This window comes from Anolis carolinensis, unplaced genomic scaffold (genome assembly GCF_035594765.1).
Source record: "Anolis carolinensis isolate JA03-04 unplaced genomic scaffold, rAnoCar3.1.pri scaffold_7, whole genome shotgun sequence".
In the NCBI taxonomy this organism is placed as follows: domain Eukaryota; kingdom Metazoa; phylum Chordata; class Lepidosauria; order Squamata; family Dactyloidae; genus Anolis; species Anolis carolinensis.
Genome location: NW_026943818.1, coordinates 25,678,451 through 25,750,539, shown reverse-complemented (window position 1 = coordinate 25,750,539; position 72,089 = coordinate 25,678,451). Strand labels below are relative to the sequence as shown.

Here is a 72,089-nt window from a genome sequence, read left to right as displayed (position 1 = left end):
ATCCAGTCCAGCCCCTTCTGCCACAAAGGAAGACACCATCCAAGCTCTCCTGACAGATGACCATCCAGTCATAAATACAATTGGGAGATTTGAAAGGGGTCTTTGAAGGTCATCCAGTCCAGCCCCTTCTGCCACAAAGGAAGACACCATCCAAGCCCTCCCAACAGATGGCCATTCAGTCATAAATATGATTGGGAGATTTGAAAGGGGTCTCTGAAGGTCATCCAGTCCAGCCCCTTCTGCCACAAAGGAAGACACCATCCAAGCCCTCCCAACAGATGGCCATAAAGTCATAAATATGATTGGGAGATTTGAAAGGGGTCTCTGAAGGTCATCCAGTCCAGCCCCGTCTGTCACAAAGGAAGACACCATCCAAGCCCTCCCAACAGAAGGTCATTCCAACCATACATACGATTGAGACATTTATTTATTTATTTATGTCTGATATTTCTCCCCCGCCTTTCTGCAATGGACCCAAAGTGGCTTGCAAGGTCATTAAGTCACGTGCTAACACCCACCATATAAATAAAACATAAAAGTAATGTCAAGCAATAGTATAAGACATAAAAGTAGAAGAAGCTGCCTTCTTTGGAGCAATCTTAAGGAGGCAAGATGGAGTCCTCTTTGGGGCCTAGGGGGAGAAAGACAGCCTGTAAGTCTTGAGGAGGCAAGATGGCGTCCTCTTTGGGGCCTAGGAGGAGAAAGACAGCCCTGCAAGTCTTGAGGAGGTAAGATGGCGTCCTCTTTGGGGCCTAGGAGGAGAAAGACAGCCTGTAAGTCTTGAGGAGGCAAGATGGCATCCTCTTTGGGGCCTAGGAGGAGAAAGACAGCCCTGCAAGTCTTGAGGAGGTAAGATGGCGTCCTCTTTGGGGCCTAGGAGGAGAAAGACAGCCTGTAAGTCTTGAGGAGGCAAGATGGCATCCTCTTTGGGGCCTAGGAGGAGAAAGACAGCCCTGCAAGTCTTGAGGAGGCAAGATGGCGTCCTCTTGGGGCCTAGGAGGAGAAAGACAGCCTGTAAGTCTTGAGGAGGCAAGATGGCGTCCTCTTTGGGGCCTAGGAGGAGAAAGACAGCCTGCAAGTCTTGAGGAGGCAAGATGGCGTCCTCTTTGGGGCCTAGGAGGAGAAAGACCGCCTGTAAGTCTTGAGGAGGCAAGATGGCGTCCTCTTTGGGGCCTAGGAGGAGAAAGACAGCCCTGCAAGTCTTGAGGAGGTAAGATGGCGTCCTCTTTGGGGCCTAGGAGGAGAAAGACAGCCTGTAAGTCTTGAGGAGGCAAGATGGCATCCTCTTTGGGGCCTAGGAGGAGAAAGACAGCCCTGCAAGTCTTGAGGAGGCAAGATGGCGTCCTCTTTGGGGCCTAGGAGGAGAAAGACAGCCTGCAAGTCTTGAGGAGGCAAGATGGCGTCCTCTTTGGGGCCTAGGAGGAGAAAGACCGCCTGTAAGTCTTGAGCAGGCAAGATGGCGTCCTCTTTGGGGCCTAGGAGGAGAAAGACAGCCCTGCAAGTCTTGAGGAGGTAAGATGGCGTCCTCTTTGGGGCCTAGGAGGAGAAAGACAGCCTGTAAGTCTTGAGGAGGCAAGATGGCGTCCTCTTTGGGGCCTAGGAGGAGAAAGACAGCCTGCAAGTCTTGAGGAGGCAAGATGGCGTCCTCTTTGGGGCCTAGGAGGAGAAAGACAGCCTGCAAGTCTTGAGGAGGCAAGATGGCGTCCTCTTTGGGGCCTAGGAGGAGAAAGACAGCCTGTAAGTCTTGAGGAGGCAAGATGGCATCCTCTTTGGGGCCTAGGAGGAGAAAGACAGCCTGCAAGTCTTGAGGAGGCAAGATGGCGTCCTCTTTGGGGCCTAGGAGGAGAAAGACAGCCTGTAAGTCTTGAGGAGGCAAGATGGCGTCCTCTTTGGGGCCTAGGAGGAGAAAGACAGCCTGCAAGTCTTGAGGAGGCAAGATGGCGTCCTCTTTGGGGCCTAGGAGGAGAAAGACAGCCTGTAAGTCTTGAGGAGGCAAGATGGCATCCTCTTTGGGGCCTAGGAGGAGAAAGCCAGCCTGGAAGGCCTTAAACATGTCAGCAGAGGGGCGAAAGGGGCCCAGTGGTGGGTGGGTAAGGTGTGGGGGGGAATAAAAGTTTCCATAAAGGAAGCATTTAAAAGGAAGCATTAAAACATAATTATTTTCCATCATTAGTTGGATGCAGAATGCTGAGAATGTGTGAGTGAACTGTAATTCTTAGAACCAAAGTTTTTTTTTTTTATTATCAGTATGACAGTTGGGCATGTTGGGTCTATGTGGTCCAGATCCGTTGTCAGTGGGTTCATGGGTCGTAGGGGTTATGTGTGTCAGGTTCGGTCCAGCTCCGGCCTTCCTGGTGGTCCCAGTGGTGTTTTGGATTACCAAAGTGTAGGCCAAAGGCTGTTAACTGTCCCAAAGCTAGCTTCGTTCTGAGGAGATAAGTAGGCCGAACGAAGCCAGTTGGTAGTAGTTTTTGCCTCAGCAGTCCCAGTGGCCTGTGAAAGTGGAGGCCAATCAGAAAGCTGACCCATATTCCGCCAGGCCAATCAAAACGCGAGCACATATTCCGCCAGGCCAATCAAAACGCTGATACATATTCCGCCAGGCCAATCAAAACGCTGATACACACTCGCATACAAACATTCACTTTTATTATATATATATAGATATATAGATATAGATATAGATTTATTTACTAGCTGTGCCCGGCCACGCGTTGCTGTGGCGAAGTATGGTGGTATGGGAAATAAAGTACAATGGAGTCTCAGTTATCCAAGCCTCGCTTATCCAAGCTTCTGGATAATGGCTTATCCAAGCCATATTTGTAGTCAATGTTTTCAATATATCGTGACATTTTGGTGCTAAATTTGTAAATACAGTAGCATTACTGCACATGGAACTACTTTTTCTGTCAAATTTGTTGTATAACATGATGTTTTGGTGCTTAATTTGTATAATGATTACCTAATTTGATGTTTAATCGGGTTTTCCTGAATCCCTTCTTATTATCCAACATATTCAGTTATCCAACATTCTGCTGTCCTGTTTATGTTGGATAAGTGAGGCTCTACTGTATATTTATAATCTTATATTTTCGGCTTAGAACTGGATTATATGAGGCCTCTTCTACACAGCTGTATAAAATGTACACTGAAGTGGATTATATGGCAGTGTGGAGTCAAGATTATCCAGGTGAAATCTGATAATCTGTATTTTATAGGCAGTGTGGAAGAGGCCTAAGTGAGGCCTAACTCTGCCTGTCTCCTGGGCTGAGTAGGTTGCTAGGAGACCAAGTGGGCAGAGCTTAGCCTTCTAACTGGCAGCAATTGGATAAAAAACAATTATTCCTCTCCCTCTAATTAGGACTTTATTTTTCTTTTCTTTTTCTTGTATCAACCTAGAGGCATGGATGATGGATTGTGATTTCAATTTTAGAGTTTGGGGGGCCTTTAGTTTTGTTGTTTTGTTGGTTGCCGGGATTCCATCACTCTTTTATATATATATAGATTTACAATATTTATATTCCGCCCTTCTCACCCCGAAGGGGACTCAGGGCGGATCACATTATACACATACAAGGCAAACATTCAATGCCCATAAACACATCGAACCGAGACAGAGACAGACAGACAGACAGATGCAGAGGCAATTTAACCTTCTCCTGAGGGGATGTTCGATTCTGGCCACAGGGGGGAACAGCTGCTTCATCATCCACACTGACGGCACTTCCTCACTTCCTCATTCCAACGTTGTAAATTAGTTAATGCTCGTGCCCAGAACGTGAGGGAGGAGGACATCTAAATCTAAATCTAATCTAATCTAATCTAAATCTAAATCTAAATCTAAATCTAAATCTAATCTAAATCTAATCTAAATCCATAATAAAAGTGAAAACCCGTATGTGTGTATGTGGCACGGATGTCTGCTCACACAGACAGCCTCCGGCCTCCACAAACAGGTTATACTTCCCAGGCCTGAGAATCTAGCAAGTCACCTCTTTGCACTGAAATTAAGGTTACAGCGAGCGCCATGAACATGCAGCCCATCCCCTGCCAATGTCCTTTCCAAGCACTACGGCCCATCACCCAAGGCATGCTTTCGTTTGGGGACCATTTCATCTTAGATTTTGCTTTTTCTTCCACCACAGGCAGGCATCCCAGGGTTTTCCATTGCTGTGGAATTTGCATGGCCCCGCCCGCTGCTCTTTCCTTTCCAATCTCTTTGCATAACAAACAGAGCAGAACTGAGCTGCAACTAAACTTACTGGAGGAGTTTAGGGATTGACTCCACATGGTGGAAGTTGTACTTCACTCTGCATCAAGTCAGAGCACTGTCACTCCTACTGGGGAATATAGAGGAGTTGTAGTTCACCTACACCCAGAACGCACTATGAACCCAAACAATGATGGGTCTGGACCAAACTTGCCATGCATCCCCGATATGCCCAGATTTGACTACTGGTGGGTTTGGAGGGGAACTGGACTGGAAGTTGAGGAGTAGTAGGTACTGGGATTTATAGTTCACCTGAAATGAATGAGCATCACACTTGGCACACAGAGCCCCCCATAACCAATACAACATATTGAACAAGGTTGGGGAAAAGGGAGTTATAGTTCACCTGCAGCCAGATAAACACTGACCCCCCAACCGACAATGCACTAGGACCACACTTCACACAGAGAAGCCTCATGATCTACTGAACATACTGCAGGTATTTGTGGGAAGGGGCCTTGATTTTGGGAGTTGTAGTTCACCTCCATCCAAAGACCACTGAACCCAGCCAATGACGAATCTAGACCAAACTTGACACACAGACTGAATATTGCCTGCTGGGGATACTGATAGATATTTCGGGGCAATTGCCCTGGGAATCTGGAAGTTGAAGTAGTTCATCCCCATCCAGACAGTACTGCAGCACACCTGGTACACACACCCAAAATGGCCAACTTATAATACTGGCAGGGTTTGGGAAGGATTCAGCCACGATTCTGGGAATTGTAGTTCACCCACTCCAAACAGAATACATAACATTAAAACACAAATAATACCATTCTCAAATGACCCGGACACCGCCGGATCCCCAAGCTAGTTGACTATAAAGAAGCCTAGCGTCCCTACTTCACGGATTTTCACTTATCGCCAGTGGTCCTGGAATGTAACCCCCACGATAAGTGAGGGAACACTGTACTTATAGCTGAGCATTCAGCTCACAGCAAGCAGAGCGTGAAGTGCGATGTGGCAATAAAGAATGTAGAGCTTATTATAATAATAATAACTTTATTTTTATACCCTGCCTCTATCTCCCCAAAGGGGACTCAGGGCGGCTTACATGGGGCCAACCCCGAATAAAAACAATAGCAATATAAAACACAACAATAGACAAAAAACATGCACAATTATAAAAATTTAAACATTTAAACATTTAAGCTTAGGAGGCAAACATGCAGAGGCCTGGCTTTAAAAAATCACAAAAATAATTCACAGAAATAATTTCTACATTTCGACAAGTAAAGAACTGGGTCCTAGCTACAATATAACTTCATCTCTTCCAAGGTTTAAAAGAGAGATAGGAGGACAAGTGGTTTAAGTCAGGGGTCCCCAAACTTTTTAAACAGGGGGTCAGTTCACAATCCCTCAGACTGCTGGAGGGCCGGACTATAGTTGGCCACCAAGCAATAATAATAATAATAATAATAATAATAATAATAATAATAATAATAATAATAATAATAATAATAATAATGGCCACCATCGGAAAATACATCACACAGTCCTAGACACTTGGGAAGTGTTCGACTTGTGATTTTGTGATATGAAATCCAGCATATCTATCTTGTTTGCTGTGTCATAATAAAATAATAATAATAATAATTTTTAAAAAATCACACAGTCTTAAACACTTGGGAAGTGTTTGACTTGTGATTTTGTCATACGAAATCCAGCATATTTATCTCGTTTGCTGTGTTATACTGTGTCTTTGTGTCAATAATAATAATAATAATAATAATAATAATAAAGAGGGTTGGAAGAAACCCCTTGGGCCATTTAGTCCAACCCCCTTCTGCCTTTGTGCTGTGGGGGCCGGATAAATGGCTTTGATGGGCCACATGTGGCCCACGGGCCGTAGTTTGGGTACCCCTGGTTTAAGCTGTCGTTCCTTTCATTGAGCCTTTCCCTTTCTCCCCCTTGGGCACTCCCTTCTTTTCTCCTTCCTCTTCTCCTCTTTTCACCTCTCCAAATGATGGCAATCCCAAAAGGATTCGTCAGCCACTTAGTTGCGGTTGTTTCTGGAACATTTCCCACGTGCTATTCTTTTTTTCGCAAAAGGAGGCCACGTAGAAAAAGTAATAAGTTGGCAACGTGACAAAAGAGCTCTATATCTTTTGCACCAGTCAAATTATCTCCACCGACGTCTTGTCTGCAATGTTGTCCTCAAATGGAACAGCAAGTGGAGCCTTGGGATGAAAACTCATCAGATTTTGCACTTCCTGAATCAATATGTAGGGTGGAATCCAGTTTCTTTAGATACGAGGGTTGAATGAAAAGTAATGCCTCCACCTTCGTTACTTGTGTTTGAATGAGAGTATTTTAATAAATCAAACGTAGAATAATCCTTGGAATGTGCTCGTTAACTACCACTATTCACTTTTCCACGTAATTACCAAACAACTGGATGCATTTCTGCCAACAATGAACAGGTTTTCTGAAGCCGTCACAGGAGAAGTCGACACTCTGTTTCCGCAACCGGCGTCTCACAGTCCCCATCATGCACAGATCTTCCGATAGCCAAGCAAAGCAATCATGTGACCCACCCATTCTTGTGAAATGCCGTTTATGCTTGAAATTTCTCTCGGAGTGATACGACGATCGTCCTGAATCAATCTGTCCACCTTTTGCTTGTGAAACTCGGTGGTTGCTGTCACAGGACATCCAACTCTTTGTTTGTCATGCATGTCAGATGTTCCCACCTCAACATCTTTAAACCTACTCACCCAATGACACACAGGACTCGCATCAACATTTCTGCCAACAATGAACAAGTTTTCTGAAGCCGTCACTGAAGATGTGGACACTCTGTTTCTGCAACCAGCATCTCACAGTGCTCATCGTGCTCCCATTTGTGCCATTTTGCAGCGGGTGCAAAATGTGTACACGAGAGAGAGCACACGCAATTCAGTCTCTACACTACAGAATTAATGCTGTTCAGTGCTATGGAGTTTTGAGAGTTGTGATACAGCCACTCAGAGTGATAATAATGCTACACCTGTCTGCCGAAGGAAAAACAAGCTATCATTACACTCCAAAGGCCGACTTTTACTCAGGGAATTTGGAAACAGAGCGTGAGGACTTCGTTGCTTAAAAAAGCTTTGCAGTTCAGCCAAGTCAGCGAGCCGTTTCCATTAGCGGGAGGATCGATTTCTTTGCCATCAGCTTCTTCTCCGAGAAAAAGTTGTCACCAACGGCAGCCAGATCGGGTCACTTCTTCTCCTTCTACCCCACCAGCAATGATGATCTCTTGTCCAGAAAGCTCCAAGGTTGGAGCGACTTGTGGATCGTGACATGTGATGGGACTTCAGCTCCCATCATCCCCAGTCAGTATGGCCAGTTATTACGGAGAAGGGTGGATGAATAAATTCCATAATGTTTCCCTGCCTCCAGAATTAGACACAGATCATCCCTGAGCTGAAGGCAACATTGGATGGAAGCCATGGAGTCCACGCAACATTGGATGGAAACGTTCTTCTAGTGTGGCATCTAGAACTATATGCAGCTCATTCCTAGAATCATAGAGTTTGAAGAGACCTCATGGGCCATTCAGTCCAACCCCCTGCCGAAAAGCAGGAAAGACTGGTGGCAACCTTGGATGGGGCAACCAAAGCTTGGACATAGCCATTCCTAGACTGCCAGCAACCTTGGATGAAAAGCATGGTCTACTGCCAACTTCAGATGGAAACCATGAACTTCTGGCAACTTTGGATGGAAGCCTTCTTCAAGTGTAGCACCCAGAACTGAATTTAGCTATTCCTGGACTGGTAGCAACCTTGGATGAAAACCATGAACGATTAGCAACTGAAACCAGAGCCTACTGGCAACCTTGGATAGAAATCTTCTTCAAGTGTGGCATTAGGAACTGAACACAGCTAGTCCGTGGATTGTCAGCAACCTTGGATGAAAACCAAAGAGCAGTGGCAACTTTGTAGAGAAACCATGGACTACTAGCAACCTTGGATGGAAAGTTGCTTCAAGTTTGGCATCCAGAACTGAATGCAGCTCATTCCTAGACTATCAACAATCTTGGATGGAATGTGTGGCATCCAGAACTAGCCATCACTGAGCTGACGGTGACATTGGATGGAGACCATGGACTACTAGAAACCTTGGATGGAAACCATGGACAACTACCAACCTTGGATGGAAAACATGGACTATAGGCCACTTCAAATGGAAAGGTTGAAAAGTGTGGTATCCAAAACCAGACACAGACCATCCGTGAGCTGATGGCAACACTGGATGGAAACCATGGAGGACTATCCACCTTGAAGGGAATGTTTCTTCAAGTTTGGCATCCAGAAGTGAATGCCAACCGACAACCTTTAATGGAAACCATGGACTACAAGCAACCTTGAATGGAAAATGTGACTTCCAGAACTGGCTATGCCTGAGCAAATAGCAACATTGGATGGGAACCATGGACTATTAACTAACTTGGAAAGTTTCTTCAAGGTTGGCATCCAGAACTGAATGCAGCTCATTCCTGGATAACCAACAACCTTGGATGTAAACCATGGACTACAGGCAACCTTGAATGGAAAATGTGGTATCCAGAACCAGACACAGGCCATCTGTGAGCTGATGGCAACATTGGATGGAAACCATGAGCGATTACCAACCTTGGAGGGAAACCTTCAAATTTGGAATGCAGCTCATTCCAGGATGACCAACAACCTTGGATGGAAAGTGTGGCATCCAGAATTGTCCATCCCTGAGCTGACGGCAATATTGGATGGAAACCATGAATGACTACCAACCTTGGGGGGAAACCTTCAAATTTGGAATGCAGCTCACTCCAGGATGACCAACAACCTTGGATGGAACTACCAACCTTGGAGGGAAACCTTCAAATCTGGCATCCATAACTGACTGCAGCTCATTCCTGGACAACTGAGAACCTTGGATGGAAAGTGTGGTATCCAGAACTGTCCATCCCTGAGCTGATGGCAACATTTGATGGAAACCATGACTACCAACCTTGGAGGGAAACCTTCTTCAAGAGAAACATCCAGAACCGGACACAGCCCATTCCTGGACTACTAACCTTGGATGGAGATCCTTTTCGACCTCAGATTATTCCTTCCCAGAACTTCACGCCCTCTCCATTTCAGGGTCCCACCCCTCCGTTTCACAAACACACAACGTTGGTTTGGTTCACCTGTTTGGGACTTCCAGGTCAGCTCGGCTTACAATATGGTGTTGGTGTGGGGAGTAGAGCCAGTGGAAAGCCATCAGGGTCCTCTCCTCAATCCGGAACCGTCCTTCCCTCACGTACCTGGAAAACATATAAACCAGGAAGCTTTACAAGGATCTATAGCAGTGGTTCCCAAACTTATCTGGCCTTCCGCCCCCTTTCCAGAAAAAATATGACTCAGCGCCCCCTGGAAAGGGGGACATGGCTTAGAGGAGTGGGCGTGGCTCCTGCTCAAGAGGGCGGGGCTGAGGCTCTCCCCTAGTCCAAGATGCAGGGCTGGGAGGGGAAGGTGGGCGGGGCCACAAATGGGCGGTCAGGACTGGGATGGGCAGAGTTATGAGCTCTGAGATAGGGCTGAGCTTCTATCCTTATCCTGCGGCGCTTGCAAGGACACAGGGGGTGGGGCTAGAGGAGGGGGCGGGGCCTCTATACCTTGCCCCCATGTTCTAACAAGCGCCTCAGGGGAGGTATACATAGGCTCCACACCTAGCCCCACCCTTTAGTCCTAAAAGGCCTCTCAGGCGAGGTATAGAGGCTCAGCCCTGTCTTGGGCTCTTGGAAGGAGACCCCGCCCCATTCCTTAGCTCCGCCCTCTGTGTCCCAACAAGCGCCTCAGGAGAGGTATAGATTCTCAGCCCTGTCTCAGGCTCTTGGGAAGAAGCCACGCCCGCTCCTCTAGCTCCGCCCCCTGTGTCCCAACAGGCGCCTCAGGGGCTCAACCCCGCCCCTCCGCTGGCCCCGCCCCCGTCTCCTAATAGGTGCCATCACCGCCCCCCTGGATTGCTGCAGCGCCCACTAGGGGGCAGTAGCGCCCACTTTGGGAATCACTGATCTATAGCAATGGAAGCTATAGGAATGTCTTCATGCTGTGTTTGTAAAATCTATACGCTGTGTTTTCACTGCATTATGTCTTCTTTGATTCTGCAAATTGGCCAACGCTCAGGGACTCCGTTTGGTTGCTTGCCTAATAAATCTAAACAGTAAATCAATGAGACGTGGTGCACAGAAGCCAACATGGTTCCGTCAGCTCAGAGAATGTATTTTTGACAACTGCACTGTTTTCGCAGTGGTGAAGTAGTTGAATCGATTATTTGTCGGCATGAATGTGGGAACGACATTCATGACAAAATACATCCGTAGGAGAGAGCTCCCCACCTTGCGACCTCAACATCCCCCTTCCAGATCTCGAACATGAGCCTCATCTACACTGCAGAATTAATGCGGTTTGATATCAAATACTACCATATTTATTTATTTATTTATTTATTCCTTCCTACTTTAGCCTCCTTCAATTCAACTCTAATTCAGAATACATTGTGCCAGCAGAGGGCACCAAATGAGCACCCGAGAGCATGCTGTTCATATTTATGTTATTCAACCTTGGAGCTGGACTACATTTCCCATAACCCTGACTGCAGTTGGAGATGATGGGAATTCGAGTACAATCCCATCAGGAGTTTTTCCAAAGACGTTCTTCGGATCCGGGATGTCTCTGGCTACATCTAGAATCCATACAGGTTGGTGTCACATCAACACTCTGTCGGCGGTTCGAATCTGAGGAGAGCGGATGAGCTCCCGTCTGTCAGCTCCAGCTTTCCATGTGGGGACATGAGAGAGGCCTCCTACAGGATGGTAAATATCCAGGCGTTCCCTGGGCAACGTCCTTGTAGATGGCCAATTCTCTCACACCAGAAGCGACTTGCAGTTTCTGTGGCAGAGAAGGGGAAAGGTCCTGTAAAACTACAACTCCCATGATTCCATAGCATTGATCCATGGAAACTGGAGTGTAGTCAAACTGCATTAATTCTACAGTCTAGATGCAGCCCTTGTTTCACTCTATGTTACTGGGGATCCCTCTCACACTTAGAGCATGAGAGTATTTTTATTTATTTTATTTACAGTATTTATATTCCGCCCTTCTCACCCCGAAGGGGACTCAGGGCGGATTACAATGAACACATATATGGCAAACATTCAATGCCAACAGACAAACAACATACAGTTTAGACAGACACAGAGGCATTTAACATTTTTCCAGCTTCACGATTCTGGCCACAGGGGGAGCTGTTGCTTCACCGTCCACTAGTGGCTGTACTTCCTCATTCCTTTCCTTGTGTTTTGCTGGCAGATTTATGGTGTTGTAAATTAGTTAAATTAGCCTCCCGCATAAAGCCTACCTAAATTTCCCTACTTGACAGATGCAACTGTCTTTCGGGGCTGCATAGGTCAACAGAAAGCCGGGCTATTTAATGGTCAGGGGCTTAACCTGACCCGGGCTTCGAACTCATGACCTCTCGGTCAGTAGTGATTTATTGCAGCTGGTTACTAGCCAGCTGCGCCACAGCCTGGCTCATAAACCATTCCATTGCTTAGAAATCTGGATCTATTTCAATAATCTAGACAAGTAGTGTCAAACCTTTGGTCCTCCAGGTCCTTTGGACTTCAGTTCCCAGAATTTCTGACCATTGGACAAGCTGGCCAAGGCTTCTGGGAGTTGAAGTCCCAAACACTTGGAGGAGCAAAGGTTGGACATCACTGGTGTAGAGCAAATCAGCAATGGAAACAAATGCCAAGAGAGGTGAAGATAGAGGAATATGCTATGTTGGAGTGTGCGGGAGATTCTCCGGGGATTTTACAACAGAAGCTTGAAGGCCATCTGTCGAGAAGGATCAGTTTGTATCTTCCTGCATGGCAAAAGGGGCCCTTGAGGTCTCTTCCAAGTCTAGGGTTTAATAGTCGATAGCAGAGCCGGCTCTAGGTAATTTTCAAGTGTAAGCGAACAGAATTTTGCCCCCTCCCCCCCAAACCAATCACTGAAAAATAAAAGCGTTGGATAAGCGAAAATGTTGGATAATAAGGAGGGATTAAGGAAAAGCCTATTAAACATCAAATTACTTAAGATTTTACAAATTAAGCACCAAAACATCATGTTTTACAAGAAATCAACAGAAAAAGCAGTCTCAACTGCGCCCCCATATGTTTTGCGCCCCAAGCAACCGCTTAATTCGCCTCATTGTTGGACTGGCCCTGGTCGATAGGCTTATGTATAGATTCGGTTTGATCGGTTCCCTTCGGTTAATTCAACTCTAGATCAATAGGCTTGTGCATGCATTCAGTTTGGTTAGTTCCCTTCGGCTTTTTTGGCTTGTTCGGCTGGCCATAACAGTAAAGACACTGCCGCTTTGGTTTGGTTTTTTTAACCGAAATGGCCCACATAGTTGCCAGGCAGGGCGTCTTCTATTTGGAATACGTGGCACATGCTTCCTTAACCCCGTTGCTCAAGCCCAGACTCCCTTGAAACGCATAAAGGACAAGATCCCAGGAACAGAAAGGGAGCCTTGTAAGATAATAATAATAATTAATAATAATAATAATAATAATAATAATAATAATAATAATAATAATAATATTTTATTTCTTGTAAAGAAATAAATTATAGTTCCCCGTTGCCGCCAATTGGCTGGATCTTCCCGGATCGTTCAGATTTTTCTATTAGCCGGTTTTCGGGAGACTCCCTGAAACAGATCTACGAGGGTTGAATGAAAAGTAATGCCTCCACCTTCGTTACTTGGGTTTGGATGGAAATATTTTAATAAATCAAACGCAGAAATAATCCTTTAACTACCACTATTCACTCTTCCACATAATCGCCAGACAATTCGATACATTTCTGCCTATGATGAACAAGTTTTCTGAAGATGTCACGGAAAAGGTCAACACTCTGTTTCCGCAACCAGTGTCTCACAGTCCCCATCGTGCACAGATCTTCCGATCGCCAAGCAAAGCAATCAGGTCACCCACACGTTCTTATGAAATGCTGATTATGCTTGAAATTTCTCTCTGAGGAATACAACGATCATCCTGAATCAATCTGTCAAACTTTTGCTTGTGAAACTCGGTGGTTGCTGTCACAGGACGTCCAACCACAGGACGTTTGTCATGCAAGTCAGTTGTTCCCACCTCAACATCTTTAAACTTACTCGCCCAACAACGCACAGGACTCACATCAACACAATCACCATAAACAGCTTCCATTCTCTGATAAATCTCCTTTGGAGTGACACCTTCTGCTGTCAAGAATTCAGTGACTGCACGTTGTTTAAGTCGCATTGACCGAGCATCTGCACAGGGTTCCATACTTCACACTTTAACAACACAACCGTTCAATGCTAAGGCTGCCCCGTCTGCGCAGGGTTCCATACTTCACACTTTAACAACACAACCGTTCAATGCTAAGGCTGCCCCGTCTGCGCAGGGTTCCATACTTCACACTTTAACAACACAACCGTTCAATGCTAAGGCTTCTCCGTCTGCACAGGGTTCCATACTTCACACTTTAACAACACAACCGTTCAATGCTAAGGCTTCCCCGTCTGCACAGGGTTCCATACTTCACACTTTAACAACACAACCGTTCAATGCTAAGGCTTCCCCGTCTGCGCAGGGTTCCATACTTCACACTTTAACAACACAACCGTTCAATGCTAAGGCTTCCCCGTCTGCTAAGGGTTCCATACTTCACACTTTAACAACACAACCGTTCAATGCTAAGGCTTCCCCGTCTGCGCAGGGTTCCATACTTCTCACTTTAACAACACAACCGTTCAATGCTACGGCTTCCCAGTCTGCGCAGGGTTCCATACTTCTCACTTTAACAACACAATCGCTCAATGCTAAGGCTTCCCAGTCTGCACAGGGTTCCATACTTCACACTTTAACAACACAACCGTTCAATGCTAAGGCTTCCCCGTCTGCGTAGGGTTCCATACTTCGCACTTTAACAACACAATCGCTCAATGCTACGGCTTCCCAGTCTGCGCAGGGTTCCATACTTCTCACTTTAACAACACAATCGCTCAATGCTAAGGCTTCCCAGTCTGCACAGGGTTCCATACTTCTCACTTTAACAACACAATCGCTCAATGCTAAGGCTTCCCAGTCTGCGCAGGGTTCTATACTTCACACTTTAACAACACAATCGCTCAATGCTAAGGCTTCCCAGTCTGCGCAGGGTTCGATACTTCGCACTTTAACAACACAATCGCTCAATGCTAAGGCTTCCCAGTCTGCACAGGGTTCCATACTTCTCACTTTAACAACACAATCGCTCAATGCTAAGGCTTCCCCATCTGCACAGGGTTCTATACTTCGCACTTTAACAACACAATCGCTCAATGCTAAGGCTTCCCAGTCTGCGCAGGGTTCCATACTTCTCACTTTAACAACACAATCGCTCAATGCTAAGGCTTCCCCGTCTGCGCAGGGTTCCATACTTCTCACTTTAACAACACAATCGCTCAATGCTAAGGCTTCCCAGTCTGCGCAGGGTTCCATACTTCTCACTTTAACAACACAATCGCTCAATGCTAAGGCTTCCCCGTCTGCGCAGGGTTCCATACTTCTCACTTTAACAACACAATCGCTCAATGCTAAGGCTTCCCCGTCTGCGCAGGGTTCCATACTTCTCACTTTAACAACACAATCGCTCAATGCTAAGGCTTCCCCGTCTGCGCAGGGTTCCATACTTCTCACTTTAACAACACAATCGCTCAATGCTAAGGCTTCCCAGTCTGCGCAGGGTTCCATACTTCTCACTTTAACAACACAATCGCTCAATGCTAAGGCTTCCCAGTCTGCGCAGGGTTCCATACTTCTCACTTTAACAACACAATCGCTCAATGCTAAGGCTTCCCCGTCTGCGCAGGGTTCCATACTTCGCACTTTAACAACACAATCGCTCAATGCTAAGGCTTCCCCGTCTGTGCAGGGTTCCATACTTTGCACTTTAACAACACAACCGTTCAATGCTAAGGCTAAAGATAGACAAAGATTCCAGTGGGTTGCTGTGAGTTTCCCGGACCGTATGGCCATGTTCCGGAAGCATTCTCTCCTGATGTTTCACCCACATCTATGGCAGGCATCCTCAGAGTTTGTGAGGTATATTCACAACCTCCGAGGATGCTTGCCATAGATATGGCCGAAACGTCAGGAGAAGATACTTCTGGAACATGGCCATACAGCCCGGAAAACACACAGCAAAAGAGGAAAGCATTTCTTTGAAGCTGCACATACCCAATGCAGCAAGGTGGCTCCTCTCCTTCCAGACTCAGCCCTTCCTTCCCACTTTGCCTCTTTTCTTCCCCACTCACCATCGCACCAATTCCCATTTCCTTTTACCGGGGGTCTTCTTGGAGGCCATTCTGCTCGGCCTGCCAGTCCAAGGATACTCTGCCTTTCATCCAGGGAGTGATGCAGCTGCTTGCAGTGAGTGCTGCTCAGCTCTTCCGCAGGCAAAGCAGCTGCACATGGTGCATTGAGAAGGAGCCGGGACCTTAAAAGCCTGAGCGTTTAAGGCCTCCAATACAAAACAGAGCTGAGATGGAGACATGGCAGTCTCCTCTCTTGCATCTCGCATCCATTTTGTGCATCATCCATCTGGGAACCGTTCCTTCTCAATGGGAAATTACACAGTCCAGAGTCGGAAGAGACCCTCTTGGCATACGTACCCAATACGCCCAAATTTGAATACTGGTGGGTTTTGAGGGGAATTGGCCTGGACATTTAGGAGTCATAAGTACCCCATGATCAAGAAAAAATACTGGAGGTCCTTGGTGAAAATTCAGCACGATTTGGGCGAGTTGTAGTTCACCTACATAAAGAGAACACTGTGAACCCAAACAGTGCCGAGGGATCTGGACCAAATTTGGCACACTTACCAGATATGTCAAAATTTGATGACTGGAGGGATTTAGGGGGAACCGACCTTCCTTTCTAGGAGTTGTAGTTCACCCACAACCAGGGAAACTGACCTCCACCAGTGATGGACCTGCACCAAACCAGGCACATGGAACACCCATGACTAACTCAACATACGGGAGGGGTTTGAGGGGTCTGATTCACCATAGTGGGAGTTGTAGTTCACCCTAAAGCCAGAGAGCACACTGAACCCCACCCATGATGCATTTGAGGGGAATGACTCACCATAGTGGGAGTTGTAGTTCACCTTACAGCCAGAGAGCACACTGAACCACACCCATGATGCATTTGGGAGGAATGACTCACCATAGTGGGAGTTGTAGTTCACCTTACAGCCAGAGAGCACACTGAACCACACCCATGATGCATTTGGGAGGAATGACTCACCATAGTGGGAGTTGTAGTTCACCTTACAGCCAGAGAGCACACTGAACCACACCCATGATGCATTTGGGAGGAATGACTCACCATTGTGGGAGTTGTAGTTCACCTTACAGCCAGAGAGCACACTGAACCACACCCATGATGCATTTGGGAGGAATGACTCACCATTGTGGGAGTTGTAGTTCACCCTAAAGCCAGGGAGCACACTGAACCACACCCATGATGCATTTGGGAGGAATGACTCACCATTGTGGGAGTTGTAGTTCACCTTACAGCCAGAGAGCACACTGAACCACACCCATGATGCATTTGAGGGGAATGACTCACCATAGTGGGAGTTGTAGTTCACCTTACAGCCAGAGAGCACACTGAACCACACCCATGATGCATTTGGGAGGAATGACTCACCATTGTGGGAGTTGTAGTTCACCCTAAAGCCAGGGAGCACACTGAACCACACCCATGATGCATTTGGGAGGAATGACTCACCATTGTGGGAGTTGTAGTTCACCTTACAGCCAGAGAGCACACTGAACCACACCCATGATGCATTTGAGGGGAATGACTCACCATAGTGGGAGTTGTAGTTCACCTTACAGCCAGAGAGCACACTGAACCACACCCATGATGCATTTGGGAGGAATGACTCACCATTGTGGGAGTTGTAGTTCACCCTAAAGCCAGGGAGCACACTGAACCCCACCCATGTTGCAATTGAGGGGACTGACTCACCATAGTGGGAGCTGTAGTTCACCTTACAAAAGTCAAATTACAAAACTGACTTTTTCAAATAACGTCGGATACCCACCTAGTTGCCAATAGAATAAACGGGGGGAAATCCCAAGCTAGTGGGTTATAAATGTCATTTCCTATAGCTTTGGACCGGCCCTGGTTCTACCATTTGAAAAAATGCCAGTTATGGCTAACAAGAACACGCGCTCTTTCCATAGCCCAGGCACCATGGGTTGGTCTGGGTGGCTATTGGATCTCTTCTGCCTCTTATGTTTCTAAGGAATCATGGGTTGGTCTGGATCCCTTTTTAGATCTCTTCTGCCTCTTATGTTTCTAAGGAATCACGGTTGGTCTGGATGGCTTTTGGATCTCTTATGCCTCTTATGTTTCTAAGGAACGCCAGTTTGGGATACCAAGAGAGAGCGCTCTTCCCATAGCCTAGGCTTCATTCAGCTTTAATTGGAGAGGCGGAGGGATTGTAATGCATGCTCTCTTTCTGCCGGCTCCCTTTTCCTTCAGAGCGGTGACCTCATTTAAAGCAGCAGCTGTCTGTCCCCGAACATCTGACCTTGATCTCTCTGCAATGTCTCGCTGGGAAGTTTGGGGATTTAATATACTTGGTGTGTGCGTACATATATCTAAATAAAGCCAGTAAGAAATCAATGGAGAGTTGCACAAGGCATGGCACAAGTTGTACACCCCTCCTCTCATTCACTCCAAATGTGCTGTTTTCGGGTGTGAAAAGAAAGTCACCGCCGGAAAGGCAGCGCATGGGAGAGAGGGCGAAATAGACAGAATTGGCAGGGCACGTCATGGGCTAAGAATAGGCACCATCGAAGCCGGCATGGGACGGATATTGATTGCTGCAAATGGGATGCGTCTGCAGAGCAGAGGTTTGACAGGTCATTCGCGGCTTCAGCAACTATAGCTCCCACTACCCAGGAGACACCAAGGGCCCTCCCTCCAATGACAATGCAGGTTATGGCGAGTGCCGTAAACATGTCCAAGAGCCTGCCAATGTCCTCCACAAGCACCATCCTCCCCACCACCCAAGTGAAGGCTTTCATGCAGTGTCAATTCCATCATATATTTCTGTTTTCCCTACACCACAGACATCCCAGTATTTCTGATTCTCTCCATTGGTGTCGAATTTGCATGACTCCACCCACTGTCCATAAACACTATACTGCCCACCACCCAAGTGAAGGCTTTCATGCGGTGTCAATTCCATCTGTTTTCCCTCCACCACAGACATCCCAGTGTTTCTGATTCTCTCCATTGGTGTCGAATTTGCATGACTCCACCCACTGTCCATAAACACTATACTGCCCACCACCCAAGTGCAGGCTTTCATGCGATGTCAATTCCATCTGTTCTCCCTCCACCACAGACATCCCAGTGTTTCTGATTCTCTCAATTGGTGTGGAATTTGCATGACCCTGCCCACTGTCCATAAACATACTGCCCACCACCCAAGTGCAGGCTTTCATGCGGTGTCAATTCCATCTGTTTTCCCTCCACCACAGACATCCCAGAGTATCTGATTCTCTCCATTTGTGTCAAATTTGCATGACTCCACCCACTGTCCACCAACGATAGACCTGGAACTGACTTGGCACACAGCACCCCCATCACCATGAAAAATTACTGGAGGTCTTTGGAGAGATTTATAGGAGTTGTAGTTGTAGTTGTAATTGTTATTATTATTATTATTTTATTATGACACAGCAAACAAGATAGATATGCTGGATTTCATATCACAAAATCACAAGTCGAACACTTCCCAAGTGTCTAGGACTGTGTGATGTATTTTCGGATGATGCGCGCAGATCCCAGCAGGGTGGCCTTTTGCAGCTGGCAGATCGTAATTTTGTCAATGTCTATTGTTTCCAAATGTTGTTGTTGTTGTTGTTGTTGTTGTTGTTGTTGTTGTTGTTGTTGTTGTTATTATTACTATTATTACTATTATTATTGTTGTTGTTGTTGCTGTTGTTCACCTACATCCAGAGCACACTATGAACCCAAACAATGATGGATCTGGACCAAACCTGGCATGCAAACCCGATATGCCCACATTTGAATACTGTTGGGTTTTATGAGGAATTCGCCTGGACCTTTTTGGAGTTGTAGGTACTGGGATTTATAGTTCACCTGCAATCAATGAGCACTCTGAATTGCACCAAAGTTGGAATTGGACCAAAATTGGCACACAGAGCCCCCATGACCAGCAAAAAGTACTGGAGGTCTTTGTGGGAAATTCACCTTGATTTGGGGGAGTTGTAGTTCACCTACATCCAGAGAGTACTGTGAACCCAAACAATGATGGATCTGGACCAAAATTGGCACATGGACTTGATAGGATGGAATTCGGTGACTGGGGGGGTTGGGTTAGGGTAAGGGAATGGACCTTCCTTTCTGGGAGTTGTAGTTCACCCACAACCGGGGAACTGTGACCACCAGCGATGATGGACCCGGTCCAAGCTTGGCACACAGAACCCCCATGGCACACTCAACCGATTGGAGGGGATTCAGGCGACTGACTCAGTGGGAGTTGTAGTTCACCCTACAGCCAGAGAGCACACTCAACCCCACCCATGATGCATTTAAGAGGACTCACCATAGTGAGAGTTGTAGTTCACCCTAAAGCCAGAGAGCACACTCAACCCCACCCATGATGCATTTAAGAGGACTCACCATAGTGAGAGTTGTAGTTCACCCTAAAGCCAGAGAGCACACTCAACCCCACCCATGATGCATTTAAGAGGACTCACCATAGTGAGAGTTGTAGTTCACCCTAAAGCCAGGGAGCACACTCAACCCCACCCATGATGCATTTAAGAGGACTGACTCACCATAGTGGGAGCTGTAGTTCACCCTAAAGCCAGGGAGCACACTCAACCCCACCCATGATGCATTTAAGAGGACTGACTCACCATAGTGGGAGTTGTAGTTCACCCTACAGCCAGGGAGCACACTCAACCCCACCAATGATGCATTTAAGAGGACTAACTCACCATAGTGGGAGCTGTAGTTCACCCTACAGCCAGGGAGCACACTCAACCCCACCCATCATGCATTTAAGAGGACTGACTCACCATAGTGGGAGTTGTAGTTCACCCTACAGCCAGGGAGCACACTCAACCCCACCCATGATGCATTTAAGAGGACTGACTCACCATAGTGGAAGTTGTAGTTCACCCTACAGCCAGAAAGCTCACTCAACCCCACCCATGATGCATTTAAGAGGACTGACTCACCTCAGTGGGAGCTGTATTCCACCCTACAGCCAGGGAGCACACTCAACCCTACCCATGATGCATTTAAGAGGACTGACTTACCTCAGTGGGAGTTGTAGTTCACCCTAAAGCCAGGGAGCACACTCAACCCCACCCATGATGCATTTAAGAGGACTGACTCACCTCAGTGGGAGTTGTAGTTGACCCTACAGCCAGGGACCACACTCAACCCCACCCATGATGCATTTAAGCGGACTCACCATAGTGAGAGTTGTAGTTCACCCTAAAGCCAGGGAGCACACTCAACCCCACCCATGATGCATTTAAGAGGACTGACTCACCATAGTGGGAGTTGTAGTTCACCCTACAGCCAGGGAGCACACTCAACCCCACCCATGATGCATTTAAGAGGACTGACTAACCATAGTGGGAGCTGTAGTTCACTCTACAGCCAAGGAGCACACTCAACCCCACCAATGATGCATTTAAGAGGACTGACTCACCTCAGTGGGAGTTGTAGTTCACCCTACAGCCAGAGAGCACACTCAACACCACCCATGATGCATTTAAGAGGACTGACTCACCATAGTGGGAGCTGTAGTTCACCCTAAAGCCAGGGAGCACACTCAACCCCACCCATGATGCATTTAAGAGGACTGACTAGCCATAGTGGGAGTTGTAGTTCACCCTACAGCCAGGGAGCACACTCAACCCCACCCATGATGCATTTAAGAGGACTGACTCACCTCAGTGGGAGCTGTAGTTCACCCTACAGCCAGGGAGCACACTCAACCCCACCCATGATGCATTTAAGAGGACTGACTCACCTCAGTGGGAGTTGTAGTTCACCCTACAGCCAGAGAGCACACTCAACACCACCCATGATGCATTTAAGAGGACTGACTCACCATAGTGGGAGCTGTAGTTCACCCTAAAGCCAGGGAGCACACTCAACCCCACCCATGATGCATTTAAGAGGACTGACTCACCTCAGTGGGAGTTGTAGTTCACCCTAAAGCCAGGGAGCACACTCAACCCCACCCATGATGCATTTAAGAGGACTGACTCACCTCAGTGGGAGCTGTAGTTCACCCTACAGCCAGGGAGCACACTCAACCCCACCCATGATGCATTTAAGAGGACTGACTCACCTCAGTGGGAGCTGTAGTTCACCCTACAGCCAGGGAGCACACTCAACCCCACCCATGATGCATTTAAGAGGACTGACTCACCTCAGTGGGAGTTGTAGTTCACCCTACAGCCAGAGAGCACACTCAACACCACCCATGATGCATTTAAGAGGACTGACTCACCATAGTGGGAGTTGTAGTTCACCCTACAGCCAGGGAGCACACTCAACCCCACCCATGATGCATTTAAGAGGACTGACTAACCATAGTGGGAGCTGTAGTTCACTCTACAGCCAAGGAGCACACTCAACCCCACCCATGATGCATTTAAGAGGACTAACTCACCATAGTGGGAGCTATAGTTCACCCTAAAGCCAGGGAGCACACTCAACCCCACCCATGATGCATTTAAGAGGACTGACTCACCATAGTGGGAGTTGTAGTTCACCCTACAGCCAGAAAGCACACTCAACCCCACCCATGATACATTTAAGAGGACTGACTCACCATAGTGGGAGCTGTAGTTCACCCTACAGCCAGGGAGCACACTCAACCCCACCCATGATGCATTTAAGAGGACTGACTCACCTCAGTGGGAGCTGTAGTTCACCCTACAGCCAGGGAGCACACTCAACCCCACCCACGATGCATTTCAGAGGACTGACTCACCTCAGTGGGAGTTGTAGTTCACCCTACAGCCAGGGAGCACACTCAACCCCACCCATGATGCATTTAAGAGGACTGACTCACCATAGTGGGAGCTGTAGTTCACCCTAAAGCCAGGGAGCACACTCAACCCCACCCATGATGCATTTAAGAGGACTGACTCACCTCAGTGGGAGCTGTAGTTCACCCTACAGCCAGGGAGCACACTCAACCCCACCCACGATGCATTTAAGAGGACTGACTCACCTCAGTGGGAGTTGTAGTTCACCCTACAGCCAGGGAGCACACTCAACCCCACCCATGATGCATTTAAGAGGACTGACTCACCATAGTGGGAGCTGTAGTTCACCCTAAAGCCAGGGAGCACACTCAACCCCACCCATGATGCATTTAAGAGGACTGACTCACCTCAGTGGGAGTTGTAGTTCACCCTACAGCCAGGGAGCACACTCAACCCCACCCATGATGCATTTAAGAGGACTGACTCACCTCAGTGGGAGCTGTAGTTCACCCTACAGCCAGGGAGCACACTCAACCCCACCCACGATGCATTTAAGAGGACTGACTCACCTCAGTGGGAGTTGTAGTTCACCCTACAGCCAGGGAGCACACTCAACCCCACCCATGATGCATTTAAGAGGACTGACTCACCATAGTGGGAGCTGTAGTTCACCCTAAAGCCAGGGAGCACACTCAACCCCACCCATGATGCATTTAAGAGGACTGACTCACCATAGTGGGAGCTGTAGTTCACCCTACAGCCAGGGAGCACACTCAACCCCACCCATGATGCATTTAAGAGGACTGACTCACCTCAGTGGGAGTTGTAGTTCACCCTACAGCCAGGGAGCACACTCAACCCCACCTTTGATGCATTTAAGAGGACTGACTCACCTCAGTGGGAGCTGTAGTTCACCCTAAAGCCAGGGAGCACACTCAACCCCACCCATGATGCATTTAAGAGGACTGACTCACCTCAGTGGGAGTTGTAGTTCACCCTACAGCCAGAGAGTGTGATCGAGGTGACCCCCCCCCAGGACTTTGTAAAAGATAGTTCAAAAATCAAGACTTTAAGTTCTATATTTCATATATTTATAGTAGAAGGTGATTGAGACTTTTTACTGGAGTTTACTGTGGATTATCCCTGCACTCTGAGGCAAGAGATAACAACTTCATGAATTGTAAAATCATGCTGCTAAAACTCCACTTTTATGGATTCTCCCTTATTTCCTTGAAATCTATCTATCTGCCTATATGTATTTGTACTCTTTGGGATCCCCGGAAAATATGTATTTTTCCCAGCAGGGTTTATATTCCAACTTTATTTTATTTTTCATTTTATTTCATATAATTGTCAAATCATGAAATCAAATAGGAAATATTTCGAACCCAACTTGAACCCCAGGACCTGCCCCATTTCCCAGGTTTACCTTCCCAAAAACAAAAGGTTAATCCGCTGCCGCTTAACCTAATCAGATTCAGATTGCATGGCCAATATAAGGCTTGAGTCGCCGAATTAAAGGTGATTCGCCCCCAAGGCAAACATTGTCATATCTCATCCTAAGGAAATTCCAGGACACCTCAGGAAGGCGCCCTGTGGAGCCTGTAAATATGGCTCATTACCACCCATCCTTACTTCCACCTCTGACACCCCAAGGCATATCTAAAATCTGTATACGTGACAGGAACCCTTGATTGCTGTCATTAATCCCTTTAGAAATCGGTCTAGCAGGAATTAATATGATATTTCCTGCCCTGTCACTTCATTGTTTCAATAACTCCCGCCTTCTCCTTCCTGATTGGCTCGAGTGGGGACAAAAAGCAGCTCCCTATTGGGCCAACAGAGCAAGGCGGGAAACGAAAGCCCGCCTCGTTCAACCTTCTAGCTTATCCGCGATCAGATGGGCGGGGGAGCGGGGCGGGAAATTCAAAGGGCTGTCAGACTGAAATTTTGTATAAATATGGCTGTATTTTGATTATATGGTACCCTAGTAGACTGAATGATCACTACTACAGTCCTTTTCAGCTGAATCGCTCAATAAAGACTCCTTGGCGGAATTTTCCTTCAACTTTGGCGGACCTTCTTCATTTCGGCTTCAGGTTGTATTGCGGCTCATATTTTCCTATTGGCTCCGCCAAGGTCCGTTCTCTCAGGACCGGATCGGGACTCTCCTTAAGGGCCCGATCCCCTAAAGCGCGGTCGACAACAAGAGCACACTCAACCCCACCCATGATGCATTTAAGAGGACTGACTCACCTCAGTGGGAGTTGTAGTTCACCCTACAGCCAGGGAGCACACTCAACCCCACCCATGATGCACTTAAGAGGACTGACTCACCTCAGTGGGAGTTGTAGTTCACCCTACAGCCAGGGAGCACACTCAACCCCACCCATGATGGATTTAAGAGGACTGACTCACCATAGTGGGAGCTGTAGTTCACCCTACAGCCAGGGAGCACACTCAACCCCACCCATGATGCATTTAAGAGGACTGACTCACCTCAGTGGGAGTTGTAGTTCACCCTACAGCCAGGGAGCACACTCAACCCCACCCATGATGCATTTAAGAGGACTGACTCACCTCAGTGGGAGTTGTAGTTCACCCTACAGCCAGGGAGCACACTCAACCCCACCCATGATGCACTTAAGAGGACTGACTCACCTCAGTGGGAGTTGTAGTTCACCCTACAGCCAGGGAGCACACTCAACCCCACCCATGATGCATTTAAGAGGACTGACTCACCATAGTGGGAGCTGTAGTTCACCCTACAGCCAGGGAGCACACTCAACCCCACCCATGATGCACTTAAGAGGACTGACTCACCTCAGTGGGAGTTGTAGTTCACCCTACAGCCAGGGAGCACACTCAACCCCACCCATGATGCATTTAAGAGGACTGACTCACCTCAGTGGGAGTTGTAGTTCACCCTAAAGCCAGGGAGCACACTCAACCCCACCCATGATGCATTTAAGAGGACTGACTCACCTCAGTGGGAGTTGTAGTTCACCCTACAGCCAGGGAGCACACTCAACCCCACCCATGATGCATTTAAGAGGACTGACTTACCTCAGTGGGAGTTGTAGTTCACCCTACAGCCAGGGAGCACACTCAACCCCACCCATGATGCATTTAAGAGGACTGACTCACCTCAGTGGGAGTTGTAGTTCACCCTACAGCCAGGGAGCACACTCAACCCCACCCATGATGCATTTAAGAGGACTGACTTACCTCAGTGGGAGTTGTAGTTCACCCTACAGCCAGGGAGCACACTCAACCCCACCCATGATGCATTTAAGAGGACTGACTTACCTCAGTGGGAGTTGTAGTTCACCCTACAGCCAGGGAGCACACTCAACCCCACCCATGATGCATTTAAGAGGACTGACTCACCATAGTGGGAGCTGTAGTTCACCCTACAGCCAGGGAGCACACTCAACCCCACCCATGATGCAATTAAGAGGACTGACTCACCATAGTGGGAGCTGTAGTTCACCCTAAAGCCAGGGAGCACACTCAACCCCACCCATGATGCATTTAAGAGGACTGACTCACCATAGTGGGAGCTGTAGTTCACCCTACAGCCAGGGAGCACACTCAACCCCACCCATGATGCATTTAAGAGGACTGACTCACCATAGTGGGAGCTGTAGTTCACCCTAAAGCCAGGGAGCACACTCAACCCCACCCATGATGCATTTAAGAGGACTGACTCACCTCAGTGGGAGCTGTAGTTCACCCTACAGCCAGGGAGCACACTCAACCCCACCCATGATGCATTTAAGAGGACTGACTCACCTCAGTGGGAGCTGTAGTTCACCCTACAGCCAGGGAGCACACTCAACCCCACCCATGATGCATTTAAGAGGACTGACTCACCTCAGTGGGAGTTGTGGTGGTGGTATTGGTTAAAAATTGTTGTGTAATTTTTATTTTACGTTATTTGTATTTTTAATTAATTTTATTGTAAGTTTGAAGGGGCAAGGATATAAAAGATGTAAAAAAATACTCCTCTTAATCCCAAGTCAAAAGCAGGAGGCCCCTTTTGAAGAGGGCGAGGAAAAACACCACAAAAGTTGGATCTTCAAACTGCAAAAGTACTATTTATTGCGTGGCCATAGCAATGAGACAAAAACATGCATACATGCAATCAAAGGATTTGTCCCAATTTCCAAAATGGTTGCAAGGTTTTTATCACCTCACAGAAGTTATCAAGCATATCCTTATTGGCTTACAAAGATCATTTACCCCATTTGTCTAATGTTGTCTACCTCACAAGCATCTTAACCATCATGCAATCCCATTGGGTTTCTATGCTGTAACAACATGTAATTCTTTAGACAATGGTGCTTTCATGTTACTGACCCTGACTTGTTGCAAGTATATGCTCGAAATCGTATGGGAACCGGTTCTGACTTGATGTATTGTTATTATTTGAAAGTAACTTCTTTTCTCTGGAACAACTCTTTTCCCAAACATCAGCATTTTCTCTCAAGTGCAGGCCTTCCTCAAATATAGGCCTTTTGCAACTTAGGTCAATCAAAACATATGGGACTTATAGTCATTACAAGTATCTTTGAAAATTCTTTTTAAATCCACGTCTCCAAGTTATCTTTTTATTTATTATATATTATTTTTTGTATTATTTTTAGTTATTTTCTGTTATTATAGTATTTTATTGTATTAAATTTTTAGTGTTTTAAATTATTTTTTAGTGTTTTTTATTATTTTTGATTGGGTTGCTAGGAGACCAAGTTGGAGGAGCTTAGCTTTCTAACTGGCAGCAATTGGATAAAAGCAATTATTCCTCTCTCTCTCATTAGGACTTTATTTTTCTTTTCTTTTTGTTGTATCAACCGAGAGCCGTGGATGATAGGTTGTGTTGTCAAATTTCGAGGTTGGGGGGCCTGTAGTTTTGTTGTTTTGTCTGGTGCCCTGATTCCATCACTCTTTTATATATATAGAAGATGGGAAACGTGGTGAAGTCTCCATTGCATAGTTTGGATGGGAAAGTATTGAGAGAGGGGAGGGGGAGAGTTCCGTTTCCGGTCTGTTTCCCAAACTCGCTCCTTTTCAGCAGCCCCGCCCTTACAGGGTGACGTCACCTCCCTCCTCCTCCCCCCTCCCTCCCTCCTCCTTTCTGCGGCGGAGCTTCTCAGTTCCGGTCACGTTGCGCTCTGTTTACGCCTCGGAGCTAAGAGAGGATGGGGCCTAGGGGCCACCGAGGCTGAGAGCCCGCTTTTCTAAGAAGCCCAGGACCCCCAAGAGCCTTCCTGCCGCCTCTTCCATTGCCAAAGGTAAGAGGATGGAGGGGGGGGGGGGGGAGGGGTGTTGGAGGGATTCTGCACTCTGCACATGCTCAGAGACACCGTCTATTCCCCTCAAAGGGAGCCCCAAAGGTCATCTAGTCCAACCTATCCTCAAATCCCATCCATATTCCCAGCCAGATGCCTTTGGAATAATATAATATAATGATATTAATTATTATATTGGTCTCTAGAGGGATTCTGCACTCTGCACATGCTCAGAGGCACCGTATATTCCCCCAAAGGGAGCCCCAAAGGTCATCTAGTCCAACCAGTCCACAAATCCCATACATATTCTCAGCCAGATGCCTCTGGAATAATACAATGTAATAATATTAATTATATCTATCTTCTTCTTCTATCTATCTTCTATCTATATATATATAAGAGTGATGGAATCCTGGCAACCGACAAAACAACAAAACTACAGGCCCCCCAACCTCAAAATTTGACAACACAACCCATCATCCACGCCTCTAGGTTGATACAACAAAAAGAAAAGAAAAATAAAGTCCTAATTAGAGGGAAACGAATAATTCTTTTTATCCAATTGCTGCCATTTAGAAGGCTAAGCTCTGCCCACTTGGTCTCCTAGAAACCTACTCAGCCCAGGGGACAGGCAGAGTTAGGCCTCTTCCACGCTGCCTATAAAATACAGATTATCGGATTTTATTATATGGCAGTGTAGACTCAAAGGCCTTCCACAGAGCTATATAACCCATTTATAATTTTATATCATCTCCTTTGAACTGGATTATATTGGCTCCACACTGCCATATAATCCACTTCAGTGTGCATTTTATCCAGCTGTGTAGAAGGGGCCTCATATAATCCAGTTCTAAACAGATAATATAAGATTATCAATATACAGTACAGTCTCACTTATCCAACATAAACAGGCCAGCAGAGCGTTGGATAAGTGAATATGTTGGATAATAAGAAGGGATTCAGGAAAAGCCGATTAAATTAAGCATCAAAACATCATGTTATACAACAAATTTGACAGAAAAAAGTAGTTCCATGTGCAGTAATGCTATGTAGTAATTACTGTATTTACAAATTTACCACCAAAATATCACAATGAATTTAAAACACTGACTACAAAAACATTGATTACTAAAAGGCAGACTGCGTTGGATAATCCAGAAAATAAATAAATAAATAAATAAAGTGAGATTATACTGTAATATGAAATAATTACTGTGATAGAATAATACAGAACAATATAATCTCTAAAACCAGGACAGTAAATAAAGAGCAACACTCTGAAAGCAGGGAAATTGGAAATTTCACAAAGGAAACAATCAGGGCCAGCTAACACCTCCCAAGGAAGGATTCTTCCAGAAAGGAAGCTGACAATGGAGTGAAGCAGTGTGTATTACCAAAGTCATTATTATTACTATTATTATTATTGTGTTGCTGTGAACCATGAACATGAATACAATTTGGCTCTAAGTATTCAAAAACACTAATATCAGAATATATAAAAATTACTGTGGTATAATAAAACAGAACAATCAGAACACTAAATAAAGAACAACACTCTGAAAACAGGGGAATTCCACACAGGAAAACAATCAGGGCCAGCTAACACCTCCCAACAAAGTCTTCCCATCACCAAAGTCTGGCAAATCCTCTGTTTTCTGAGGGGCACAGACAGTAGAAGCACATAAAATATCGCAAACACCACCACTCTGAAAACAAGGGAATTCCAGACAGGAAACAATCAGGGCCAGCTAACACCTCCCAACAAAAAATTCACTCAATGAGGAAACAGCCAGGCTTTAAAGCTGCAAGGCCATTACATGCTAATCATTTTCCCTAATTACAACATTCATTCAGGTTTGAATTGGGGGAGCGGACAGAGCCCTCACGGTTAGCCCCAGCTTCTGCCAACCCTAAAGTTCAAAAACATGCAAATGAGAGTAGATGAATAGGTACTGCTCTGGTGGGAAGGTAACGGCGCTCCATGCAGTCATGCTGGCCACATGACCTTGGAGGAGTCTACGGACAACGCCGGCTCTTCGGCTTAGAAATGGAGATGAGCCCCAACCCCCAAAGTCAGACACGACTGGACTTAATGTCAGGGGAAAACCTTTACCCTTTACCTTAACTACCACCAATTCCTCAATACAGTAGAGTCTCACTTATCCAAGCTAAACGGGCCGGCAGAAGCTTGGATAAGCGGATATGTTGGATAATAAGGAGGGATTAAGGAAAAGCCTATTAAACATCAAATTAGGTTATAATTTTACAAATTAAGCACCAAAACATGTTATACAACAAATTTGACAGAAAAAGCAGTTCAGTATGCAGTAATGTTATGTTGTAATTACTGTATTTATAAATTTAGCACCAAAATATCATGATATATTGAAAACATTGACTCCAAAAACAGCTTGGATAATCCAGAAGCTTGGATAAGTGAGGCTTGGATAAGTGAGACTCTACTGTACTTTATTTCCCATACCACCATACTTCGCCACAGCAATGCATGGCCGGGCACAGCTAGTATTATATCTAATATTACGGTGTAGTGATATGGTACGGTGTAATACAATACTAATAATAATACAATATAATAATATTAATTATATATTATTATACTACTAATAATATTACAGTATAGTGATATGGTACGATGTAATATGATACTAATAACAATACAATATAATAATATTAATTATATATTATATGTAATATTACTAATAATATAACTATAGTGATTTGGTACAGTGTAATACGATACTAATAATAATACAATATAATAATATTAATTATTACATGTAATGTTACTAATAATATTACAGTATAGTGATATGGTACGGTGTAATACGATACTAATAATAATGCAATATAATAATATTAATTATACATTATATGTAATATTACTAATAATATTACAGCATAGTGATATGGTACAGTGTAATACAATACTAATAATAATACAATATAATAATATTAATTATATATTGTATGTAATATTACTAATAATATTACAGTACAGTGATATGGTACAGTATAGTAATTTAGTGCTAATATGCTAATATTATAATATATTGTATATACATATAACTTATAAGCCGCTCTGAGTGCCCTTCGGAGTGAGAAAGGCGGGATATAAATGTAGTAAATAAAATAAACAAATATTAAAATCATCGAATTGCGTTAGTCTAAATCTAAAACCTCAGAAATGTTGTGCCGCCTTTTATGATACTTGATTGCATTACAAGCAATATATTTGGCTTTTTTCTATACACGGGACCTGCTATGTTTGAGATTATGATGCGTTCCTGCCATTATTCTATCTGTACTGAAGCGTGTGTTTGTGTGTTTATATAAACACTAGCTGTGCCCTGCCACGCGTTGCTGTGGCCCATTGGAATTGCACTGAATAGCTCCGGTTTTTGGGTTTTTTTTAGGCCCTGTGGAGGTTCGTGACGTGATATTTTGTGGTTTCAACCTCGAGGCGTGGATGATGGATTGTGTTGTGAAATTTCGAAGTTGGGGGGTGTTTAGTTTTGTTGTTTTGCTCGGTGCCTAGGATTCCATCACTCTTTTATATATATAGATGCAAACCTGTGGCAATAGGGTTCCGTTATTAGGCCAGCGAGCTGACACGAAATCCATCATGCCAACCTCTGAAGGTCACAGGAACAAAACAAAAAAAAAAAACTCGACAACAATCGCACCCAGCAGAAGGCAAAATGCTTCACTTGCAATCCCAGCATTGCTGTTATATAAAGTCTCCAGGTTTGTGCAAAGCTACAAATCCCAGGGATTCCATAACATGGAATCACAGAGTTCAAGGAGCGTCAAACTGCATCCGTGTAAATGCTCCCAGGGGTGGAAACAACGAGGATTTTCCCCAGCGGCAACTATTACTCCGGCGTACGGGTGCGGGAGGCTCATAACCTTTGTGTTGTTCCCTCCAGGCTCGGGCCGTTAAATGCGTCGCAATGGAGACGCTGTCCCTGGAGCACCAGATCCAGAGCGTGCAGCGGCACATTGCTTTCCTCAAGAAGGAACAGATGGAGCTGCTCCACGACTTGCACCTGGAGATCCTGCACTTGCAAAAACACTGCACAGGTGAGTCCCAGGCGGAAAGTCGTGGGCAGACGGGTAGCACTAGAGCAGGGGTCCCCAAACTAAGGCCCGTGGTCCAGATGCGGCCCTCCAAGGTCATTGACCTGGCCCCTGTCCTAAACTTTAGACTTAGGGTTGACCTACGTTTACTTGGCCTTTGGAGGTCTCTTTTCTTACTTATGGTCTTATGAGATCGTCTAGATGGTCTTGGAAGGTCTCTTTGCTTAGCTACAGCCTTATGAGACCATCTTTTGGAGGTCACTTTCCTTACCTATGGGCCTATGAGACCATGTAGATGGCCTTTGAGAGTCCCTTTCCTTAACTATGGTTTAATGAGATTGTCTAGATGGCCTTTGAGGGTCCCTTTCCTTATCCATGGTCTTCTGATGGACTGATGATAATCTAGATGGCCTTTGAGGGGCCCTTTCCTTCTCCATGGTCTTCTGATGGCCTGATGAGATCATCTAGATGGTCTTTGAGGGTCCCTTTCCCTACCAATGGTCTTATGATGGACTAATGATCATCTAGATGGCCTTTGAGGGTCCCTTTCCTTACCAATGGTCTTATGAGACCATCTATGGTCATTGGAGGTCTATTTGCTTACCTATGGTCTTATGAGATCGTCTAGATCGGGTGTCCCCAGACTAAGGCCCATAGGCCGGATGCAGCCCTCCAAGGTCATTGACCTGGCCCCTGTCCTAAACTTTAGACTTAGGGTTGACCTAAGTCTGAAATTCACAGAAGTGAATTATTATTATTATTATTATTATTATTATTATTATTATTATTATTATTATCATCATCATCATCTCTGAGGCAGAGAGGTAAACTTTTGTTTGCCCGCCTCTCTCTCTCTCTCGGCGCCTCAACAGCGCCCCTAGGGGATTGGTGCCACCCGCAGATGCGTATTTTGCTTATAGCTTGAGCCGCCCCTGATTATCATAATCATCTATAGATGATAATAATAATAATACTTTCTCTCTCTCTCTCTCTCTCTCTCTCTCTCTCGGTGCTGAACCGGGCTCGCCTCAACCGCGCCCCTAGGGGATTGGTGCCATCCGCAAATGCGTATCTGGCTTATAGCTTGAGCCGCCCCTGATTATCATCATCGTCTATAGATGATAATAATAATAATAATATTAATAATAATAATATACTTTCTCTCTTGGCGCTGAATCAGGCTCGCCTCAACAGCGCCCCTAGGGGATTGGTGCCATCAGCAAATGCGTATCTGGCTTATAGCTTGAGCCGCCCCTGATTATCATCATCATCTATAGATGATGATGATAATAATAATAATAATAATATACTTTCTCTCTCGGTGCTGAACCGGGCTCGCCTCAACAGCGCCCCTAGGGGATTGGCGCCATCCGCAAATGCGTATCTCGCTTATTGCTTGAGCCGCACCTGATTATCATCATCGTCTATAGATGATAATAATAATAATATACTTTCTCTCTCGGTGCTGAACCGGGCTCGCCTCAACAGCGCCCCTAGGGGATTGGTGCCATCAGCAAATGCGTATCTGGCTTATAGCTTGAGCCGCCCCTGATTATCATCATCATCTATAGATGATGATGATAATAATAATAATAATAATATACTTTCTCTCTCGGTGCTGAACCGGGCTCGCCTCAACAGCACCCCTAGGGGATTGGCGCCATCCGCAAATGCGTATCTCGCTTATTGCTTGAGCCGCACCTGATTATCATCATCGTCTATAGATGTTAATAATAATAATAGTAATACTCTCTCTCTCTCTCTCTCTCTCTCTCAGTGCTGAAACGGGTTCGCCTCAACAGCGCCCCTAGGGGATTGGTGCCATAATAATATATTTGTATTCCACCCTATCTCCACGAGGGGATGATAATAATAATAATAATAATAATAATAATAATAATAATAATAATAATACTTTAATTGTATTCTGCCCTATCTCTACCAGAGGATAATAATAATAATACTATATTTGTATTCCACCCTATCTCCACGAGGGGATAATAATAATAATAATAATAATAATAATAATAATAATAATAATAATAATAATAATAATATATTTGTATTCCGCCCTATCTCCACGAGGGGATATTAATAATAATAATAATAATAATATATTTGTATTCCACCCTATCTCCACGAGGGGATATTAATAATAATAATAATAATAATAATAATAATAATAATATATTTGTATTCCGCCCTATCTCCACGAGGGGACTTGGGGCGCATTCCAGCATACACAAACACAATGAAACACAGTCAAAGGTAAAGGCTCGGGGTGGCACTCATCTCCATTTCTAAGCTGAAGAGCCTGCGTTGTCCGTAGACACCTCCTAGGTCATGTGGCCCTAGGCATGACTGCATAGAGCACTGTTTTCCTTCCCACCAAGGCAGTACCTATTGACCTACTCACATTTGCATGTTTTTAAACTGCTGGGGCTCCTTCCACACCGCTGAATAACTGGCAGTGTGGACTCAGCTATTGTGGGATTTTCTGCCTCAATATTCTGGGTTCTATGACTGTGTGGAAGGGCCCTAGTGTCGCACCTCAGGTTAGCTTCACCTTGCTAAAGACACCAGGCTGCACACAGATCGTAGTCTTTTGTAGCTTACTAGCTGTTCCCAGCCACGCGTTTCTGTGGTGAAGTATGGTGTTAAGGGAAATAAAGTATTGAGGAATTGGTGGTAGTTAAGGTAAAGGGTAAAGGTTTTCCCCTGACTAAGTCCAGTTGTGTCCGACTGTACACTGAAGTGGATTATATGGCAGTGTGGAGTCCAGATAATCCAGTTCAAAGCAGATAATATAAGATTATAATACAGCTATATAGGGTTATATAGCTGCGTGGAAGGGCCTTGAGTCTACACTGCCATATAATCCAGTTCAAATCTGATAATCTGTATTTTATAGGCAGTGTGGAAGAGGCCTAAATGAGGCCTAACTCTGCCTGTCCCTTGGGCTGAGTGGGTTGCTAGGAGACCAAGTGGGCGGAGCTTAGCCTTCTAACTGGCAGCAATTGGATAGAAACAATTATTCCTCTCCCTCTAATTAGGACTTTTTCTTTTCTTTTTGTTGTATGAACGTAGAGGCATGGATGAGGGGTTGTGCTGCCAAGTTTTGTGTTTCTGGGATGTGTAGTTTTGTTGTTTTGTCCTAGGCCGAAATTTCATTACCCTTTTATATATATAGATTAGGAAATAAGGAAGAGATAGTTCATAAAAGGTAAAAGTTCAGTCCCAAATGATAGTTACAAAAACAAGGCTGTAAGAACAAATCCATGGAAACATTAGGCATGAAGCAAGGTCCTTAAAACGAAGCCAAAGTCCCCTAAACGAGGATACATCCAGGCTACAAGATAATACAGGAAAGCAGACTTAGTTATTGATTCAAGCGAGGAATTGCTTTGATGAAGATTTCCCTCTCAGCAGACTGTTTTAATAGCATACTGTAAAGAAGTGTGTTTTTATTTTGATTTATAGATGTCATGTTTAATTTCGTTTTAAAAGTCATGTTGGCTATGTTTAAAAGGGTAAGTATTAGTTACCAGTGCGTGGGGGATGGTAGCCAGCTCAGCATTCTGAGGCAGGTTACCATAGCAACGAGGGCGGAGCCAACTGTTGTTTGGAAGAAAAGGAGGGACTATTTTAAAAAACAGTTTAGTCTGTGATTTTTAGTCACAGAGAAGACACTGGTTCCAGGTTAGGGATAACAGGGAAACTCAGATCTCTAGTGGTGTTAAATTAAGCGAGTTAGGTGACTTGTTTGGGTTTATTTGTAGAGTCTGAGTAGTAAGGGGAAGTAATCCCAGTTAGATCCAAAGTGATCAGTTAGTAGTTTTGGTTGGGAAAGGAAAGGAGAAAGTATTTGAAAGAGTATTCATCATAAGTTATATTTGCAACTGATTAAGAAATTTTAACTCTAAGAAGTAATATTGTAACCACCAAGCTCTGTGCCTGAAATAAACTTATTTTTTGTTCTTCCATATCCAAGTCTCTGTCACATATTTTCAAAACTAAGTTACGATACCATCTAAAGTGAATAAGAATAAGAAAAGATAAAGAAATTCCTCTCTGCCTGAGTTCTCCACAATTGGTGGCCGCAGTTAAATAAAACATATTTATATTGGCGGCAGCGGATATAGTTAAATATATAATAATATAATTAATAAAAAGATTCCTCCTCTACCCCACATCACCACAATTTGGTGGCAGTGGTGAGATATAATGTTTCCTCCCTGTCACATCACAACACATACCATGAAGGCATTTCTTTGCCCCTTGATCTCTCTCTTATTTGCTATTCTGAGACTTCTGCGCAACCCCTGAAATGCGGCCTCATCACTTTCGCTTTCAAGGCCACAGGGCTTGTTCGTGTTATCAGGCTGGGATCTACTCTCCCTTTCTGCTTCTTGCACCTGAAAACCATCATCAGTAACAGAGATCCAACTGAGAGATCTGTAATGGAGTGGTTTCTCCGGTTCGGAGGAGCGTTGCCATTTCCCTGCCGCTCTGAGTGGTGCGTGCCCTTGCTGTGTAACCACCTCTGGGGGCTGACCTGATTTCACAAGTCTGTGCTAAATATATACGCACACACATACCTACATACAAGAGCAAAAAGAGCTCCAGCAAGTGCTCTCCCACTGTGCATTGCTCTCACTTCAAATTATAATTCCTAACATCACATTAGAATTCCTCACATCACATTATACTGCACCAATTTTCACTTATTGTTGCATTTATTTATTTACTACAGTTACTGTATATACTCAAGTATAAGCCTAGTTTTTCAGCCCTTTTTTAGGACTGAAAGAAAACCTTCTCAGCTTATACTCGGGTGAGGGTCCTGGTGGGCTTATATTCAGGTCGGCTTATACTCAAGCATATATGGTATATTATAATTTTACTCTATTATTATTGTTACTTTTACATTTATTTTACTCTATTTTTCATTATTATTATTATTTTATTATGACACAGCAAACAAGATAGATATGCTGGATTTCGTATCACAAAATCACAAGTCGAACACTTCCCAAGTGTCTAGGACTGTGAGATGTATTTTCGGATGATGCGTGCAGATCCCAGTCGGGTGGCCTTTTGCAGTTGGCAGATCGTGATTTTGTCAATGTCTATTGTTTCCAAATGCCGGCTGAGATCTTTTGGCATGACACCCAATGTGCAAATCACCACTGGGACCACCTGCACTGGTTTCTGCCAGAGTCTTTGAAGTTCAATCTTGAGGTCCTGATAGCGGCTGAGTTTTTCCTGTTGTTTTTCGTCAATGCGGCTGTCACCTGGGATGGCGACATCAATGATCCAAACCTTTTTCTTTTCCACAACTGTGATGTCTGGTGTGTTGTGTTCCAGAACTTTGTCAGTCTGGATTCGGAAGTCCCACAGTATCTTTGCGTGCTCATTTTCCAATACTTTTGCAGGTTTGTGATCCCACCAGTTCTTTGCTGCTGGGAGGTGGTACTTGAGGCATAAGTTCCAATGAATCATTTGGGCCACATAGTTGTGCCTCTGTTTGTAGTCTGTCTGTGCAATTTTCTTACAGCAGCTGAGGATATGATCAATGGTTTCGTCGGTTTCCTTGCAGAGTCTTAATAATTATTTTTTATTATTATTGTTGTTGTTGATTTTAGCTGGTTTTTGTAAGCCACCCAGAGCCCTAGGGGAGTGGCGGCATATAAGTTTGAAAAATAAATAAATAAATAAATAAATATTATTGACACATTTATTATTCCACTCTGATCTTGTTCTTACATTTATTATTTTACTCAATTAATTATTATTACATTTATTATTTTACTCTATTATTATTGTTACTATTACATTTATTTTACTCTGTTTTTCATTATCATTATTATTAGCGGCTTAAAGAGCTGGGCATGTTTAACCTGCAGAAGAGAAGGCTGAGAGGAGACATGATAGCCATGTACAAATACGTGAGAGGAAGTCATAGGGAGGAGGGAGGGAGCTTGTTTTCTGCTGCCCTGCAGACTAGGACACGGAACAATGGCTTCAAACTACAGGAAAGGAGATTCCACCTGAACATCAGGAAGAACTTCCTCACTGTGAGAAGGGCTGTTCGGCAGTGGAAAACTCTCCCCCGGACTGTGGTGGAGGCTCCTTCCTTGGAGGCTTTTAAGCAGAGGCTGGATGGCCATCTGTCGGGGGTGCTTTGAATGCGATTTCCTGCTTCTTAGCGGGGGGTTGGACTAGATGGCCCATGAGGTCTTTTCCAACTCTACTATTCTATGATTCTATGATTCTATTAGCACATTTATTATTTCACTCTGATCTTGTTATTACATTTATTATTTTACTCTATTGTTATCATTACTATTACGTTTATTTTACTCTATTTTTATTATAATTAATACATTTATTATTTCACTCTGATCTTGTTATTACATTTATTATTTTACTCTATTGTTATAATTACTACTATGTTTATTTTACTCTATTTTTATTAAAATTAATACCTTTATTATTTCACTCTGATCTTGTTATTACATTCATTATTTTACTCGATTATTACTTTTATTATTTTACTCTCTTATTGTTACTATTACATTTAATTTATTCTATTTTTCCTTATTATTATTATTAGCACATTTATTTTTATATTAATACATTTATTATTTTACTCTATTTATTATTACATTTATTATTTTACTGCATTTATTACTATTATTATTACATTTATTATTTCACTCTATAATTATTAAAAGGATACATAAGCACATTTACATTGAAGAAGATGAAAATAATGATTTAATCAGAGTTGAACAGTCATAAATTATAGTTTGATGTAAAGATTCAAAAACATTATAATAATAAAATAATAATAATAAAACTTTATTTATATACCGCCCTATATTCCGGATAGGACTCAGGGCGTTTTCCAATCATAAAAACAACACATACATTACATAGCAACATAATAACACATTATTAAGCAAGGTAAAACAATACAAATATATAGCAATAAATAACACTTACACAACCTGATCATTTAAACTACTGAGGCCTCAATTAATGTAATTTTATTGGTATCCCGCTTATACTGGAGTCAATGTTTTCCCAGTTTTTTTGTGGTAAAATTAGGTGCCTCGGCTTATATTCGGGTCGGCTTATACTCGAGTATATACGGTATATCCCGCCCTTCTCACCTTGAACGGACTCAGAAATTATATATACATACACTATATTATATTATTAGCATAGCACAATATTAGCATTATATACTGCTATATTGTACTATACCACTATGCTGTAATATTATTACATAATAATAATAATAATAATAATAATAATAATAATAATAATAATACCGTATATACTTGAATATAAGCTGAGGCACCTAATTTTACCACAAAAAAATGGGAAAACATTGACTCAAGTATAAGCCAAGGGTGGTCAATTTCAGAAATAAAAATAGATACCAATAAAATTACATTAATTGGGGCATCAGTAGGTTAAATGTTTTTGAATATTTACATAAAGCTCAAATTTAAGATACGACTGTCCAACTCTGATCAAATCATTATTCTCATCATATTCAATGTCAATGTGCTTTTAATAATAATAGAGTAAAATAATGAATGTAATAACAAGATCGGAGTGAAATAATACATGTATTACTGTAATTGTAATAAAAACAGAGTAAAATAAACGTAATAGTAACGACAATAATAAAGTAAAATAATAAATGTAATAACAAGATCAGAGTGAAATAATAAATGTATTAATTATAATAAAATAGAGTAAAATAAATGTATTAGTAATGACAATAATAGAGTAAAATAATAAGTGTATTAACAAGATCAGAGTGAAATAATAAATGTATTAATTATAATAAAATAGAGTAAAATAAACGTAATAGTGATGACAATAATAGAGTAAAATAATAAATGTAATAACAAGATTAGAGTGAAATAATAAATGTGCTAATAATAATAATGAAAAATAGAGTAAAATAAATGTAATACAGTAGAGTCTCACTTATCCAACATAAACGGGCTGGCAGAATGTTGGATAAGCGAATATGTTGGATAATAAGGAGGCATTAAGGAAAAGCCTATTAAACATCAAATTAGGGTATGATTTTACAAATGAAGCACCAAAACGTCATGTTAGAAAACAAATTTGGAGAAAAGGTAGTTCAATATGCAGTAATGCTATGTAGTAATTACTGTATTTATGAATTTAGCACCAAAATATCACAATATATTGAAAACATTGACTACAAAAATGCGTTGGATAATCCAGAACGTTGGATAAGCGAGTGTTGGATAAGTGAGACTCTACTGTAGTAACAATAATAATAAAGTAATAAATGTGTTAATAATAATAATAATAATAATGAAAAATAGAGTAAAATAAATGTAATAGTAACAATAATAATAGAGTAAAATAATAAATGTAATAATAATAGAGTAAAATAACAAATGTAATAATACCAGTAATAATAGAGAAAAATAATAAATATGCTATATATGCTCGAGTATAAGCTGACCCGAATATAAGCCAACCAGGACCCTCACCCGAGTATATGCCGAGGTGGGCTTTTTCAGCCCTAAATAAAGGCTGAAAAACTCGGCTTATACTCAAGTATGTACGCTATTTAATATTTGATTAATATTATTATATTGCATTATTAGTAGTAGTATTATATTGTAATACATTTCTCTTCTTTCTTGTTGCAGAGCTGACCCACGATCTTGAGATGAAGGAACTGGAAGCCAACCAGCAAGGTGAGAGGAAATTTAACCAATCCTGGTCACCTCTTTGTTTACATATTTAAGGTGTCCTAGGAGCAGTCGTTTAGAGATTACATGCTAAGCGAAATATATTTCTGCTACAAAATGGCATGCTCAATTCCGGCCACTTGTGACACCGAGTCCTTGATCGTAGTACTTCCTCATTCCTTTCCGCACTGTGCTGGCAGTTTTCATGGTGTCGTAAATTAGTTAAATCAGCCTCCCTACATAAAGCGGTATGTAGAATTTCCTACTCAACAGATGCAACTGTTTTTCGAGCTGCTTAGCTGGGCAGTGAGCTAGGCTATTAACGATCGGGAGATCAATCCGACCCAGGCTTCGATCCCATGACCTCTTAGTGATTTACTGCAGCTGGCTACTAACCAGCTGTGCCACAGCATGGCCCTAAAAGCAGTACCTATTTATCTACTTTCGATCAGCTGGGGCTGATGGCGGGTGCTCACCCCAACCCGGGCTTGAACTGGCTTCTCCTTTCATTTCCGGTTCTGAAGGCAGTGCTCATCAGTGCCTTGTTACAATGACATACAGTGAGATACAAATACAAAGGCAAAGGCTTCTCCTTTCCTTTCCGGCTCTGGAGGTGGTGCTCATCAGTGCCTTGTTACAATGACATACACTGAGACACATGTACACAGGCAAAGGCAAAGGCTTCTCCTTTCATTTCCGGCTCTGAAGGCAGTGCTCATCAGTGCCTTGTTACAATGACATACACTGAGACACATGTACAAAGGCAAAGGCTTCTCCTTTAATTTCCGGCTCTGGAGGCGGTGCTCATTAATGCCTTGTTACAATGACATACAATGCGATACAAATACACGGACAAAGGCAAAGGCTTCTCCTTTCATTTCCGGCTCTGGAGGCGGTGCTCATCAATGCATTGTTACAATGACATACAATGAGATACAAGTACACAAAGGCAAAGGCTTCTTTCATTTCTGGCTCCAGAGGTAATACTCATCTCCAGCTTTAGGGGAGGTGCTCTTTCTCCATTTCCAAGCTGAGGAGCCTGCGTTGTCTGTAGATACCTGCTGGTCGTGTGGCCGGCATGACTGCTTCGAGCATCTTTTTCCTGCCTTAAGTCGTACCTATTGATCTACTCACATTTGCGTGTTTTTGATATATAATATAATAAACTTTCTTTGTATTCCATCCTGTCTCCCCAAGGGGACTCGGGGCAGATACCGCTAGGTTGGCAGGAGCTAAGGCTAACAGCAGGGGCTTATCTGGTCCCACGGATTCGAACTGCCAACCTTCAGTTCAGCAGGACAAGGGTTTAACCCATTGCGCCGCCACTCTGTACCCCACGTTTCCTAAAGTAGGCTACTGCCGCTGTATGTATGTTACAATGACATACAATGAGACACATGTACACAAACAAAGAGACGCAAATACACAGGTAAAGGCAAAGGCTTCTTCTTTCATTTCCGGCTCTGGAGGCAGTGCTCATCAGTGCCTTGTTACAATGACACTGAGTGAGATACAAATACACAGACAAAGGCAAAGGCTTCTTCTTTCATTTCCGGCTCTGAAGCCCGTGCTCATCAGTGCCTTGTTACAATGACACAGAGTGAGATACAAATACACAGGCAAAGGTAAAGGCTTCTCCCATGTATGTTGATATTTGGTTTCCTTGCTTGTTCCCCCCTTGTAGACATGATTGATGAAGAGCTCGAGGAGAAGTGCAAGATAATGGAGGCCTGTCTGGAGGAGAAGGAGAAGGACAACATGGAGCTGCGCAAGGAGCTGAGGCACAAGGAGAGTTTGGTGGCCGCCCTCCGGTCCAACCTGCGGAACAAAGAGCGGAAATTCCTGGAGGAGCTGAAGAGGAGGAGCCACCGGGTGACCATCCTCAACACGGAGCTGCAGAAGCAGACCGAGGCTGCAGCGTACCTCTCCTTCCAGCTCCACACCAACAAGCAGAAGCTCCACAGCTCCAAGCAAGGTGGGAAAACCCTCCTGGAGAAACCACCGCTGGAGAAAGCCTTCCTTCCACAGCCGTGCGGTGAGGCCAGGCCCAAAAAGCGGACTCACAAATCCCATCCTCGCCGGTCGGGCGGCAGCGGCGGCTTTCACAACAAAGGGGCCTTCAAGGACTCTTCGCCCCGGGACAGGCTGAGCAGCTTCGAAGAGGCTGACGCCATGCCCGACCCGGCACTTTTTTTGTACACGCAACGGCACCACACAAAAACGGAGCACAAGGCTCCCACGCAGCTGTCCGACCAGAGTGGTGTCAAAGCGGGGCGGCCCAAACCCTCACGCCCAGCTCCCCAAGACACGTCGGAATCTACAGGCAGGATCAGGACTTCGGGCAAACCGAGGCCGTCTTCCAAAGGGGAACCCCGTAAACGCACCCCCTCAGGCCCGCCAACATCCAAAGACATGGAGTAAGGTTACGGGGCCATGGACAGCAAGAGAGAAGAAGGAAAACACACAGCCATGTCAAAGTGCGTCCTATTTGAGTTACTTGATCTTGCCAAGCAGCACCCTGCACCCAGAGTCCGTTTGTGGGGGAAACGCTCAGTCCGAAGGCCTCGCAGGGGGAAACGCTCAGTCCGAATCCTTCCAACATCAAAATAACCCCCTTTGTCCACGGGGTACGGTCGGAGTCCGTTTGGGGGGGAAACGCTCAGTCCGAAGGCCTCGCAGGGGGAAACGCTCAGTCCGAATCCTTCCAACATCAAAATAACCTCCTTTGTCCAGAGGGTACGGTCGGAGTCCGTTTGGGGGGGGGAAACGCTCAGTCCGAAGGCCTCGCAGGGGGAAACGCTCAGTCTGAATCCTTCCAACATCAAAATAACCCCCTTGGTCCATGGGGCACGGTCGTCGGCGACGGTGATGTCGCTCCGAACATCATGATTCAACCTGAAGTGAATGTATCCAGTGTGCAATATTCCAGCAAAGGGCCTCGCTTGGTTGAACCTCCCGTTTCTGTGCCTTGAGATTACAACTTTAGGGATTGTTTTTCGGGTTCCCCTCATTTCAAATCCTGATGCAGGCTTCAAAACACGCGGCTCGAAATCCCGATTTCGGTGGCAAAACAGATTACCTCTGGGTTTGTGAGGATTCTGAATGTGTACGATATGTCCCATTTGCAATTGGGTGCGATTTATGTTTACTGTATATACTCCTGTATAACTCCCAAAAAAGTTGTTCAACATCTCCAAGGCTCAATGTGAATACTGTACATTAACACTTTTCTAAAAAGGGGACTCTTCCCTTTCTGAATAGAGTTGCTAAATCCATGACTTATATACGAGTATATACGGTAATGGTTTCCCTGCTTTTTCCACCATCATCTCCAGGCTAAAATGGCCACGGACCCATGGATGTGAGTGTGTAGGAGGCCAAGTGTTGCAGGATGTATATGTAGAGCAGGGTATTCGATACGACGGTCTTTTTTCCTCTTCCCTCGTAAGCGGGACAATCAAAACAAATTTGCAGTAGTCTAAAACCAGTGGTGGTCCTCTGCGGTGCGTATTCGGAGATCTAAAATTGGAAGCTTTTAATTTATGAATCATGATTGTGGCTCTTATCCGACTCGGGAAACGAGACACATTACGATTCGGCAGTGCTTGAATTATAGGAGAGGCCGAGAGGTTCAAATCCGCTTCGTTTTTGACTGGCTGTTTCCAATTATTAATATTATTATTAATTGCAAACCAAACTTAATTCCAAACGTTTGCTGGGTTTTGAATTATAATATGACCCCGGTATTTTCAAGGAGGATACATTCCAAGAACTGCCATGTATACCTGAAACTGAGGATAATCGTGAGCCCTTTATCTATATATATAAAAATGTAATGTGCATTTTTCCCATGGAGTAAACAACAAAACCACTAAACCAAATCACACTAAATTTGTCCACAAAAAACACAGTCATCCAATCTATGTCTTTCAAACAAAAAAACAGAAAAATAAAGTCCATATTACAGAGGATGAGGAAGAGCTGGTCTTCCCCTGGCTGCCACTCAAAAAGGTAGGCTCCGCCCCCTTTAGGCTCCGCCCACTTCATGTCATAGCAACCCCATCAGCCACAATGGCGCCTGGGGGACAGGCTGGGGGGGAGATGATACGCAACACAGGTATCTGAAACCATGGATATCGGATCAGGGGATAAGAGGGCTGTACTGTTCTACTTCTGGGTCTGGTCTGAAACTGGGCCCATAACCTGTTTCTCATTACAAGGGCTGCAATTTGTGATCTAAATTTTCCGAAGCTCCAAAATTATTATGCGTTCTTTGAGTAGTCATTTTCAACTTGCAGCGAGAGACCAGCTTTGTAGATTTACCTCCCTCTCGCGGGGATTCGCCTTCCTATAATTCAAGCAGTGAGTCCGAATAAAAGTTCCCGAGGACCCAAAACGGTCCAATTGCAAAATCTTCCTTGTTTGGAGGATTTGGAAAGGGTCACGGGAGACAAGTAAACGTGCTCTCTTCCCTGACCAGTAGTGATGATTATGTATAATATATCTATATATATATTGGCCTATGCATAAGATGGGATTAAAGGGGAGGCGGGATAGTTCGTTCACGCATTTGCACAGTAGTTTGTTCACCCAAGAATCGACTTTGCGGCCATAGAGTTCTCACCTTAGGCACATCTATACGGATCACTTGTTATATGTAAAGTCCAGGAACCGGTTTGAGGCCTGGACGATGTCGATATCGGATCAGTGGATAAGGGGGAGATGTCCTGTATGACTTCTGGGTCTGGTCTGGAACTGGGCCCATAACCTGTTGTGGTTTGTATGGTGAGTGCAGGTCCCAGGATTGGGGTCGATGTCGCCATCGATAGCCTTAGCTGTAGCTAGATTGCTTTCCATTTTGAAAAGGGGAAAACACATGAGACTGAATGACAATCAAGATGGATTGAAGGGTTTGTTTGCCTTTTTTTTTTTTTTTTTTTGCCGGGGCGGAAGTGTACCCGGCAAGTCGGCGAGGCCAAAAAAAATTAATTTTTCACTTATCTCTGTGTTCGTTTAGCAAATTCACAAAGGATTTTGCCTGGCAAACTATAGAATCGTGTGGCAGATCTAGACCATTCCTAGAGGGTGTATTTGTTTTTCGTATATTTATTTATTTTTGTATTTATTTATATTTATGTATTTATTTGCGGTGCGAGCCTCCTATTCCATGGGGATGCGTCCCTGAGCTTCCTTTGAGACAAAATTCTGGGTGATTGCCTCAAATTTATTTATTTACAGTATTTATATTCCGCCTTTCTTTCTCACCCCGAAGGGGACTCGGGGTGGATCACAATGCACACACGTACGTGGCAAACATTCAATGCCATTAGACATGCAACATATATAGACAGACACTTGTGACACTGAGTCCTTGATGGAGTACTCCCTCATTCTTCTCCATGCTGCTGGAGGTTTTCATGGTGTCATAAATTAGTTGAATTAGCCTCCCCGTGTAAAGCAGTATCTAAATTTCCTACTTGTCAGATGCAACTGTCTTTTGGGCTGCTTAGGTCAACAGCAAGCTAGGCTATTAAGTGGTTGGGGACTCACTCCGACCCGATCCGGATTCGAACTCATGACCTCTCGGTCAGTAGTGATTTATTGCAGCTTGCTACTAACCAGCTGCGCCACAGGATTGACAGGGGTTAGTTAATTAATTAACTCCGAAACACCCTGATTTATTGGCGAGTCTGGACTCTCAGCAACTCCTCTCCAGTCAAACCGCTTAAGCATCCAGCGAAAGCAGCACCAACAAACGACACCACAGTCGTAATTCTGCTGATCCCAGCAGTTCTAAGGCTTTATTATATACATCTATATACAATTACAAAGTCCATCGCTCTTAGGACTCATGCTTTCACCAGCAAGGGTAAAGCATGTCCTGTCTGCCGAGCGTCTGCAAACAACTCAAACAGGCGACTCCCACATTCCACTTCCAATGACGAATGTTCCGCCCTCAGAAGGCTTGACCTATTGGCCCTGCAGGCAGTCAATCAAGCTGGCTTGTGATTAACCCGTGTGCTGCTGGAAAGTTTGCTGGAATACACAGTTGCAAAAAACCAACAGCAAACACTTGATTCAACATTTCACACTAACAACAAAATACACCAACATGGATGACATAGTCTTGGGACATCAGTGGAGGACATTTCTCACCTCCATTTGCTGTAACGTCCCACATGTTCGGGAGCTCAATCCGACCCGGCCTGGCTTCGAACTCATGACCTCTCAGTCAGTAGTAGTTTATTGCAGCTCGCTACTAACCAGCTGCGCCACAGCCCAGCCCCCAAAGGTCATTTACTTGGCCCACACAAGTTTTCTTTCTCCTTAATTCCCTTCCATTTCTTTTTTTATCCTCTGTTTTTCCCCCCAAAGGAAAGGAGTCCTTTCCACCCTGTTCTTTCTCCCTTCCAAAGTTTGAGGACCCCCTGTCTGGACAGAACACGTTGAACGCCGTCTGCACCCACCTCTCTCAGTCCAATACCTTTGCAACTGCTTCCGTTGTTATTTTGCTCCATGGGATTCTGGGGGGGATTCTGTTCCCACATCCAACGCCCCACATGCACTGTCGCATGAGCAGAGATCATAACAGCGCATGAAGCACCCCTTACGTCTCTGCACATAATCACTCTGAGCAATTCCGTTCAACTCCTTGCATCTTGGGTTTGTTTATTTTGATATTTTTATGAAATTGTTTCTATAGCGGAATCAAAAAACCTACGTATTTACACGAAGGCGTAACATATACCCATGTACCCGGCGAAGAGCGGGATATTTTGTAACAGTGGAGGATCGCGTTTGTAACGGGATGGACTTCCTCGTGTAATACTATGTATCAGATTTTTACTTGTTGTCTTAGATAAATAGCTTATAGTATCTCTCTGTGTGTGTTTGTATATACATATGTATAAACACACACCCAAAATGTACTGATACCATATTTAACATTTATCAGGGAGTGTACCAAATGAAACCCGCGATGCGCGCGCAATCTTTCTGTCGTTCGCCTGTAGACTTTGGGGAAACGGAGGCCTCGCTATTAGCAATAACTCGTTGTTCTACAATCAAACGTGTCTCGCCGTCTTCATCGTATCCCCGCCGTCGCTTCACCGTCCCATGGACTTCGGGGTCTCCGAAATATGCCTTCCGTGGACTGTATAGTTGGCGCAATGTTCATCTTCTTTGGTCACATATTTGCCCTGCATTTTCCAATGAAAACCATTTTCCTCTCGGTGTCTGTGTCCTGTTTTGAAGAGTTATTTTGCCACAATAAGACATTGGGGGTGGTGAGCAATGGGTCTGTGCCTCCCTTACATGGACAGTACCTCGTTCAGTGTAGAAATGCCCTTGTAGGGTCACAGTTTGTATGGTCACACCTTATAGGGTCATTGTAGAGTCACACCTTGTCAGGTCCTTATAGGGTCCTAGTAGTCACACCTTATTGGGTTACACAGTGTCGGGTCCTTATAGTACCATTGTACAGTCACACATTGTCGGGTCCTTATAGTACCATTGTACAGTTACACATTGTTGGGTCCTTATAGTACCATTGTACAGTTACACATTGTTGGGTCCTTATAGTACCATTGTACAGTCACACATTGTCGGGTCCTTATACTACCATTGTACAGTCACACCTTGTAGGGTCATGCTGTAGGGGTTTTATAAGATAATTGTACAGTCACACATTGTCGGGTCCTTATAGTACCATTGTACAGTCACACATTGTCGGGTCCTTATAGTACCATTGTACAGTCACACCTTGTCGGGTCCGTATAGTACCATTGTACAGTCACATGTTGGGTTCTTATAGTACCATTGTACAGTCACACCTTGTAGGGTCACGCTGTAGGGACCTTCTAATACCATTGTACAGTCACACCTTGTCCGGTCCTTATAGCACCATTGTACAGTCACACCTTGTAGGGTCACGGTATAGGGTCCTTATACGATGATTGCACAGTCACACATTGTAGTGTCCTTATAGTACCATTGTACAGTCACACCTTGTTGGGTCACGCTATAGGGACCTTATACAATAATTGTACAATCACACATTGTTGGGTCCTTATAGTACCATTGTTCAGTCACACCTTGTAGGGTCCTTATACGATGATTGTACAATCACGCATTGTAGTGTCCTTATACTACCATTGTACAGTCACACCTTATCTGGTCACGGGTCTCCTTCGGGAGAGATAAAGCAGGGTATAATAATAATAATAATATATTATATATTATATAAGCCAGTGCGTTCTCAGTTATTATTATTGACACAAAGGCATAGTATGACACAGCAAACAAGATAGATATGCTGGATTTCGTATCACAAAATCACAAGTCAAACACTTCCAAAGTGTCTAGGACTGAGTGAAGTATTATTATTATTATTATTATTGAATTGGCCAATATTATTATTATTATTATTATTATTGACACAAAGGCATAGTATGACACAGCAAACAAAATCTATATGCTGGATTTCATATCACAAAATCACAAGTCAAACACTTCCCAAGTGTCTAGGACTGAGTGAAGTATTTATTATTATTATTATTATTATTATTATTGAATTGGCCAATATTATTATTATTATTGACACAAAGGCATAGTATGACACAGCAAACAAGATAGATATGCTGGATTTCGTATCACAAAATCACAAGTCAAACACTTCCCAAGTGTCTAGGACTGTGTGATTTATTATTATTATTATTATTATTATTATTATTATTATTATTATTATTATTATTATTGAATTGGCCAATATTATTATTATTATTATTGACACATTAGGGCAGTGTGATGTATTATTATTATTATTATCATCATCATCATTATTATTTCTCCACAAAGCTGCCAATGTCTATGAGGCTGGATGGCCATCTGTCAAGAGGGCCTTCATCTGGCCATTTATTATTATTATTATTATTATTATTATTATTATTATTATTATTATTTATTTTTGCTATTATTATCATCCCACTTTTTTCTCTCCATACGGAGACTCAAAGCAGCTAAAAGCATTGCAATACAACTTAAAATATAACATGATCCAAGTATCAAAACAGTATTAAACACCATTAAAAGGCTATAAAATCACAGCAGTCCCCGACAATCTTTAAAAGGGGGTCCCAATGTCTATGAGGGCTGGAGGGCCATCTGTTGGGAGGGCTTTGGTTGCCCTGGGGAGGAGACTCACAAAAAGGAGGAGGAGGAGGATTGGCTGCCATCCCAACCGAAAGTCCTGGATGCGTCCCTCAAAGGGGTCCGCCTCTGTCAGGAGCTGTTGCCGAGCCACAGAGCATGTGCAGAGTGCCTGGGAAGGAAGGGGACACGAGAGGAGAAAAAAGAAGCAGAAGGTGGTCAGGAGCCAGGCTCTCATGAGGCACCATCCAATTAGTAATATATCATCATCATCCAATAGGCTCTTGGTTAACTCAAGGACCTGTTGTCGACCGCGTTTCTGGGGGATCGGGCCCCTTAAGGAGAGAGCCGATCCGGTCCTGAGAGAACGGACCTTGGCGGAGCCAATAGGAGAATATGAGCCGCAATACAACCTGGAGCCGAAATGAAGAAGGTCCACCAAAGTTGAAGGAAAATCCGCCAAGGAGTCTTTATTGAGCGATTCAGCTGAAAAGGACACTAGTAGCAATCATTCAGTCTACTAGCGTATCATACATTCAAAATAAAGCCATATTTATACAATGTTTCGGTCTGACAGCCCTTTGAATTTCCCGCCCCGCTCCCCCGCCCATCTGATCGCGGATAGGCTAGAAGGCTGAACGAGGCGGGCTTTCGTTTCCCGCCTTGCTCTGCTGGTCCAATGGGGAGCCGCTTTTTGTCCCCACTCGGGCCAATCAGAGAGGAGGAGGCGGGAGCTATTGAAACAATGAAGTGCCAGGGCAGGAAATATCAGATTTACTCCTGCCAGACCGATTTCTAAAGGAATTAATGGCACCCATCAAGGATGTCCGGGTTCCTGTCACGTTCACAGATTTTAGATATGCCTTGGGGTGTCAGAGGGGAAGTGGTGATGGGTGTTGATGAGCCAAAATTGACAGGCTCCACAGGGCGCCTTCCTGAGGTGTCCTGGAATTTCCTGGGATATGACAATGTTTGCTCTGGGGGCTGAATCACCTTTAGGACTATACTCCGAATTTGGTGACGCAAGCCTTATATTGTCCATGCAATCTGAATTAGATTGGGTTAAGCTGTGGCAGATTATCCTTTTGTTTTTTTTTGGGAAAGGAAGCCTGGGTCATAGGAGCAGGGGTTCATGTTGGGGTCAAAATATTTCCCATTTGATTTCATGATTTGACAATTATATGAAATAGAATGAAAATTAAAATAAAGTTGGAACATAAACCCAGCTGGGAAAAACACATATTTTCCGGGGATCCCAAAGAGTACAAATACATATAGGCAGATAGATAGATTTCAAGGAAGCAAGGGAGAATCCATAAAGGTGGGTTACATTGCATAAAGGGGAATCATGAATGATATAAACAATTGAAAACATTTGATAAGAACGAAGTTCACAACATCTGGGGAACCCAATATGGAAAGTCATAGGAGTGGAGTTCTAGCAGCATGATTTCACAATTCATGAAGTTAGCCCAACGATTAGAAATTCATACAACAGTGAGTCATGAGGGTGTCCAGGTACATAGAATATGAAAATTCACGGATACATGAGGAAAAAGAGTTCATCTGTGATGGAAGGAATTCATAGAGATGGCATGGGGAAGAGGCACATGTGGGTTGCAGTCTTGGGAAGTATAAGATTTCATAAGTCCAGGGATAGGTCTGGGGAAGAGTGTTCTTCTCCTTCATAAAATTATTAAGGTATGAATGAAACGTGGAGGGCGCCCGTCCGGGCACCCCCTGGCAGCTGTAGAGAGGGTGAGGGTCCTTGGAGAACTATGTCTCCCCAGCAAGAGAGCGATCCCCCCATCCCCAGTTCACAGAAAGGGGCTAGGGATCTCTTAAAACCATTCCGCGGGTCGCGGGGAGAGGAAAGTCCGGGATAAGGCAGCAGTTTGGCTTGAAAGGAGCAGTCGGTCCCGTTTGACAGTCAGCTGTTGAGGTGCCGAGAACTGGACCGATTTCGGTTCCGCTGGTGGTCCTTGAGTCAGGGGTCTTAAAAAGGGTTAGGACTAAAAGATGAGTGTGCCAGGGGTAATTTTGATAAAGATATGAGCCAACTTGTACCGTCCGCCGTATTAACCTATGGCGGAGAAGCCTCCGCCAGGGTTTTAAAGATCAGACGGGTTAGTGAGAGAGAGAGAGGGAAATTACATGCAAAGGAAGGAGTCAGAGAATGACACAAAATAACCGATAGAGAGTGTTACTGTTAAAATAAATGCTACTTTTATTGGGGGATTTGTTACATAGTGCAGGGAAGGGGAAAGTGAAGAAAAGAAGATCTTTTAATAATAGTCTGCTGCGGTCCCGCTCCGTTCCCTTTTGGTGAGTGATCTGCGGAACTCTCCGCTGCGAGTTCAAATTAATTTAAAAGCCGGGGTTTCGGTCATCATAACCCCACTCGGGAGGGCGGGGCGAAGTGGGAGGAGCCTATTTCGCCCCTGCCCTACCGCATAAGCGTTGTAACCTCTCAGCGGCAGCATGGCCATCTGCTGAGAGGGGTTCGAAGGGTTCTTTTTGCGACAAATTTGGAACAGCGCGGGCAAATGCGACCAGCAGCAGCTTATTATTAGAAGAAAGGATTACAGCTAGAAAGAGGAGAAATCTAGAATTGACAGGGAGGGTTAGAGAAACAATGAGAATTAGGGTTAGCATTTTTAGGGTTAGCATTTTTAGGGTTAGCACGCTGGACAGCTCCCAGTGGTGAAAGGTAGGGAAGGAACAGAGAGGGAAAAAATAGAGAGAAAATTAGAACTCACAGCTCCTGAGGTAGTACCATGGACAGCTCCCAGCGGAATCGTAGTGCCGGCCCCTCTGAGTGGGGGTTGAAGTGAGAGCCGATCAGCTGGCAGGCGGATTTGACAGCTGTCAAATGTTTGTAGGTCCAAAAAGGGGTGTTCCCGTGGTGCTAGGAGGATGGGATTTGGAGGGGTCCTTGGAGGGGGTCTTGTGCTTTTGTCTCTGGCGTTTGGTCTTTCTCCAGGCCGCGGGAGGGTGTGGGTCAGGACAGTTTGCGGGCGGCAGGCCCTGAGGAGGTGTTTTCCGGAACAACACCCTCAGGTCGTCTCCCAGCTCAGCAGTCCACAGGTCTTTGTCTTCCTCGCCGCTGGTGGGGGCTGGTTCTGGTTCCAGAGCACTCTTGATGGATCCTGGCACGGATTCCAGCACCTTGCAAGCGGTGTAGGAGGTCAGGAGGACTTCGAGGTGGTTGTGATGCCATCTTCTCTAGGCGCCTCCTAGTGACCACAGCCAGGTCCAGCACCTCCACCCAGGAAGGGGGTCCAAGGGGTAGAGAATGCCTCAAGACAGCAAAGAAAAGAGATCACGTGTCCCCTCCCCACTCCCCTTCCCCCAAGACCCTAAGTGCGGAGGGTTAATTTTATAAGGAAGAAAAAAAAGAGGAAAAAAAATGGAAATAAATCATTCATACCTTCTGGGACATCTTCAATACTGAAGGTTCCTCTGGCACCCTCGCAGCCATGTTAGGGCTCCCCACTCGCGCCTGACCCAGCGACCAACAGCGAGGGTCCTGTTCGTGGCTCCATGGGGACACACCTTTAGCCTCTGCCGCCTCTTCTCAGGTGAGGGGGGGGTCGCCCTTACCTGCCAGCCTTCTCCTGGTCTCGTGGGGGCGCCCTTTCCTCCCTGCAGTTGAAGGGGGGTGTTCTTCTGCTCAGGGTCAGTCTTACGACCCCTGCCAGGGATTAGAGCCAGCTGGTGGGTGGGGGCCTCATCACCGTGATGGCACCCCACTGGTTGCTCTTGCCTTATCTGAGCTGGGTTTCTCAGAGTCCCTTTATAGCCACAGGAGCGGATGATGGTCCTGGTAGTCCAGGTCGGAGTGGGGTGCCTTCCATGTGGGGTGCCAGGGTTCCCATTCTACATTTTCCAACGGTCCCTTTTGTACTGAGAGAGTGTTAGTAAAACCCCTAACCCATTGTATACACAGTCATTCAAGAAATAGCAAACAAGAGGGAGAGAGAGAAACAGAAAGGATAGCTCAAGGAAGAAAACCATGAGAAAGAGGAACCAAACTTGGTCCCCCATATTTAAAGGACAGACAAAACTCCAAAATCAAGGCAACAAACAAAGAATACTACTCAGAGAACAGGGAAGCCCCAGGCAGGATTCAGCCAGTCCCTGAAGATGGAAGGTTTTCCAAAGATACACAATAACCCCCAGAGAGGGGAGAGGGGCAGAGCGAGAGAGAGAGATTCAAAAAGGGGAGGGGTTTTGCAGGGTTGCCCAAAGGGATTGGGTGAAGAAAAGAAAAAAAGGAAAAAGGGAAAGGAGTCTTTGGGGACACAGGACCCTTTAGTTTGAGCTAACTTCAAGATGTGACCTGACGATTTTGAAAGAATGCCAGATCAAAGATCCCACTTGCAAATTGTAACCCACAAAAATGCAAATTGTCAGTCTAAAAATTTATGTTCCTCTTGGATCTTTGGGGAGTTTCTGGAGTTATGGGTAATGTTTTGAAAACAAACAGAAAAGAAGAGGGAAAAGGGGGATTGAACTGTGACTCAAAAATTCAGAAGCAAATTGCTTTGAAAGGGAGGGAGAGAGGGGAAAATAATTTTTTGGAAAACTATTGACCCAATATTCAGGCTTCAGATAAAACAGAGGATGGCAATGGATGTTTTATGGTCTCTGAAGAGTCAATTCCTCCTTCCCCTGATGGTCCTCATCCCCCCCACGGCCCCTCCTTTCCCCCTGTTCCTCTGGCCAAAAGGACGAGCGAGAGGAAGAGAGGGAGAGATTTAAGGGAGGGGGGCCGGAAGGGGGAAGGAGTCTTGGAATGGGAAAAGGCTTAGAGGGATTCGGTTGGGGGGGGGGGGTGGAGAGGCGAAGAATAGTTGAGTGTGTGTGTGTGAGAAGAGGAACAGTGTTTTGGATCGAGTGTGTTTTTGGGATGCGAGGGGAGGGAGCTGGGAGCCCTCCTCCACGTTAGACTGGGCGGAACTCTCTGGAGGGGAATTTCTTGGGGGGGGGCTGATGGGGTGGGGGAGAAGGCAAGCAAATGTGTCCAGAAAATCCTCTGGAGGAGGGGGTAAGGGGAAAGGGTCTAGAGAGGAATCTTTGGGGGGGTTGTTTTTGGAGCCCAAATCTCTGCATGGGAAGACGTGGACCCCCTCCCCCCTCCAATTCTCTCCCTGGCTTAGGGCCATGAACATTGCTGCATAAGCAAGCTGGAACCACCTGCCCTCCCCATGGCGAGTCACCTTAGGTCAACACTCCGAATTCGGCGACTCAAGCGGGGGGGGGGGGCAAGCTGTTCCCCCTTCAAGGGCCACAAGGGGCCACTTATGCGCGCTGAGTTAGCCCAACCTGGCCTGCACCATGCTTTTCGATGCAAACCCACCCCAATTGGCCAGGATCTTGCCCAATGGAGAATCCCTGGGGATGTCTGCTGGGGTGGGACACCCTAGACGTGCTGAACAAACACCCATCCTTGGCTCAGCCCCTGCCTACACTGACAGTTAATGGAGTAACGACTCACCCAACCGTCCAGATGCAGCTCGTCCTTCCAAGAGTTCCTTCCACCAAGGCTGAATGGCTGGCGTTCGTGGAATCCGCAGGTGCCCCGGGAACACAACCGTTCCCCTACCCCACGATCCTTGAACCTGTAATCTGCAAGCCAGACTGTTCTCACACGCCTCCAGGTGCCAGATGTTCCCGCGTTTCACCAGGAATTTGTTACCGAGCCCTGATCCGAAGTGCAATACCTCCAGAGCTCCGCCCACCTGGGTCTCAACAACGGAGCCAGTTCCCTTTTTTTCAGGGCGTCCCCTGTTTCACGTTGGCGCCTTTCCTTCGAGGAGCTAAAAATCTGCTTCCTCCTATCTGGCTCCTTTGTTCAGTACCCTGAATCAGATCTAGAGAGAGAAAGGGACTGCCAGAGAAATTTGGATGTGAAATGAGGTCAAATTGTTGGTCGGAGGGCCCTCCTTGCAGCCGTTTCTCTCCCCAACCTGTTCCAGAATATCTGGACCAAGGTCGCCGCTTGGAATTTTAGCCTAGAAATTGATTTTTGGAACTTCCAAGCAAGTCCCTTCGTGGTAAAGCCAAATTATGTTGTCGACCGCGTTTCTGGGGGATCGGGCCCCTTAAGGAGAGAGCCGATCCGGTCCTGAGAGAACGGACCTTGGCGGAGCCAATAGGAGAATATGAGCCGCAATACAACCTGGAGCCGAAATGAAGAAGGTCCGCCAAAGTTGAAGGAAAATCCGCCAAGGAGTCTTTATTGAGCGATTCAGCTGAAAAGGACACTAGTAGCGATCATTCAGTCTACTAGCGTATCATACATTCAAAATAAAGCCATATTTATACAATGTTTCGGTCTGACAGCCCTTTGAATTTCCCGCCCCGCTCCCCCGCCCATCTGATCGCGGATAGGCTAGAAGGCTGAACGAGGCGGGCTTTCGTTTCCCGCCTTGCTCTGCTGGTCCAATGGGGAGCCGCTTTTTGTCCCCACTCGGGCCAATCAGAGAGAAGGAGGCGGGAGCTATTGAAACAATGAAGTGCCAGGGCAGGAAATATCAGATTTACTCCTGCCAGACCGATTTCTAAAGGAATTAATGGCACCCATCAAGGATGTCCGGGTTCCTGTCACGTTCACAGATTTTAGATATGCCTTGGGGTGTCAGAGGGGAAGTGGTGATGGGTGTTGATGAGCCAAAATTGACAGGCTCCACAGGGCGCCTTCCTGAGGTGTCCTGGAATTTCCTGGGATATGACAATGTTTGCTCTGGGGGCTGAATCACCTTTAGGACTATACTCCGAATTTGGTGACTCAAGCCTTATATTGTCCATGCAATCTGAATTAGATTGGGTTAAGCTGTGGCAGATTATCCTTTTGTTTTTTTTGGGAAAGGAAGCCTGGGTCATAGGAGCAGGGGTTCATGTTGGGGTCAAAATATTTCCCATTTGATTTCATGATTTGACAATTATATGAAATAGAATGAAAATTAAAATAAAGTTGGAACATAAACCCAGCTGGGAAAAACACATATTTTCCGGGGATCCCAAAGAGTACAAATACATATAGGCAGATAGATAGATTTCAAGGAAGCAAGGGAGAATCCATAAAGGTGGGTTACATTGCATAAAGGGGAATCATGAATGATATAAACAATTGAAAACATTTGATAAGAACGAAGTTCACAACATCTGGGGAACCCAATATGGAAAGTCATAGGAGTGGAGTTCTAGCAGCATGATTTCACAATTCATGAAGTTAGCCCAACGATTAGAAATTCATACAACAGTGAGTCATGAGGGTGTCCAGGTACATAGAATATGAAAATTCACGGATACATGAGGAAAAAGAGTTCATCTGTGATGGAAGGAATTCATAGAGATGGCATGGGGAAGAGGCACATGTGGGTTGCAGTCTTGGGAAGTATAAGATTTCATAAGTCCAGGGATAGGTCTGGGGAAGAGTGTTCTTCTCCTTCATAAAATTATTAAGGTATGAATGAAATGTGGAGGGCGCCCGTCCGGGCACCCCCTGGCAGCTGTAGAGAGGGTGAGGGTCCTTGGAGAACTATGTCTCCCCAGCGAGAGAGCGATCCCCCCATCCCCAGTTCACAGAAAGGGGCTAGGGATCTCTTAAAACCATTCCGCGGGTCGCGGGGAGAGGAAAGTCCGGGATAAGGCAGCAGTTTGGCTTGAAAGGAGCAGTCGGTCCCGTTTGACAGTCAGCTGTTGAGGTGCCGAGAACTGGACCGATTTCGGTTCCGCTGGTGGTCCTTGAGTCAGGGGTCTTAAAAAGGGTTAGGACTAAAAGATGAGTGTGCTAGGGGTAATTTTGATAAAGATATGAGCCAACTTGTATTAACCTATGGCGGAGAAGCCTCCGCCAGGGTTTTAAAGATCAGACGGGTTAGTGAGAGAGAGAGAGGGAAATTACATGCAAAGGAAGGAGTCAGAGAATGACACAAAATAACCAGATAGAGAGTGTTACTGTTAAAATAAATGCTACTTTTATTGGGGGATTTGTTACATAGTGCAGGGAAGGGGAAAGTGAAGAAAAGAAGATCTTTTAATAATAGTCTGCTGCGGTCCCGCTCCGTTCCCTTTTGGTGAGTGATCTGCGGAACTCTCCGCTGCGAGTTCAAATTAATTTAAAAGCCGGGGTTTCGGTCATCAGACCCAGCCAAAATAATAATAATAATAATAATAATAATAATAATAATAATAAACCCAGTGCAATCTCAGTTAACTCAAGGACCCAATGATGATAATAATAATAACAATAAGCCAGTATGCTCTTGGTTAACTCAATGACCTAACCATCATCATCATCATCATCATCATCATCATCATCCAGTGTGCTCTTGGTTAACTCAATGACCTAACCATCATCATCATCATCATCATCATCCAGTGTGCTCTTGGTTAACTCAAGGACCTAATAATAATAATAATAATAATAATAATAATAATAATAATAATAATAATAATAATAATAAACCAGTACACTCTTGGTTAACTCAAGTACCCAACAACAACAAAAACAACAACAATAATAAAGATAATAAATCATTGCATTCTCGATTAACTCAAGCACCCAACCATAGTAATAATAATAAGAAGAAATCATTGCACTCTCAATTAACTCAAGCACCCAACCATAATAATGATAATAATAATAATAATAATAAAAATCATTGCATTCTCGATTAACCCAAGCACCCAACCATAATAATAATAATAATAATAATAATAATAAATCATTGCATTCTCAATTAACTCAAGCACCCAACCATAATAATAATAAGAATAATAAGAAATCATTGCACTCTCAGTTAACAAGCACCCAACCATAATAATGATAATAATAATAATAATAATAAAAATCATTGCACTCTCAATTAACAAGCACCCAACCATAATAATAATAATAATAATAATAATAATAATAATAATAAATCATTGCATTCTCGATTAACTCAAGCACCCAACCATAATAATGATGATAATAATAATAATAATAAAAATCATTGCATTCTCGATTAACTCAAGCACCCAACCATAATAATAATAATAATAATAATAATAATAATAATAATAAATCATTGCACTCTCAATTAACTCAAGCACCCAACCATAATAATAATAATAATAATAATAATAATAATAAAAATCATTGCATTCTCGATTAACTCAAGCACCCAACCATAATAATAATGATAATAATAAGAAATCAAATTAGTAATATATCATCATCATCATCATCCAATAGGCTCTTGGTTAACCCAAGGACCCAGCCAAAATAATAATAAAAATAATGTTGTTTTATGTCTTTCGGGCTGTGTGGCCATGTTCCAGAAGCATTCTCTCCTGACGTTTCGCCCACATCTATGGCAGGCATCCTCAGAGGTTTTGAGATATGGAAAAACTAAACAAGGACTATACCTCACAACCTCTGAGGATGCCTGCCATAGATGTGGGCCAAACGTCAGGAAAGAATGCTTCTGGAACATGAATATATATTCCTCACAACCTCTGAGGATGCCTGCCATAGATGTGGGTGAAACGTCAGGAGGGAATGCTTCTGGAACATGGAGATATATTCCTCACAACGTCTAAACTAAAGGAGCCAACCTTATTATTATTATTATTATTATTATTATTATTATTATTATTATTATTATTATTAATCATTGCACTCTCAATTAACTCAAGCACCCAACCATAATAATAAAAATAATAATAATAATAATAATAATAATAATAATAATAATAATAATAATAATAATAATGGCAGGACACACGCTGGACCTTGTCTTTATTGTGGATGGTGGGACAGTCAGAATGGAAGAGCAAAACATCCTTCCATTGTCATGGTCTGACCATCATCTGATCTGTTTAAGTTTCGCCGTGTCTTCTAACCTCCGCAGGGGTGGTGGACCCATTAAGATGGTCCGCCCAGGAGACTGATGGATCCGGATGGACTTCTGAGGTCTCTTGGGGATCTTCCTGTTCTGGAGACTGGCGATCCTGTCGATGTCCAGGCTGATCGCTATAATAGTGAGCTGACAAGGGCACTTGACACGATCGCTCCCGAACGTCCCCTCTCGCTGCGTAGAGTCACGTCGACTCCTTGGTTCACTGAGGAGCTGGCCGTGATGAAGCGTGCGAGGAGAGGACTAGAGTGCATCTGGAGGAAATCTCAGGATGTGTCCGACCAAGCACGGGCTAAAGCCGCTATTAAGGCTTACTCCGTGGCTCTGCGAACAGCCAGGAAAGCTTTCACGACTGCCCGCATAGCGTCTGCAGCCAACAGGCCATCGGAGTTGTTCCGAGTTGTTGGGGAGCTCCTGCGGCCTCCCGAGACCCAGGGGCTTCCTGATGACTTGGCAACTTGGTGCAGCGATTTCGCACACCATTTTGTAGGCAAAGTTGCTCAGATACGCTGTGAGTTGGACTCCAGCTTAAATGTAGTTCCAGCGGAGGTAACCGAGGTACCTGTCTGTCCGATCTTGTGGGATTCTTTCCGGCTTGTTCTTCCTGATGACGTGGAGGGGATTCTTGGGTCTGTGAGGGCGACCACTTGAGCTCTGGATCCTTGTCCTTCTTGGCTGGTTAAGCTGGCCAAAGATGGGTTGTTGGATTGGTTTGTGGCTATTATAAATGCCTCCTTGGGTCAGGGGACCGTTCCATCCTGCTTTAAGCAGGCGGTAGTAAAACCATTACTAAAAAAGACCTCTTTAGACCCATCTGTATGTAACAACTACAGACCAATTTCCAACCTCCCATTTTTGGGCAAGGTTTTGGAGCGGGTGGTGGCCACGCAGCTCCAGGAGTTCCTCGATGACACTGATTTTCTGGACCGCTCGCAGTCTGGCTTCAGGCCTGGGCACAGCACCGAGACGGCTTTGGTCGCCTTGGTGGATGACCTCCGCAGGGAGCTGGACAGGGGGAGTGTGACCCTGCTGGTTCTCTTGGACATCTCAGCGGCTTTTGATACCATCGACCATGGTATCCTTCTGGGGAGGCTCTCTGGGATGGGGCTCGGTGGCACGGTTCTGCTGTGGCTCCAGTCCTTCCTGGAGGGCCGTTCCCAGTTGGTGAAGCTGGGGGACACCTGCTCGGACCCCTGGCCTTTGACCTGTGGGGTCCCGCAAGGGTCTATACTACCCCCATGCTTTTCAACATCTACATGAAACCACTGGGACAGGTCATCCGGAGTTTTGGAGGACGTTGCCATCTCTACGCAGATGACACGCAAATCCACTATTCGTTCCCATCTGACTCCAAGGAAGCCTATAAAGCCCAATACTTACCATTGTACTAATTATGGACCCTTGTTTCATTGCTAGTGGTTGATTCTGTAAAGCCAAGTACGTAGCATTGTGACCTTTGTGGAACCTTATTTCTTTGCAACTGGTTCAATCTTCAAAGCCCATTAAATACCATTGTGATCATTGTGGAACCTTATTTCTTTGCAACTGGTTCATTCTTTAAACCCAGTACATAGCAGTGTGATCATTGTGGACCCTTATTTCATTGCAAGTGGTCAATTCTGTAAAGCCAAGTATATAGGATTATGTTCCTTATGGACCCTTATTTCATTGCAAGTGGTTAATTCTGTAAAGCCCAGTACGTAGCATTGTGATCATTAGGGACCCTTCTTTCATTGCAAGTGGTTGTTTCTGTAAAGCCCAGTTCAAAGCATTATGTTCATTTGTGGATCTTGCTTTCATTGCAAGAAGTTCATTCTGTAAAGCCAGGTACATAGCATTTTGTTCATTGTGGAAGCTTATTTCATTGTAACTGGTTCATTCTGTACAGCCCAGTACGTAGCATGTGAAGTATACGGACCCTTCTCGCATTGCTACTGGTTGATTCTGTAAAGCCCAGTATATAGCATTGTGACCTTTGTGGAACCTTATTTCTTTGCAACTGGTTCAATCTTCAAAGCCCATTAAATACCGTCGTGATCATTGTGGACCTTTATTTCATTGCAATTGGTTAACTTTGTAAAGCCCAGTACATAGCATTGTGATCATTGTGGACCCTTATTTCATTGCAAGTGGTCAATTCTGTAAAGCCGAGTATATAGGATTATGTTCCTTATGGACCCTTATTTCATTACAACTAGTTCATTCTGTAAAGGCCAGTACATAGAATTGTGTTCATTATGTACGCTTAATTCATTGCGACTGGTTCATACTACTATGCCCATTTTGTTCATTGTGGATGTTGCTTTCATTGCAAGTGGTGCTTCTGTAAAGCCCAGTTCAAAGCATTATGTTCATTTGTGGATCTTGCTTTCATTGCAAGAAGTTCATTCTGTAAAGCCCAGTACGTAGCATTGTGATCATTGTGGATCCTGCTTTCATTGCAAGTGGTTAATTCTGTAAATCCAGTGCATGGCATTATGTTCCTTGTGGATCCTCCTTTCATTCCAAGGGGTTCATTCTATAAAGCCCAGTACTTACCATTCTGCTAAATATGGACCCTTGTTTAATTGCTAGTGGTTGTTTCTGTAAAGCCCATTAAATACCATTGCGATCATTGTGGTTCCTGCTTCCATTGCAACGGGTTCATTCTGTAAAGCCCAGTACTTACCATTGTGCTAATTGTGGAACCTTATTTCATTGTAACTGGTTCATTCTGTAATGCCCAGTACGTAGCATGTGATCATTATGGACCCTTCTCTCATTGCTAGTGGTTGATTCTGTAAAGCCCAGTACGTAGCATTGTGACCCTTATTTCTTTGCAACTGGTTCATTCTGTAAAGCCCAGTACTTACCATTCTGCTAATTGTGGAACATTATTTCATTGTAACTGGTTCATTCTGCAAAGCCCAGTATGTAGCATGTGATCATTATGGACCCTTCTCTCATTGCTAGTGGTTGATTCTGTAAAGGCCAGTACATAGAATTGTGTTCATTATGTACGCTTAATTCATTGCGACTGGTTCATACTACTATGCCCATTTTGTTAATTGTGGATCTTGCTTTCATTGCAAGAAGTTCATTCTGTAAAGCCCAGTACGTAGCATTGTGAGCATTGTGGATCCTCCTTTCATTGCAAGTGGTTAATTCTGTAAATCCAGTGCATGGCATTATGTTGCTTGTGGATCCTCCTTTCATTGCAAGGGTTTCATTCTGTAAAGCCCAGTTCAAAGCATTATGTTCATTGCAAGAAGTTCATTCTTTAAAGCCCAGTACGTAGCATTGTGACCTTTGTGTAACCTTATTTCTTTGCAAATGGTTCAATCTTCAAAGCCCATTAAATACCATTGCGATCATTGTGGACCCTTTTTTCTTTGCAACTGGTTCATTCCGTAAAGCCCAGTACATAGCAATGTGATCATTAGGGACGCTTCTTTTATTGCAAGTGGTTAATTCTGTAAAGCCCAATTCAAAGCATTATGTTCATTTGTGGATCTTGCTTTCATTGCAAGAAGTTCATTCTGTAAAGCCCTGTTCATAGCATTTTGTTCATTGTGGATCCTGCTTTCATTGCACCTGGTTAATTCTGTAAAGCCCAGTACTTACAATTGTGCTAATTGTGGAACCTTATTTCATTGTAAATGGTTCATTCTGTAAAGCCCAGTACGTAGCATGTGATCATTATGGACCCTTCTCTCATTGCTAGTGGTTGATTCTGTAAAGACCAGTACGTAGCATTGTGACCTTTGTGGAACATTTGTTCATTCTGTAAAGGCCAGTACATAGAATTGTGGTCATTATAATTCTGTAAATCCAGTGCATGGCATTATGTTCCTTGTGGATCCTCCTTTCATTGCAAGGGGTTCATTCTATAAAGCCCAGTACTTACCATTGTGCTAATTATGGACCCTTATTTCATTGCAATTGGTTCATTCTGTAAAGCCCAGTACGTAGCATGTGATCATTATGTACCCTTCTTTCATTGCTAGTGGTTGATTCTGTAAAGCCCATTAAATACCACTGTGATCATTGTGGACCCCTATTTCATTGCAACTGGTTCATTCTGTAAAACCCAGCACATAGCATTTTGTTCATTGTGGATACTGCTTTCATTGCAAGTGGTTAATTCTGTAAATCCAGTGCATGGCATTATGTTCCTTGTGGATCCTCCTTTCATTGCAAGGGGTTCATTCGATAAAACCCAGTACTTACCATTGTGCTAATTATGGACCCTTGTTTCATTGCTAGTGGTTGATTCTGTAAAGCCCATTAAATACCATTGTGATCATTGTGGACCCTTATTTCTTTGCAACTGGTTCATTCTGTAAAGCCCAGTACATAGGATTGTGCTCATTGTGGACCCTTATTTCATTGCAACTGGTTCATTCTGTAAAGCCCAGTACATAGCATTGTGATCGTTGTGGACCCTTATTTCATTGGAACTGGTGCATTCTGTAAACCCAGTGCATGGCATTATGTTCCCTGTGGATCCTCCTTTCATTGCAAGGGGTTCATTCTATAAAACCCAGTAATTACCATTGTGCTAATTATGGACCCTTCTTTCATTGCTAGTGATTGATTCTGTAAAGCCCAGTATGTAGCATTGTGACCTTTGTGGAACCTTATTTCTTTGCAAATGGTTCAATCTTCAAAGCCCATTAAATACCATTGCGATCATTGTGGACCCTTATTTCTTTGCTACTGGTTCATTCTGTAAAGCCCAGTACATAGCATTGTGCTCATTGTGGACCCTTCTTTCATTGCAAGTGGTTCATTCTGTAAAGCCCAGTACATAGGATTGTGCTCATTGTGGACCCATATTTCATTGCAAGTGGTTCATTCTGTAAAGCCCAGTACGTAGCATGTGATCATTATGGACCCTTATTTCATTGCAAGCTGTTAATTCTGTAAAGCCCAGTTCAAAGCATTATGTTCATTTGTGGATCGTGCTTTCATTGCAAGAAGTTCATTCTGTAAAGCCCAGTACATAGCATTTTGTTCATTGTGGATCCTGCTTTCATTGCAACTGGTTCATTCTGTAAAGCTCAGTACATAGCATTGTTATCATTGTGGACCCTTATTTCATTGCAACTGGTTCATTATGTAAACCCAGTGCATGGCATTATGTTCCTTGTGGATCCTCCTTTCATTGCAAGGGGTTCATTCTAAAAAGCCCAGTACTTACCATTGTACTAATTATGGACCCTTGTTTCATTGCTAGTGGTTGATTCTGTAAAGCCAAGTACGTAGCATTGTGACCTTTGTGGAACCTTATTTCTTTGCAACTGGTTCAATCTTCAAAGCCCATTAAATACCATTGTGATCATTGTGGAACCTTATTTCTTTGCTACTGGTTCATTCTGTAAAGCCCAGTACATAGAATTGTGTTCATTATGTACGCTTAATTCATTGCGACTGGTTCATACTACAACGCCCATTTTGTTCATTGTGGATGTTGCTTTCATTGCAAGTGGTTGCTTCTGTAAAGCCCAGTACGTAGCATTGTGATCATTGTGGACCCTTATTTCATTGCAACTGGTTCATTCTGTAAACCCAGTGCATGGTATTATGTTCCTTGTGGATCCTCCTTTCATTGCAAGGGGTTCATTCTGTAATCTCCAGTACTTACCATTGTGCTAATTATGGACCCTTTTTTCATTGCAATTGGTTCATTCTGTAAAGCCCAGTACGTAGCATTGTGATCATTAGGGACCCTTCTTTCATTGCAAGTGGTTCATTCTGTAAAGCCAAGTACATAGCATTGTGACCTTTGTGGAACCTTATTTCATTGTAACTGGTTCAATCTTCAAAGCCCATTAAATACCATTGTGATCATTGTGGACCCTTATTTCATTGCAAGTGGTCAATTCGGTAAAGCCCAGTATATAGGATTATGTTCCTTATGGACCCTTATTTCATTGCAACTAGTTTATTCTGTAAAGGCCAGTACATAGAATTGTGCTCATTATGTACGCTTAATTCATTGCGACTGGTTCATACTACTATGCCCATTTTGTTCATTGTGGATGTTGTTTTCATTGCAAGTGGTTGCTTCTGTAAAGCCCAGTACATAGCATTGTGATCATTGTGGACTCTTATTTCATTGCAAGTGGTTGCTTCTGAAAAGCCCAGTTCAAAGCATTATGTTCATTTGTGGATCTTGCTTTCATTGCAAGAAGTTCATTCTGTAAAGCCCAGTACGTAGCATTGTGAGCATTGTGGATCCTCCTTTCATTGCAAGTGGTTAATTCTGTAAATCCAGTGCATGGCATTATGTTGCTTGTGGATCCTCCTTTCATTGCAAGGGTTTCATTCTGTAAAGCCCAGTTCAAAGGATTATGTTCATTTTTGGATCTTGCTTTCATTGCAAGAAGTTCATTCTTTAAAGCCCAGTACGTAGCATTGTGACCTTTGTGTAACCTTATTTCTTTGCAAATAGTTCAATCTTCAAAGCCCATTAAATACCATTGCGATCATTGTGGACCCTTATTTCTTTGCAACTGGTTCATTCCGTAAAGCCCAGTACATAGCAATGTGATCATTAGGGACACTTCTTTTATTGCAAGTGGTTAATTCTGTAAAGCCCAATGCAAAGCATTATGTTCATTTGTGGATCTTGCTTTCATTGCAAGAAGTTCATTCTGTAAAGCCCTGTTCATAGCATTTTGTTCATTGTGGATCCTGCTTTCATTGCACCTGGTTAATTCTGTAAAGCCCAGTACTTACAATTGTGCTAATTGTGGAACCTTATTTCATTGTAAATGGTTCATTCTGTAAAGCCCAGTACGTAGCATGTGATCATTATGGACCCTTCTCTCATTGCTAGTGGTTGATTCTGTAAAGCCCAGTACGTAGCATTGTGACCTTTGTGGAACATTTGTTCATTCTGTAAAGGCCAGTACATAGAATTGTGTTCATTATGTACGCTTCATTCATTGCGACTGGTTCATACTACTATGCCCATTTTGTTCATTGTGGATGTTGCTTTCATTGCAAGTGGTTGCTTCTGTAAAGCCCAGTACGTAGCATTGTGATCATTGTGGATCCTTATTTCGTTGCAAGTGGTCAATTCAGTATAGCCCAGTATATAGGATTATGTTCCTTATGGACCGTTATTTCATTGCAACTAGTTCATTCTGTAAAGCCCAGTACATAGCATTGTGTTCATTATGTACGCTTAATTCATTGCGACTGGTTCATACTACAACACCCATTTTGTTCATTGTGGATGTTGCTTTCATTGAAAGTGGTTACTCCTGTAATGCCCAGTACATAGCATTGTGACCATTGTGGACCCTTATTTCATTGCAACTGGTTCATTCTGTAAACCCAATGCATGGCATTATGTTCTTTGTGGATCCTCCTTTCATTGCAAGGGGTTCATTCTATAAAGCCCAGTACTTACCATTGTGCTAATTATGGACCCTTGTTTCATTGCTAGTGGTTGATTCTGTAAAGCCCAGTTCAAAGCATTATGTTCATTTGTGGATCTTGCTTTCATTGCAAGACGGTCATTCTGTAACGCCCAGTACGTAGCATTGTGATCATTCTGGATCCTGCTTTCATTGCAAGTGGTTAATTCTGTAAACCCAGTGCATGGCATTATGTTCCTTGTGGATCCTCCTTTCATTGCAAGGGGTTCATTCTGTAATCTCCAGTACTTACCATTGTGCTACTTGTGGACCCTTTTTTCATTGCAACTGGTTCATTCTTTAAACCCAGTACATAGCAGTGTGATCATTGTGGACCCTTATTTCATTGCAAGTGGTCAATTCTGTAAAGCCAAGTATATAGGATTATGTTCCTTATGGACCCTTATTTCATTGCAAGTGGTTAATTCTGTAAAGCCCAGTACGTAGCATTGTGATCATTAGGGACCCTTCTTTCATTGCAAGTGGTTGTTTCTGTAAAGCCCAGTTCAAAGCATTATGTTCATTTGTGGATCTTGCTTTCATTGCAAGAAGTTCATTCTGTAAAGCCAGGTACATAGCATTTTGTTCATTGTGGAAGCTTATTTCATTGTAACTGGTTCATTCTGTACAGCCCAGTACGTAGCATGTGAAGTATACGGACCCTTCTCGCATTGCTACTGGTTGATTCTGTAAAGCCCAGTATATAGCATTGTGACCTTTGTGGAACCTTATTTCTTTGCAACTGGTTCAATCTTCAAAGCCCATTAAATACCGTCGTGATCATTGTGGACCTTTATTTCATTGCAATTGGTTAACTTTGTAAAGCCCAGTACATAGCATTGTGATCATTGTGGACCCTTATTTCATTGCAAGTGGTCAATTCTGTAAAGCCGAGTATATAGGATTATGTTCCTTATGGACCCTTATTTCATTACAACTAGTTCATTCTGTAAAGGCCAGTACATAGAATTGTGTTCATTATGTACGCTTAATTCATTGCGACTGGTTCATACTACTATGCCCATTTTGTTCATTGTGGATGTTGCTTTCATTGCAAGTGGTGCTTCTGTAAAGCCCAGTTCAAAGCATTATGTTCATTTGTGGATCTTGCTTTCATTGCAAGAAGTTCATTCTGTAAAGCCCAGTACGTAGCATTCTGATCATTGTGGATCCTGCTTTCATTGCAAGTGGTTAATTCTGTAAATCCAGTGCATGGCATTATGTTCCTTGTGGATCCTCCTTTCATTCCAAGGGGTTCATTCTATAAAGCCCAGTACTTACCATTCTGCTAAATATGGACCCTTGTTTAATTGCTAGTGGTTGTTTCTGTAAAGCCCATTAAATACCATTGCGATCATTGTGGTTCCTGCTTCCATTGCAACGGGTTCATTCTGTAAAGCCCAGTACTTACCATTGTGCTAATTGTGGAACCTTATTTCATTGTAACTGGTTCATTCTGTAATGCCCAGTACGTAGCATGTGATCATTATGGACCCTTCTCTCATTGCTAGTGGTTGATTCTGTAAAGCCCAGTACGTAGCATTGTGACCCTTATTTCTTTGCAACTGGTTCATTCTGTAAAGCCCAGTACTTACCATTCTGCTAATTGTGGAACATTATTTCATTGTAACTGGTTCATTCTGCAAAGCCCAGTATGTAGCATGTGATCATTATGGACCCTTCTCTCATTGCTAGTGGTTGATTCTGTAAAGGCCAGTACATAGAATTGTGTTCATTATGTACGCTTAATTCATTGCGACTGGTTCATACTACTATGCCCATTTTGTTAATTGTGGATGTTGCTTTCATTGCAAGTGGTTGCTTCTGTAAAGCCCAGTACATAGCATTGCGATCATTGTGGAACCTTATTTCATTGAAGTGGTCAATTCTGTAAAGCCCAGTTCAAAGCATTATGTTCATTTGTGGATCTTGCTTTCATTGCAAGAAGTTCATTCTGTAAAGCCCAGTACGTAGCATTGTGAGCATTGTGGATCCTCCTTTCATTGCAAGTGGTTAATTCTGTAAATCCAGTGCATGGCATTATGTTGCTTGTGGATCCTCCTTTCATTGCAAGGGTTTCATTCTGTAAAGCCCAGTTCAAAGCATTATGTTCATTGCAAGAAGTTCATTCTTTAAAGCCCAGTACGTAGCATTGTGACCTTTGTGTAACCTTATTTCTTTGCAAATGGTTCAATCTTCAAAGACCATTAAATACCATTGCGATCATTGTGGACCCTTTTTTCTTTGCAACTGGTTCATTCCGTAAAGCCCAGTACATAGCAATGTGATCATTAGGGACGCTTCTTTTATTGCAAGTGGTTAATTCTGTAAAGCCCAATTCAAAGCATTATGTTCATTTGTGGATCTTGCTTTCATTGCAAGAAGTTCATTCTGTAAAGCCCTGTTCATAGCATTTTGTTCATTGTGGATCCTGCTTTCATTGCACCTGGTTAATTCTGTAAAGCCCAGTACTTACAATTGTGCTAATTGTGGAACCTTATTTCATTGTAAATGGTTCATTCTGTAAAGCCCAGTACGTAGCATGTGATCATTATGGACCCTTCTCTCATTGCTAGTGGTTGATTCTGTAAAGACCAGTACGTAGCATTGTGACCTTTGTGGAACATTTGTTCATTCTGTAAAGGCCAGTACATAGAATTGTGGTCATTATAATTCTGTAAATCCAGTGCATGGCATTATGTTCCTTGTGGATCCTCCTTTCATTGCAAGGGGTTCATTCTATAAAGCCCAGTACTTACCATTGTGCTAATTATGGACCCTTATTTCATTGCAATTGGTTCATTCTGTAAAGCCCAGTACGTAGCATGTGATCATTATGTACCCTTCTTTCATTGCTAGTGGTTGATTCTGTAAAGCCCATTAAATACCACTGTGATCATTGTGGACCCCTATTTCATTGCAACTGGTTCATTCTGTAAAACCCAGCACATAGCATTTTGTTCATTGTGGATACTGCTTTCATTGCAAGTGGTTAATTCTGTAAATCCAGTGCATGGCATTATGTTCCTTGTGGATCCTCCTTTCATTGCAAGGGGTTCATTCGATAAAACCCAGTACTTACCATTGTGCTAATTATGGACCCTTGTTTCATTGCTAGTGGTTGATTCTGTAAAGCCCATTAAATACCATTGTGATCATTGTGGACCCTTATTTCTTTGCAACTGGTTCATTCTGTAAAGCCCAGTACATAGGATTGTGCTCATTGTGGACCCTTATTTCATTGCAACTAGTTTATTCTGTAAAGGCCAGTACATAGAATTGTGCTCATTATGTACGCTTAATTCATTGCGACTGGTTCATACTACTATGCCCATTTTGTTCATTGTGGATGTTGCTTTCATTGCAAGTGGTTGCTTCTGTAAAGCCCAGTACATAGCATTGTGATCATTGTGGACTCTTATTTCATTGCAAGTGGTTGCTTCTGAAAAGCCCAGTTCAAAGCATTATGTTCATTTGTGGATCTTGCTTTCATTGCAAGAAGTTCATTCTGTAAAGCCCAGTACGTAGCATTGTGAGCATTGTGGATCCTCCTTTCATTGCAAGTGGTTAATTCTGTAAATCCAGTGCATGGCATTATGTTGCTTGTGGATCCTCCTTTCATTGCAAGGGTTTCATTCTGTAAAGCCCAGTTCAAAGGATTATGTTCATTTTTGGATCTTGCTTTCATTGCAAGAAGTTCATTCTTTAAAGCCCAGTACGTAGCATTGTGACCTTTGTGTAACCTTATTTCTTTGCAAATAGTTCAATCTTCAAAGCCCATTAAATACCATTGCGATCATTGTGGACCCTTATTTCTTTGCAACTGGTTCATTCCGTAAAGCCCAGTCCATAGCAATGTGATCATTAGGGACGCTTCTTTTATTGCAAGTGGTTAATTCTGTAAAGCCCAATGCAAAGCATTATGTTCATTTGTGGATCTTGCTTTCATTGCAAGAAGTTCATTCTGTAAAGCCCTGTTCATAGCATTTTGTTCATTGTGGATCCTGCTTTCATTGCACCTGGTTAATTCTGTAAAGCCCAGTACTTACAATTGTGCTAATTGTGGAACCTTATTTCATTGTAAATGGTTCATTCTGTAAAGCCCAGTACGTAGCATGTGATCATTATGGACCCTTCTCTCATTGCTAGTGGTTGATTCTGTAAAGCCCAGTACGTAGCATTGTGACCTTTGTGGAACATTTGTTCATTCTGTAAAGGCCAGTACATAGAATTGTGTTCATTATGTACGCTTCATTCATTGCGACTGGTTCATACTACTATGCCCATTTTGTTCATTGTGGATGTTGCTTTCATTGCAAGTGGTTGCTTCTGTAAAGCCCAGTACGTAGCATTGTGATCATTGTGGATCCTTATTTCGTTGCAAGTGGTCAATTCAGTATAGCCCAGTATATAGGATTATGTTCCTTATGGACCGTTATTTCATTGCAACTAGTTCATTCTGTAAAGCCCAGTACATAGCATTGTGTTCATGATGTACGCTTAATTCATTGCGACTGGTTCATACTACAACACCCATTTTGTTCATTGTGGATGTTGCTTTCATTGAAAGTGGTTACTCCTGTAATGCCCAGTACATAGCATTGTGACCATTGTGGACCCTTATTTCATTGCAACTGGTTCATTCTGTAAACCCAATGCATGGCATTATGTTCTTTGTGGATCCTCCTTTCATTGCAAGGGGTTCATTCTATAAAGCCCAGTACTTACCATTGTGCTAATTATGGACCCTTGTTTCATTGCTAGTGGTTGATTCTGTAAAGCCCAGTTCAAAGCATTATGTTCATTTGTGGATCTTGCTTTCATTGCAAGACGGTCATTCTGTAACGCCCAGTACGTAGCATTGTGATCATTCTGGATCCTGCTTTCATTGCAAGTGGTTAATTCTGTAAATCCAGTGCATGGCATTATGTTCCTTGTGGATCCTCCTTTCATTGCAAGGGGTTCATTCTATAAAGCCCAGTACTTACCATTGTGCTAATTGTGGACCCTTGTTTCATTGTAACTGGTTCATTCTGTAAAGCCCAGTACGTAGCATGTGATCATTATGGACCCTTCTCTAATTGCTAGTGGTTGATTCTGTAAAGCCC

General features: G+C 43.8%; 2 protein-coding genes across 2 annotated transcripts in view; one reads left to right on the top strand and one right to left on the bottom strand.

The window, feature by feature from the left end:
* The window catches only part of rap1gap2 (RAP1 GTPase activating protein 2), a 173,809-nt gene extending 158,131 nt beyond the window's left edge, over positions 1-15,678 (bottom strand). The window contains exons 1-2 of the mRNA XM_062960448.1: positions 15,614-15,678; positions 9,429-9,545 (exon numbers count right to left, since the gene is read on the bottom strand). Coding sequence (XP_062816518.1) covers positions 9,429-9,545; positions 15,614-15,663 — 167 coding nt within the window. The 5' untranslated portion in view covers positions 15,664-15,678. The remainder of the gene's footprint in view (positions 1-9,428; positions 9,546-15,613) is intronic.
* Positions 15,679-27,490: 11,812 nt separating this feature from the next.
* ccdc92b (coiled-coil domain containing 92B) lies at positions 27,491-47,747 on the top strand. The gene is made up of 4 exons (XM_062959529.1): positions 27,491-27,663; positions 31,608-31,761; positions 40,473-40,520; positions 42,199-47,747. The coding sequence occupies exons 2-4, from the start codon at positions 31,632-31,634 to the stop codon at positions 42,933-42,935; spliced, it is 915 nt and encodes a 304-aa protein (XP_062815599.1). The 5' UTR covers positions 27,491-27,663; positions 31,608-31,631; the 3' UTR covers positions 42,936-47,747.
* The last annotated feature ends 24,342 nt before the right edge of the window (positions 47,748-72,089 follow it).

Excerpts from the sequence above, each read along its gene's own strand:
- ccdc92b (XM_062959529.1), top strand. The coding sequence starts at position 31,632 with ATGGAGACGCTGTCCCTGGAGCACCAGATCCAGAGCGTGCAGCGGCAC. Across the intron at positions 31,762-40,472 it reads CTTGCAAAAACACTGCACAG|AGCTGACCCACGATCTTGAG; the intron begins GTGAGTCCCAGG and ends TTCTTGTTGCAG. Across the intron at positions 40,521-42,198 it reads ACTGGAAGCCAACCAGCAAG|ACATGATTGATGAAGAGCTC; the intron begins GTGAGAGGAAAT and ends CCCCCCTTGTAG.